Below are 53,521 nucleotides of genomic sequence, written 5' to 3'. Positions count from 1 at the left end.
TGCTTGGGCCCTGCACCCCATGGGAGACCAGGAGGAAGCACCTGGCTCCTGGGTTCGGATCAGTAAAGCACCGGTCGCAGCGGCCATTTGGGGAGTGAACCAACGGAAGGAAGACCTTTCTCTCTGTCTCTCCCTCTCACTATCTAAGTCTGCCTGTCAAATATATATATATATATATAAATGGCACAGTCAATACTTATGAAATAAAACGTTACAAGACAACTGAAGACTCCTGGATATTCTCTAGGATAAAATCCCTTTCATCGCCACACCAAACTATTCATTTCCCTGAATTTGTTGTCAAATGCTTCCGTTCCTTTATTTTTACACTACTCAACAGGTATTCCTAAGTAATGAATCATTTTGCCCTGCATTTAGCCAGTACTGAGATACCAGTTATGTGCTGAGTACCATGGACAGACATAGTAGTGACTAACCAAGACCGTCTCTGGGACATGGCATTGCGGGAATAATCCCCCCAATGACCAAGTGCAATGGTGCTGAAGTGCAGCTAGGCTGGTGCGCCGGCAGTCGGCAGAGCCCTCACTGAGGGGCTGTCTCGTCTGTGGCTAACCTTGTCAGGTGCAGGGCAGTGAGTGCCCTACACTGGGCACCCTGGGTGACTCTGGGGCCAGCCTCTTCTCCAAACACCTTGTCCCCAGGAGTTTCATCTCCTTTGGCAGAGAGCAAAGAGCCGGTCCCAGTTCAGTCCACACGCACTGCCGCAGGAGCCGGCTTGCTCACTTCCCAGCCTGAGAGCCGGTTGTGCAGTGATTCCAGAGTGGAGAAGGCAAAGCCGCCTGCGTGAGCCTGTGCGGCCATGTCTGAGGGGCAGCTGTGTCAGGGAGCAGACCGCCCAGCACTCAGACATGCCTGTAATGACCTTTTTCTGCGAAAGCAAAAGGCCTTCCTTTCCACTGCCAGTTTGCAGCTTGTCCTGATCTGAGCTGCTCTCACATCCGGGTGTGTGTGTAGGTTCAGTGTATTTGTCTGGCACAGTCCCTCCCTGGAAATAACCCTAACTCTAGTTGGTTTTCCTCCAAGTGTATGCAAACTGTATTTTGCCTCTGTGATCAAAATTATGTAAATACCAGAGCCTCCCTTCTCATTATGTAAGAGCTCAGCTGCACCAGTTGGTGTTTAACTGACCTATTGATGTTTCACTGCCTTTGTCCTTCTGTTCTGAGTTTTGGTGCCAGCCTGCCTCCTGCCTTAGCCACAGAGAATTTGTTCTGAGACCTTCCTGTGGATGCCTGAAACCTAGTAACCGAACCCTTTAGGTATCGTGTCTTTTCTGTACATACAAACTTGTGATGAAGTTGAATTTATAAACTAGGCAACATAAGATATTAACAACACTAAAATAGAACCATTGAGATGGGCATTGTGGCCCAGCAGGTCAAGCTGCCGCTTGGGACACCCAAATCCCCCACTGAAGTGTCAGTACACGTCCTGGCTGCTCCACTTCCAATCCAGCACCCTGCTGATGTGCCTGGGAAAGCAGCGAATGGTCACTAAAGTATTTGGGTCTTTGCCACCACCCATGTGGGAGACCTGGACAGAGTGCCTAGCTCCTGCTTCAGCCTGTCCCAGCTCCTGCTGTTGCAGGCGTTTGGGGAATGAACCAGCAGAGAGAGATCTCTGTGTGTGTATATGTGTGTTTTGTGTCTTTATCAGTCTACCTTTCAAATAAATACATCTTTTTAAAAAAATAGAAAAACATTATAACAATCTATTCTTGAAAAATTGCCAGCCTCACCGTTCTTGCACATTGCGGCCATTATTATGTAAAATAGGGTTATGTGGGCGTGAACGATGCAGTGTCAGGAAAGCTGATCTGATGGCAGAGCCAGCCAGTAGGCGACTGATGGCCACGGGCGCACCAGCCAAGGGGTGCTTCCCCTGTGGTGTGGGCAGAACAGGATGTTGTAAATTCCATCAACTATTCAGAATGATACACAATTCAAAATGTATTAATTGTTTATTCCTGGAATTTTCCATTTAACGTTTTTGGCCATGGCTGACTGCAGGTCACTAAACCCTTGGACAGGGAGATCACAGATAAGGGAGGACATCTGTCCTGGCTCCATGCTTTTCTGAAGTACAGTTGACTGTAACCTAATTATAGATTTCATGGTCAGTGTTCCTCCCGCCTGGCTTCAGCTGCTGTCCTTGGTGTCCTCAACTTTGCTCTTGGACTCTGCACTCCGCCGTGTCCGGTCAGCATCACTATATCCACCCGGGGAACACGAAAGAATAAGAACCATGAGCTTGCCCTTCTAACTCCTCCTGCTCAGCTAGCACGGAACTTGGTCTTGATTTAGTCTCCCTGCTCCCTCCCCTCCAGCCTGTATTTTTCTGCTCTGGCACGTCAAACACTAGAATCCCAAACACCCATTCTTCAGGAAAGACTTGTTTCTACCAAAACAAGGGCCCACTGCAATTCAGGCACAGGTGCACAGCCCTGGAAACTCTCACCTTTACCTCAGAGTCCTGCCCAGAGCAACAACCCCACCCAGAATGAAAGCGCAGAGACAGGAGCCCAGGTGAAGAACCTTAAAAATCAAACCAAGATGGAGTGACCTAAGCCAATACCATTAAAAACAAGAAGTCACCTTTGCCCCAAATAAAAATTAAAGTTTAAAATTACAGCCCTAAACTTTTTCCCCCAGAGCTAAAATTAGGTGCAGCTATAAAATAAGGGACCCTACGCTTAGCTAGCTGCGACACTGTGCCTGGCTGTGCTAAGACCTAACCCAGTTTGTATACCTCCTAATACTCAAATAACGGTGTGGGAGGCGGGACGCCGCTCTCCCACCAGGGGAACAAAGGGAGCAAGACGTTGCCGCCCCCCCCCCCCCCCCCCGCCCCGGGTGAACAAGATGGCGCTGGCAGGGAAAGGCACTACTAAAGAAGTAAACAACAAAATGGCGACAAGGTGCATGCCTCCCATGTGATCCCGTAGCTGACTGGATAGAAGACGCATGCCCTTCACATGATCAGCTCACGGATTGGACTGCTGTGTGCACGGACTCTATAGTGCTTCTGATTGGTCGCTGCGGGTATATAAACAGTGTGGCTTGTACTGGGGGCGCTCTCCGGACTCCCGAGTTCAGGAGGCCCGTCTGCGCAGACGCTGAATAAATCCTCTTGCTTTTGCATTAGCTGGTCTGGAGTCTGAGTCTCTGGGGTGTGCCTCTTGACGTGTTAGCATCCTCACTCCGAGGGTCTAACACAGGGGTGATGCAGTAGATGGCCCCTGGCCACCGTAACCCAACACGCTGCTCTATCAGTTAATGGCTTCTCCAGGGCAGGAAAGCTGCCGCCAAAATGGCCTTGGCCGCTTGGGCTCTGGGCAGTCGGAGCCTGCAGGCAAGGCGGGGCAGGTGAAGAGAGCTGCAGAAAGACTTCAACTGGGAGGAAGTCCTGGCTGGCTGAGCCTGGGCCACAGTGGCACAGCGGTGGGAACGCAGGGGTGAGGGAAAAGCAGGAAGTGGGGGAGCAGAAATCTAAAGGAAACTACACCCTGTCTCTTAGAATCTGCTGGAATACCTCTGTACTTTCTCCTGGGACTGAGAACTGGTTCACTTCGGTATGGCTGCACCCACACTGCCGATCCATGTGCCCAATGGTGTCCATCTCGAAGTGGCCCCCAGCACTCACGGGGTCTCAGTGGCAGCTCTACCAAGCACCAGCAAGCACTGCTAATGTTATTGAAGCGGGAAGCATTGCCTCATGGCTTCTTTCCCCGGTCTTACCCGTGCAATTTTTTTTTTTTCCACTTTATCTCGCTTCTTGAATTCTGCATCCCTGTACCCATCACTTATCACTGTCTTTAAGTTCACTTCCATTTAACAAGACAAAGGGCAACCATGATCTCCATGACTCAGACAGCTGCTAGGGTACGCTAACAATTTTTTTCTGTCCCACACACTTAGAATGATCCACTTGCCCAGTGCATTCTGAAAGTGAAATGCCAAGCATTTGTGTGCATGACGTGGGATTTGTCACTCCCTGTGAATTATAGCCCCACTTCTGATTTCAAGTAAGTCACATTAACACTGCTCATCTCTGGGCTTGTGAGTCATCCTGTCTCTTCAATTCTGAAGGTTTCACTCCCTCCTGAACCGTGTAGTCTGAATCTCTTCTTCCTCTACTGTGTGGTATGTGTTGAGGGGAGAACCGCATTGCTGCTGCCCCTGCTGTCGTCCGTTACCTGCCAGGGCTAGGAAGTGTCCAGCCCACATATAAAGCCCATATGAAGCCCGTGTGAGCATTTGCCGGGCCCTGCCAAGGCAACCGCAGTCAGGACTCAGAATTCAACAAATGGATATAGCAGGCTAGTTTTGAAGTGGATAATTTTGTATGTTCCATGGATGACGTTATGAATATCCAAATGGGTAGGGGGACAGTGTCGTGGTGTAACAGGTCAAGCAGCTGCCTGCGACACTGGCATCCCATATGGGTGCCAGTTCAAGTCCTAGCTGCTCCACTTCCAATCCAGCTCCCTACTAATGTGCCTGGGAAAACCAGCAGAAGATGTCTCCAATACTTGGGCCCCTGCACCTACATGGGAGACCCAAATGAAGCTCCTGGTTCCTGACTTCAGCCCGGCCATTTGGCGAGTGAACCAGCAGATGGAAGATCTCTGTGTCTCCCTCTGTCTCTCTCTGTAACTCTGCCTTTCAAATAAATAAAAATAAATATTTAAAGTTAAAAAATATATAAATAAATATCCAAGTGGTCTTTGGCTGAAAAAGAATTTCCCTATTTGTGAAATGAGAACAGGAAAAAAAATCGTTTTCAAGTAGGATAGGATTAATGCCCCAAGTGTCAAAGGACAGAGGACCACTTCCCCAAGGCTCCAGCAGGCAGAAGCAGACCCTGACCAGCCTGCTTTTACACGTGGAGAGGAGTAACAAAATCTCAGAAGTTGCCAGAACAAAAGCCATGTTGGGGAACAGAGGTGAGGTTTGCTGAAGCAGGGGGACCATGGCGTTACAGCTGGGTCTCTAGGTCTTGGGGAGCCATAGAAAGTCTTGAAGCAAAGACTACACAGAATAGCGAAGTTAAAAGGCACTCAGTGAGGACGGTCTCTGTCTGCTCAGTCACTAACACCCGTTCATGGGATGTCAACAAGGAGCTCCTCCGCCAACACCAGCTAGACAGCGAGGCCCCACTGCAGGTGGCACCGGCTCTCAGCAGCCCTCGCCCACCTGCTCCGCCTCTGCCTCTTTAGATCGATGACCTTCAAGTATTACCCGCTACGCAAATTCTGAAGAAAAAAAATTATGTTGCTACCTTTTTCATAAATAATTTTAGGGGATATAATTTTTGACCTGAAATATTGACATTTAAAATGAAATAGTAATATCGTTCTTTCAAGTGCATCCTAATGGAATTTAAACACCATAGCAGTTCGATATCCATCAACATTTTTTTTTTTTGACAGGCAGAGTTAGACGGTGAGAGAGAGACAAAGGTCTTCCTTCCGTTGGTTCACCCCCCAAATGACCATTATGGCCGGAGTGCTGCACCAGTCCGAAGCCAGGAGCCAGGTGCTTCCTCCTGGTCTCCCATGGGGTGCAGGGCCCAAGAACCTGGGCCACAGCAGAGAGCTGGCCTGGAAGAGGGGCAACTGGGACAGAATCCAGCGCCCTGACCGGGACTAGAACCTGGTGTGCCAGCGCCTCAGGCGGAGGATTAGCCTAGTGAGCCATGGTGCCGACCTGAACTCCTATTTTCTTTCTGGAATTTTATCCTATTTTTTATACTGAGTATCTTTTATTTATCACTTAATCCTATTTCTCTACCATACAAAATTATGATGTAAAAATTTGAAATTTAAAAAATTGTTTCCTAAGGCTATAACTATTAAAATTTCTTCTGGATTAAGTGATAATTACTATTTATTATTAGAATACAAAGTAATATAAATATATCACCATTTTTAATGACTATTACACATAATAATTTTTATTGAAGATGCATCTTTTAATAAAAGGGAGAAAGTTAAGAGAAAAAAAAATCCTGGGGCTGGCGCCGTGGCTCAGCTGGTTAAAGCCCCAGCACAGCGGGCACCGGTTCGAGTCCCGGCTGCTCCTCTTCCGACCCAGCTCTCTGCTGTGGTGTGGGAAAGCAGTAGAAGATGGCCCAAGTCCTTGGGCCCCTGTACCTGTGTGGGAGACCCAGAAGAAGCTCCTGGCTCCTGGCTTCGGATCAGCTCAGGTCTGGCCATTGCAACCATTTGGGGAGTGAACCAGCGGACGGAAAACCTCTCTCTCTCTCTCTCTCTCTCTGGCTCTACCTCTTTCTGTAATTGTGCCTTTCAAATAAATAAAGTAATTCTTTAAAAAAGAGAGAGAGAGAGAGAGAAAATAGATCCTGTATCCATGGAAGAATATTTTTGGCTATCTTTTTCTCCCATTTTTGTGGCCATAAGTGCTGAAAAACGTTGATCAAATAATTTACTAGGTAGCAATGGGAAGTTTCGTTAAAGTAATGTCACTCAATTCTTTGATCTTCCAAGTTATATGCCAAAAATCCAGAAATCCTTTGTGTGAAGTTATTTTTCATCTATCTTTCTTCCTCCTACATTTTGGAAGCAAGGAACAGGAATTCTTGTTATAAAACAACATGTCCTACCTATTCATTGGCATTATTTACTTGTTCCATGTCCACATTGACATTTCCAATTGTTCCTGCATTTGACATATCAGAGAATTTTACATCCATGGCAAGGCTCATGGCAAGATGTGGGGTAGGAATGTTTGCTTTCTTTTGTAAAGTGGGAGGATTAAATTTGACCGAATTTCTGTCATCAATTTTAAGAGAGTATATATGGGGGCCAGCACTGTGGCATTGATGGAGGCAGGCAGAAAGATAAAATTGATTAGATTGGTGAGCTGGGAGGCCACGCCTTCACCCCGCCCCCCTGTGATCTCAGGCCCCTACATGACTCCACCTGTATGCCTACCTGCCAATCAGGCTAAGTAGCCACGCCCCCTGGGAAGTGGATAGAAGGCCTGGAACAAGGTGGGCCTGGCCCTTTTCCCTTTCTTTTTTTTTTTTTTTTTTGGACAGGCAGGGTGGACAGTGAGAGAGAGAGAGAGACAGAGAGAAAGGTCTTCCTTTTTGCCGTTGGTTCACCCTCCAATGGCCGCTGTGGCCTGCACGCTGCAGCCGGCGCACCGCGCTGATCCGATGGCAGGAGCCAGGTGCTTCTCCTGCTCTCCCATGGGGTGCAGGGCCCAAGCACTTGGGCCATCCTCCACTGCACTCCCTGGCCACAGCAGAGAGCTGGCCTGGAAGAGGAGCAACCAGGACAGAATCCGGCACCCCGACCAGGACTAGAACCCAGTGTGCCAGCGCCGCAAGGCAGAGGATTAGCCTAGTGAGCCGCGGCACCGGCCCTTTTCCCTTTCTTTGCCCTTATTTCCCTGTGCCTTTGGGGTGCATGACCTTCAAGCTGTCTGCTCTAGTTGAGCAAGTATTCAGAACTCTCTGAAATCGCGGCAAGAGCCCACACCCTTATTGATATGAGAAATATTGATAAGCACATCGGTTTCAGCGTAGCCAGTAAAGCCACTGCCTACACTGCCGGCATCCCATGTGGGCGCTGGTTCAAGTCTCAGCTGCTCCACTTCCGACCCAGCTCTCCGCTATGGCCTGGGAAAGCAGTAGAAGATGGCCCAAGTTCTTGGGCCCCTGCACTTCTATAGGAGACCAAGTAGCTCCTGGCTTCGGATCAGCCTAGCTCAGCCCATTGTGGCCATCTGGGGAGTGAACCAGCGGATGGAAGACTCCCTCTTTCTCTCTCTCTCTCTCTCCCCACCTCTGCCTCTGCCTCTCTGTAACTCTTCCTTTCAAATAAATAAATCTTAAAAAGTATATATGAATATGTTGGGCACCAAAAAGTATGTTGTGCCCAGATCGTTAGATCCCCGCAGAGACCCCCAGAGAGTTAATCACACCGAACTGCAAAAGCAAGGTTTATTTGGGAGTACAAGCCGCGACAGGGACCCCATCCAACCACCCGGCACAGCGGAGGAAGGAGTGAGGCCCCGGTCTTCAGGAGAGTTTTTAAAGGAAAAAAGGGCTACATCAGCAGGAAAAAAGAGTTACACCCAGCACTGAAGCTCTGGGCACAGGGAGTTACAGGGGGGCTTACAGCACGGGAGCTCTGGGCACAGGGAGTGACTTTGTTCAGCTGTCTCTACTGTGCTGTACCGAGCCAGCTGTCCCTGGTGAGCTTTGACGTCTCCGGAATGCCTGAATGCCTGCTTTTACAAGGACCCGGGTCTGCTATGGGAAACGGAGGCTGCTTTTTTTATTGTTTTAAAATGGAGTCACTTTGGTTCTTCAAAAGTTCAAGTTCTGGAAGTAGATTTCTGAAAACATTATTCCTTTGCATCCGTTGTCCACTAGTTTGGTGGCATCTGCTCTAGGTTACAGCGTTAAGGTCATCAGTCCTCTCAACTCTCGTGTTGGACGTGTGATGAACTCAGCTAACCAATGTAACGTCTACCACGCGAGAACACAGGCGTTGTGGTTCACATTCAGGTGAACTGAGTGACCACGAAATTGGGGAGTTGTGAGAAGCAGACAACAGAATGTACGTACAGCACTCAGCCGGCTCGCAGTAAGTGAAGAACAAAAGCCAATGGCTTTGAAAGCTAAAACAAAAGGAAAAGTTCCCTCAGTGGCTGTGAGGTGCCTTGAGTCCTGAGTACACATTTTATTGCTATAATAATGAAACAGATGAAATGAATAACAGTAGTGGTATTGTTGGCAGGTGGATTCTGCAGAAGGCAAACCAAAACCTGCAGAAAAGCTAAGAATGAGAGAGATTCTGTGATCCCACCCCGAGGCCAGGGAGCCGAGTGGTTCCAGCGCAGTGGTTCCCAGCCGGAGTGGGAGACGTGGCAACGCGGAAGACTGTCTTCCCTACGCTTGCCACTCATTTAATACACTGTGGAGGTTTTATGCGGATCCACAGCCAAACCCAATAAGCAGTATTACAAATGGTAAAGGGGGACTGACGCCACGTGTGGTGTCACACTTGGGGCAGAGGAGAGACTTAACTCAAATGCAGCAGCTGAAGTCAGGGGTGCTGCTAACGCCCCCGGCACAGGGCAGCCTCCCAGTCACTCATCCGCCCCCAGATGTCAACCGAGCCAAGAGCCTGCCAGGGCACTGAGTTTGGGTGACCCTGGGTGAGCTACTTCGCCTTTCTCAGCTCTGTGGTCCAGAGATGCCAAGAGTTAACGCCGGCTCTGTTACACACCAGGCACCGTGTGCTCTTCCCAACGACCCTGTAAGATCCTTTTATTTCACTCACAGATGAGGATAAAATAATGAATGAGAAATACTAAAATAGCGCTCTTAGCACACGCCTGGAGCAGTGCGCAGAGCACTCAACTGTTTTTAAGGTTTTCAAAAAAGAAAAAAATGAACTGAAATAAGCCGCATTTTCACTCAGGCCAGCGGCTTCGGCTGTTCCTAAGGAGATTCCTACGTTCTCCGACCTCTCCACTTAGCGATTCAAACTTCCTCCGTGTGCAGGAAAAACCTAACAAACATGGGTTGTCTGCGGTGTGAAGAATGCGAAATGCACCCTACGGACTCTCAAACGTGTTTGCAAGCCCTTAGATAAATTTTAAAAATTGTTAATTTTCTTAAAGACACGTTTGCTAGAGGAAGTCGGGAAGGCGAGACGAGTCAAGCTGCGAGGTACGCGAGGAAACGCGCGGCGCTGCCGCACAAACGGAATCAGGATTTGGGCGCCCAAAGCGAGCGCGGGCGGGCACGCGGCCCCTGCTGGCACCGTGCGCCCGCGTGTGCGCGTCCTTTTAATCCTTTCCTTTCCGTTACAGCAGCGTGGCCTTGGGCCGTGTCTCCCCAGCAAAGGGGCCCGCAGCCGTCCCCGCATGCCGGGGTCCCCTCGCGCGTCGGCCCGGGCAGCCCAGCGGTCTCCCGACGCCTGCTTTATGCCGCCAGAGGGGAAGACGCGCCGGGCCCCCACCAAAGGCCCTCCATCTGCCCCTGCTGCCCCGGGCCCACGGACGCGTCGCGCGTGGGGGAGCCGGAGGCGCTGCGTGCAGGGGCGGCCTAGCGCGGGCGCCACGTCTCACCCCGCTCCGCTCCGGGCCCCTGAGGAGCGCCGCGTAATGGCGGCCAGGTGGCCGCGGCGGCCGGCTCGAGGAGGGCTCCCGGCACGTTTGCCTCCTGCTACACAAGTCAACGGCGACGATACCGCCTTCAGGAAACGCACGTCGCTGCGAACCGAGCGCAGCAGGGAGCGTTTCACCCGCACCGCAACGTCGCCGCCGGGCCAACTCCCTAAAGAAAGGGACGCGGCGCATCCATCATGGCTGCCGGCGACGGCGCAGCCGGGCCACCGCGAGGAAATGGCGCCGGGGCGCGCGGCCAGGCTCGGGAGGCGTAGGGCGGCCGGGCGAGAGGGACCCCGGGGACAGCGGACAGGCCAGCCAAGGTCTTTAGAAACCCTCTGGGCTTTTGCCGCCTGAGGACCCGAAGCCTGACGCTAACATGGAGGACGGTTATTGTCTGCAAGGCAACTCGCGCAAGGAGGCGCCGGGTTCCGGCCCGCGGTCGGAATCCGGCAAAATACTCTATTCTCGAAACAGAATGCGTTACGCAGACTGCGCACCTTCGCAATAGTGGGCCGGCTAACGACGCAAAGAATGTTACGTCGCACCGGAGGCTCTTTCCCCCACCCATCGCACGTTCTAGTTCGGGTGGCGCGAGAACCCTACGCCCGCTGCGTACTTTGTTTTTCCTTCTACCGAGCGCAAAGTGCGCCCAGGTCCGCAAGTGACGTAACACGCTTCCGAGAATACCCGTAGCACCCTGCGGGGCCCTCGGGCTATTCCGAGACGCTGTTTACGTAGCGCCTCCGACGTACGTAGCGTTAAGTTGGAGCAGTCTCAGCGGCCGCCGCCATTTTGTGCTGTCGCTGGGAAGGAAGGAGACGCTTGAGCCGCGGCCCTGCCGGGTTTGAGCGTAGCCAAACCTGCCCACCGATTTTATATCCCCGATTCTCTGTGTTGTGCTCCCGTCTCCGACGAGAGAGGCGGCGACGGTGGCGTCTGCGACGGGAGACAGCGCGTCGGAGCGAGAGAGCGCCGCGCCTGCCGCCGCCCCAACAGCGGAGGCGCCGCCGCCATCGGTCGTCACCAGACCGGAGCCGCAGGCCCTCCCGAGCCCGGCCATCCGTGCTCCGCTCCCAGATCTTTATCCATTTGGGACCATGCGCGGTGGCGGCTTCGGGGACCGGGACCGGGATCGTGACCGTGGAGGGTAAGGGGGGAGGAGAGAGCAGACGAGAGGCCTGGCGTGGGGCGAGCGGCTTCCGGAGGCGGCCGCGCGGGAGGGCCCCGGCCGCGGCGCCCCCGTCCCCGGGGCCCGGTAGCGGCTCCGTGCGCGGGCCTCGGCCCCGGGGTCACGCGGGGCGGCGGCGGGGGCCCTCCCGCGCGGGCCGTGAGGCGGCGCGGCGGGCCCCGCCCCGGGGGCCGCGGGAGGGGCGGCCGGGCCTCCTCGGCTTCCCGGCTGGCGGGCCCGGCCGCTCCGGCCCGGTCATTTGATCTGCCCGGGCCGCCGCCGCCGTGTGTGTCTGGAAAAATCGGAACGCGAAATGGCTTCCTCTGCGAGGTGTCCCCGGCGAGCACCGTTGGGGGGCCCGCAGGCTGGGGGCAGCAGTGCTTAGGCCGCAGCAGATACCTGGGGAAGCACCGGTGCCGCCCGCACGTCGTGTTCGGGTGGTTTTTTTGTCGTTAGCGGAGTTAGTTTTTGAATGTTTTGGTGCTGCCATTGGCCCGCGTGAACTTCTCGTTCTCAGCCTCCCGGCCAGGAAGTTTCTGGTGCTGCCTTCCCTGGAATTCCTCGCAACACACGGGGGCTCAAGGATCTCAGTTAGTTTGGGAAAAAATAAATTGCCATACTTTTTTTTTTCTGGCCTGCCACTGTTTTTTTAATGATGTAACGAATGGCATCTGGATGGAGAGTCCTGTGGCTGCATAACGCAGGTGCGGCGTTGAAGAGCCCTCTCCTCTCAGCCTGTTCTGAGCCTTTACGCGGCTGTCCCGTAGAGAACCGAGAGACAATGTGCGTGATTGTGCTCAGTTTCTCCCCCGACATTACTCTCGCTCGTGGTTCACGTGCATAAGTACCAGACTTACCAGTCACTTCAGTGACCGCTTGATGGACAGAAAACGAATTATTTTGCTGTGTTCCTTATTAAAGGAATAAAAAGATTTTATCTTAGTGTTAAATTTGGAGGCCAGAAGTGAAATGTTCGCTTCGTGTTAAGTTTAGAAATTTGCAGAACAAGCACTTAGAAAAAGTGTATAGACGTTGGAAATGTCCCAGTTCCCCAGTGTTATACTCAAGCCTGGAGAAATCCTTGCCCACAATGCCCTGGGAGCCATGTACGTGAAACACGCTTGAATGACATGTTCATAACAACAGAATTTTGGAAGCGTGTGTGTATCGTGGGTCTTCATGCAGTTGAATACAACACAACAGTGACAAAGAATAGTTTGCGTCAGCATGCGTGACACAAGCGTGTTTAGTGAGAAAGCGAATCGTGGTAGGTTGGGAACGTTCCAGAACGCACATAAGTAGGGCGGGGGTATACAAACCAAGAGAGGGCACAGGTCACGGTAGTCCTTCTGGTGAGGAGTGTCTGCTTGGAGTGGGCACGCACAGGCTGCCTGCCAGAGTACTGTTACATTCTGTTTCTTCACTGTGAGTGAGTGATTTAATACTTCCTAACGGTAAGAGAAAATTTGAAAAGTTGGCAATCCACACTTGGTTAATCCCATATTGGTTCCTTGAATATCAGACAGCATTTCTAAAACTTTGAAAATGTATTTGAAACAAGATGACATTCTTTGGTAAGGTCTGTGCCCCTCCCTACCTTCACTGTGCACTGTTATTTCTGATTGGAGTTGCTGCTTCATTTGTAACTAAATTACTGCTTTGAAAGGGGAATGGGTGCGGTCAGTGTGTGTGCATGCACAGTCCAGAAATGATGTGTTGTACATTAAAACTAGAAAGATTTGCTTTGTTAGTATGTGGCTCTTCAAAGCTGAATTCCTTGCAAAGCAAAATTAAACTTTATAGTGAGTAAACACTGAATGAGCAGGATAACACCAAGGAGTGGGATGGGACGTGTGTGATGGACATGTGGATAGGCTCAGTTCTACAAGGGTAAAAGGCTCTCTCAAAGGGTGAGGTCAGCTTTAATTCTAGACGTAGAAGGCAGTGTATTTTCCAAAAAACCTTAGAATTCAAATGATGTCTTTAAAATGGATTTTGAATAAAGAACAATTGGCAGAAAAGGAAACAATTCTTAAAATATCTTATTTATTTTTTTAAACTTCCATAATGACTTGAATTAAGATTTATTTTAAAAGATGTATTTATTCATTTGAAAGAGTTACACAGGTAAGGAAAGGCAGAGAGAGAGAGAGTTCTCCCATCCGCTGCTTCACTCCCCAATTGGCTGGAGTGGTGCTATTCCAAAGCCAGGAGCTTCTTCCAGGTCTCCCACACGGGTGCAGGTGCCCAAGGACTTGGGCCATCTTCCACTGCCTCCCCAGGCCATAGCAGAGAGCAGGATTGGAAGTGGAGCAGCTGGGTCCTGAACCGGTGGCCATATGAGTTACACAGCGAGAGGCAAAGACATCTTCCATCTGCTGGTTCACTCCTCAGTTGGTCACAATGGCCAGGGCTGCACCAGGCTGAAGCCAGGAGTTTATTATGGGTCTCCTACGTGGGTGCAGGGGCCCAAGCCCTTGGGCTACCTTCCCCTGCTTTTCCCAGGCCATTTTTAGCAGGGGGCTGGATCAGAAGTGGAGCAGCTGGGATCTGAAGTGGTCCCTATGTGGAATGCTTGCATTGCAGGCAGTGGCTTTACCTGCATGCTGTGTCCCAGTGCTGGCCCCAAGAAACAATTTTTTAAAATAACAATGATAAGCTTCAAATAAGCCTTCAAAGAAAACGTATGTGGTAACAGCAGTGGAGTCACACCCGAGATCCGTGTGAGAGCAGGCTGGCGGTCTCTGCAGACTGTTTCTTGAGCACTTTACAGTGTTTGCTGCTTTACAGGTGTGGGCGACAGAGCCACTCCAGGTGGCCTTTGGTCTGTGTAACATTGAGCCTTACACCTGAGTGCGTATTCAAAATGTCACTGATAGGTGTCTCCCTGTGCTTTCAGTTTTCTTTGCATTCCTAGTCTCTTCTGGATAAGCAGTTCAGTCAGCGGCATTAGCCCAGTTCCTGCCTGTGGGTGTGACTATGCAGTGAACCCGGGGCACTCACGTGTAGAGAAACGTCTGGCTGACTGTTCTGACTCTTGAAACACCACTCACTGTCTTGGGACCAGCCCTGCCTGCTGTCTGAGCCGAGGGTTCTGATGCTTTCAGTTGTAGAGAGCTGAGGGCCCTTAGAGGAGTGCAGCTACTGCCTGTCCGCTGCAAAGTGGAACTTTGTGCAGGTGAGTTAGGGTGGGAAAGGGAAATTCAGTTCAGTGAGGTGATTGACAAGGAGTGAGGAAATGGGATGAAGAAACACTTTATACAATTTGTGTGCCAAACACAGCCCCAAACTTTGCGTAGGTTGAAATAGGGGAAATGAAGGCCATCTTACTGTTAGGATTTTTCTAGGGAAAGTAGCTTGTATTTTCTATTTCATTTTCGGTGGGTGGCCATATTTGTATTCCAGTTGAGCTTACCTGCTACAAAACACAAAAGGGGCCAGTACTGTGTGATGGGTTAAGACGCCACCACCATGCTGGAATCTGGAATTACGTGAGTGCTGGTTGGAGTCCTGGCTACTCTTGCTTCCAGTCGTCCTCCCTGCTGATGCCTGCATGGGCCCCTGCCAGCCAAGTGAACAGTCTGGGTGGAGTTGCAGTCCTAGCCCTTGTAGCATCTGTGGAGTGGAGTAGGAGAGGGAAGTTTGTCTTGTCTCTTCCCCTCTCTAACTCTGCCTTGCACAAAAATGAGTCAATTTTTAACCACAAATTCATTTTAAAGCATTTTTAATTTTTTTTTTTTTTTTGAAAGGAAGAGGTCTTGTATCTATTGATATATTCCTATGTGCCTGCAACACCCAGGGCTGGGCCAGGCCAAAGCCAGGAACCTGGAATTCTACCCACTTTGGGTAGTGGAGACCCAAGTACTTTAGATATCACCTGCTGCCTCGCAGGGCGCATGCTAGCAGGAAGCTGGATCAGGAGTGGGGCTGGGATTGAGCCCAGGCACTCTGTCTTGAAGGCCCACTCCAAGAAATGGATTTTAATAATCTGTTTGCTTTTAAAACCTTAAGTAACTTACTAATAGCTTTTTCTTCATATGAGTTCTATTTGAGAGCAAAAGTAAAAGGTGGAAAGAGGAGGAAGAAAAGGTCATACATCTTAGTTGTGGGTCTTTGAGTAGCGTAAACGAGGTGAAGACCAGCCCAGCAGTCCGTCACAGGTCCCAGTGGTCTTCCTGCCCAGGTGAGCAGACAGTAGCGGGGCTCGTCACAGGGGAGAGATCCAAGAAGCTGCTCCGAGTGTGGGCTCCACCTACATTGGCATTTTCCCGCTGTCCACAGCCTGGCTGTTGATTTAAGCTCGGTATTTCCCTGCATGTCTGTTACGCGGGAGTAGAGACTTAAGTCTGTTTCATTCACAGTGTCTTTAGCACTACTTAAAACAGTGTTTGGTGTACAGTTGGTACCCAGTACCGCTTGTTGCTAACCTGTACTGTATTTATTGTCAGATTCTATTTTAAGCACTGAAGAGTAATAAAACAGTCTGGGAGACTGCTGGTGTATACTGGGAGTCCACCTTTGTGTGTGTGTGCGCCATGTAAGGTACAATAATATTAATTGATTTAAAATGCTGATTCTAGGTTTGGAGCAAGAGGTGGTGGTGGCCTTCCCCTGAAGAAATTTGGTAATCCTGGGGAGCGTTTACGTAAGAAGAAATGGGATTTGAGTGAGCTTCCCAAGTTTGAGAAGAATTTTTATGTGGAACATCCAGAAGTAGCAAGGCTGACTCCAGTACGTTTGTTTGTTTTTATCTTTTTATGTGCAGTATGAGCAAGAGTTTGGTTGTGTACTGCTGTTGCCCTGAGGTTTTCTCTGGGGGGTGAGAAGTCCCTTGGGCTCTTCGGAAGCCCTCTGATGCTCCTGAGAGGCAGACACCCCGTGGGCGGGTTTCTCGTGCTGAGTGCTCTCTGACCTATTTACCATACATGGTTTTAACGGTCTTGTAGATTGGGCGATGTCTTTTCATCTATGAAGTGTAATAATTTTAAAACAACATTGTATAGTCTTTTTAACCTCATTATGATTGCTTTCCATTCTATCCATAAAATGGTTACTTGTTCAGAAGAAAGTGTATTGAAAACTTGGGCCTGAACTTCCTTGTTATATTTTTTCCTCTCTTCCTAGTTCTGACCTTGGGTGGGTGAATAACTTTTTTTTTTAAAGATTTTATTTATTTATTTGAGAGGTAGAGTTATAGACAGTGAGATGGAGAGACAGAGAGAAAGACCTTCCATCCTCTGGTTCATTCCCCAAATGGCTGCAACAATTGGAGCTGAGCCCGTCTGGAGCCAGGAGTGTCTTGCAGGTCTCCCACGTGAGTGCAGGCAGGGGCCCAAGCATTTGGGGCCAACCTCTGCTACTTCACTAGGCACAGCAGAGAGCTGGATCAGAAGAGGAGCAGCCCGGACTGGAACCAGCACCCATATGGGATGCTAGGGCCGCAGGCGGAGACGTGACCCACTACGCTACAGCTCCAGCGCCATGACTGACTCTCTTGAGTTTGTTTTCTCCTGTGGAAATAGAACCCTTAATCACCTACATTGTTAATTAACTCACAAAGTTGAATATATATAAAACCAGTAGTGAATACAGGGCCTGCAATTGAGTGGTGGATCAAGCCCAGCTGATCCAGTTCTCTGCTAGTGCGCCTGGGAAAGCATAAGATGGTCCACGTGCTTGGGCCATTGCAACCACGTGGGAGACCTGGCCGAAGCTCCTCTGTTTTTGGCTTGGCTGTTGTGGCCTTTTGGGGAGTGAACCAGTGCATGGAAGATAGATCTCTCTTGCTCTTGCTCTCACTCTCTGTGTGTCTATGTTGATATATAGAACTCTGCCCTTCAAATAATTTTTATTTTTTTTCTTTTTTCTCAAATAATTTTTATAAAGATATTGCGTATATTTGCCACTGTGACTGTGGATTGGGTGTTGATTTTCCAGCTGACAGGAATGTAAGTTTTAAGTATTTGGAATAACTTGTTTACTAATTTGTCTTCATTTACTTCCATAGTATGAGGTTGATGAGCTACGCCGGAAGAAAGAGATCACAGTGAGAGGGGGAGATGTTTGTCCTAAACCTGTGTTTGCCTTCCATCATGCCAACTTCCCACGTGAGTGTTCTTCATTGCATAAGCTTAACTGTTGAGTGGTAAACATGAATAATAGGTTAAAGTTTTGACCTAGGCTCAGAATTGCAAAGACAAATGGAATCGTTTTGCAAAATTGTTAATGTATTTTACATAATGGTTTAAATTTTTCTGAAAAATCTGTTCATGGCTAGCAGTAAATACCGTGTTGGTGCTTAGAAATTTTTGTGCTCATATGTTCTCCAGTTTAGACTGTGAACTTTTTTCTTTATTTTCATTTCATTTGAAAGGCAGAAGAGAGTGTCTGTCTTGCTGTTTTCACTCCCCAAATGCCCACAACAGCCAGAGCTGGACCAGGCCCAGGGACCAAAATACTTGAGCCATCCCCAGCTATCCCCCAGGGACAGCAGTCCTCTCAGCAGTAGCTGTGAGATTCAGTAAAGATAAAATACTTGGATAAATCCTGCCTTCAGGGAGCGTAACAATTTTTAAGAACACATTTTGTCTGTGTCCTTAGTTTTGCTTAGAACAGTAGCATATTTATTCTTTTGCAGAGTATGTAATGGATGTGTTGATGGATCAGCACTTCACAGAACCAACACCAATTCAGTGCCAGGGATTTCCATTGGCTCTTAGTGGTCGGGATATGGTGGGCATTGCTCAAACTGGATCTGGGAAGACATTGGCGGTATGTACTAGAAAGTGATTCTTATTGCTATTAGGGTTGTCCATATATTCTCAATTTTTATAAAAGTATAATTCAGATAATATAGGGAGTATTTCAACTTCTAGCTATCAGTGTGGAAGCCTTTTTGGGTTCAAATTTGCATGGCTCTTGTGTTTTGTTTTTTGTTTTTGTGATGATGTAAGACTGTCATTCTTTTTCCACTCCAGTATTTGCTGCCTGCAATTGTTCATATTAACCACCAGCCATACTTGGAAAGGGGAGATGGCCCAATTGTAAGTATATTTCAGTTTGTTTATAGTTCTAAGAAAGATGTGATTTATTGATTATTGCTTTACATGCATTATCTGATTTCATTCTTAATTCCACCCTCCATATCTGGAAGTACATTTAAATGATCAGCCCAGCATCACACACCAAAGTCTACTCTTAAATCTGTGTTCATCAAAATGCACTTCTATGCGGTAAATTCAAGAGCAATTTTTAATCGCTCAATAATGAGAAATACAAAAGAGATATGAAAGAGATCCCTGTCCTGTGGTTTTTAAAATCAGGTTGGGGAATATGTATTCTTTGTGCATGCATTTTTTATAAATGTTTGTAGGGCAGCACAGTTTTCTGGTCTGATCATTTTCACTTAGGCTATTTGGTATAAGATTTGCATCACAATCTCCAAGCATTTGGATATATTGCTTTTTTAAATTGCCATTCAAATTTAGAAATATGTATATTATACCATAATATATTAGTTTGTATAGTAGGTGATGTGTTTTGTATGACTGATTGTTAGCTGTATTGAATTAGCTGATGTTAATGGATAAGGGCACAGAATGAGGATCATTATTTGTCAGTGGTATGTATGAAAACTTTAACTCAGAGTCTGGATTTTGTAGTTTTGGCCGGATTCTACAGAATTGTCACATTATATGTAAGTTGTCTGTTTTTACCTAATACACCTGGCATAGAACCTAACTGAGAAGTGTCAGTCCTGCCATTATCTTACTCACGTGTTTCTTGCTAAATTTTTTTTTAAGATTTTATTTATTTATTTATTTGAGAGAGTTACAGAAAACAAGAGAGAGAGGAGACAGATCTTCTGGTGGTTCACTCCCCAAATGGCCACAGCGGCCAGAGCTATGCCAATCCAAAACCAAGAGCCAGGAGCTTCTTCCAGGTCTCCCACGTTGGGGGCCCAAGCACTTGGGCCATCTTCTACTGCTTTCCCAGGCCATAGCAGAGAGCTGGATTGGAAGAGGAGTAGCCAGGACTAGAACCAGTGCCCATGTAGGATGCTGGTGCTGCAGGTGGAAGATTAATGTACTACACCACAGTGCCGGCCCCTCTTGCTAATATTTTAATCCATGTTTTTGTTGCTTTAATATTTTAAAGCCACTTGTCCATTTTTTTAGTTACCCCTTTATGACTGGGTAGTACCATTTGTAAATCTGCAGGTGACAGGTAGAGTCGTAATCTATCAATAGTATATGCCAAATACTAAAATTAATAATTCCACACATTCTGGAGTACTTGACTCCCTGCCTGCCACTTCCCTTACCCAGTCGCGTATTTTGAGATTGCCATATTGGACAACAATGAGCGATTGCCTTGAGTACTTGGTTGGTGTGCGTTTTCCGTTTCCTTGCGTGTCAAGGTTTCGTTCTCCCTTCCTGTTGCAGTGTCTAGTGCTGGCTCCTACCAGAGAGCTCGCCCAGCAAGTGCAGCAGGTGGCTGACGACTACGGCAAATGCTCCAGATTGAAGAGCACCTGCATCTACGGCGGCGCTCCCAAAGGGCCTCAGATTCGGGACTTGGAGCGAGGTAATGAGGCGCCGGCCGGGGAGCTGCTCTCGGGCTCGCTGTGTCGGTTTCTGTGAATGAAGCTGAGTCGTGCGTTCTAGTGCAGTACTGAGTGTTCCAGCAGCTTAGCGATTCTCAGGTGAGGTGAAGACAGCTGTTTGAGGGAGAACGAGCTTCACCACGGGTAGAGGCTTGGGTGCGAGTCTGGTCCTCTGGAAGCTCCTTCTGCCCGCTCTGTGGCGCCGGGCACAGCCGCCGGCGCTGCTGCTGCGGAGTTTATTTGGTGAGGCTTGGGCAGTGTAGACGGGAGTCTTAATTGGCTGGATTTAATTTTATTTTACAGGTGTTGAGATCTGCATAGCTACTCCTGGACGCCTAATAGATTTCCTGGAGTCGGGAAAGACAAATCTTCGTCGGTGTACTTACCTTGTACTGGATGAGGCTGACAGAATGCTTGATATGGGCTTTGAGCCCCAGATCCGTAAAATTGTTGACCAAATCAGGGTGCGTGAAGCTCATGCGTTGCCTCGTTGCACTCAGAGGTTCTTGTGCAGTTCCTTAGCCTAAAAGAAAACCTTTCTTTTCCTGCTAGCCTGATAGGCAGACTTTGATGTGGAGTGCAACCTGGCCGAAAGAAGTCCGGCAGCTCGCGGAGGACTTCCTGCGTGATTACACCCAGATCAACGTGGGCAATCTGGAGCTGAGCGCCAACCACAACATCCTCCAGATTGTGGATGTCTGCATGGAGAGCGAAAAGGACCACAAGTATGCGGGAGATGGCACTGTCTTGTTCTGCTAATGCTGATAAGTCTTTCCTAATAATCCAGAAGTAAAGAATTTGAGAAGCCACTGGTTTTTGAGGCCTGAAAACATAAGCATTGGCTAGCTTTCTAGTTACAGACAATGAGAGGGAGAGACAGAGAGAAAAGTCTTCTTTCCTCCGGGGTGCTGGTTCACTCCCCAGATGGCCACAATGGCCAGAGCTGCACCGATCCAAAGTCAGGAGCCAGGAGATTGTTCCAGGTCTCCCATGTGGGTGCAAGGGCCCAAAGACTTGGGCCATCTTCTGCTTTCCCAGGCCACAGCAGAGAGCTGGACTGGAAGAGGAGCAGCCAGGACTAGAACAGGCACCCATATGGGATCCCAGTACCGCAGGCGGAGGGTTAACTTGCACCGTGGCGCCAGCCCCAATTGGCTAGCTTTCTAAAATACCATCTTGTTTAGCATTCACCAGAGCCCTGTGGTTAAAGGCCAGAGTTCTAGATCCTTGGTTTTTGGTTTTTGGTTTTGTGAGAGAGAGACAGAGAGAAAGGTCTTCCTTTACCATTGGTTCACTCTCCAATGACCGCTGCGGCCGGTGCACCGCACTGATCCGAAGCCAGGAGCCAGGTGCTTCTCCTGGTCTCCCATGGGGTGCAGGGCCCAAGCACCTGGGCCTTCCTCCACTGCCCTCCCGGGCCACAGCAGAGAGCTGGCCTGGAAGAGGGGCAACCAGGACAGAATCCGGTGCCCCAACCGGGACTAGAACCCGGTGTGCCGGCGCCGCTAGGCGGAGGATTAGCCTATTGAGTGGCTGCACTGGCCGATCCTTGGGTTTGAATCCTGGTCCTGCTAATTTCCAGCTGTTTAATGTTAGGTTTAGGCTCACGTTCTCTTTAGTTCTTCCATCTGTGAAATGGAGATGATTCCACCTACTTCAGACTTGCCGTGAGAGTAGTGTGAGTTGATGTTTCTCAGGAACATAAAGCAGTTCTGAGTGAGTGTCCAACATATGTTTACTGAGCCTTTTAAATGGGTAGTGAGAAAGCAATTCCTTAACTTTGGGAGAAGACGTATCTTCTGCATAATATATAGGGAGGTCTTTTCTGACACAATGGCTGTAACACTGGTCTTTCAGATTGATCCAGCTGATGGAGGAAATCATGGCTGAAAAGGAAAACAAAACAATCATATTTGTGGAGACAAAGAGACGCTGTGATGACCTCACTCGGAGGATGCGCAGAGATGGGTGAGTGCAGCACCGGGTTTTGAGTGGGGATTTGTGGTCAGTGTTGCAGAGGTCTCACCTTAACGCTGGCGTGCGGCTTACTCTTCGATGAAGGCTGTTTCTAGGAGTCTTAGGAGTTCATCAGAATTATGGGCAGCGTTTCTTTTTATATATAGCTTAGTTTTGTTTATTTTAAAGCCTTCTGAAACATTGGTCACTTTTCTTTTCATAGGTGGCCAGCTATGTGTATCCATGGGGACAAGAGTCAACCAGAAAGAGACTGGGTTCTTAATGGTAAGTCCAGAACTGAGCATTTTTCCATGGGCTTTTTTTTCCTTAATCTGTTGAGGACCAGCTAGTAGACATTTTGTCTCTGCAGGCTGAGTAGTGGTTTCTCACAGCTGGGTATCTGCTAACACCTCATGGGCGGGCCGTCTGGCACAGTGGTGCGGAAGCTGCTGCACCCCACATCTGCGCGCCTGGGCTCAAGTCCCGGCTCCATGCCGCGTTACAGCCTTCTGCTCACGGATGCTCTGGAGGGCAGCAGAGGATGGCCCGAGTAGGCGGCTCCCTGCCCCCGCTAGGAGACCTGGCCTGAGTCTGGCTGCTGCCCCCAGCTAGGAGACCCGACCTGAGTCTGGCTGCTGGCCTCAGCCTGACCCAGCCTTGGCGTTTGGAGGCATTTGGAGCATTAGCAGTGGGAAATCTTTTAGATTTCCCAGACACAAACACACTACACTTGGGACATAACTTCTAGGGGAAATAATACTTGGGCTTACGTTGGTTTTTGTTGCTAACGGACATAGATTGTCATTTATTAGTAGAAGTTACTTCCTGGTCTATCGTCCCTCTGCTAAAAAAATGATGAGGATTTTTAACAATCTCATGTAAGAATCTGCCATTTTAGGATGTGCCACTTAACCTTGACAGAACTTCTTTTTGCTCCCCACAGAGTTCCGTTCTGGAAAGGCTCCCATCCTCATTGCCACAGATGTAGCCTCCCGTGGGCTAGGTTTGTATAGATAGGTGTCTCTGACAGTGGTATATGTACCTTTTTTGTTTAAATATTCATCATTTCAAATTTAGAGTTGTATGTACATACGTTTAGATAAATATTTAAAAGAGTTAAAAGCAAGATTTTTCCCTTCCCCCCACGATTTTTTTTAAAACCTTGTTTTTGTTTTTTCTTTCATTTTCAAAGTCTCTTCCTGCTCCTAACAAACAGGCTTTGGTCTGCAGCAAGGCCTAGGCATGACTATTCAGTTAGGGGGAGAGGAGATACACAGTTGGACAGCTCAGCTTCTTCCTGGTTTTCCTGTTTCCTGGCTGGGTACAGTGATCCTGATCGAACCTAGGTAGCTATTACGAGCTAGTTTGAGTTAACTTTTTTTCAATACCAGTCTATCAATGCTAGATAGATAAATAGATTTGAACATAGAGGCCTAGTTCCCAAATGAGATTAAATAGATTTATGATACAATATCATTCAGCAATTACATCTTTATTGCCCGATTTTCCTTAAAATATTCATGGGCATTGTATCCCCTCCTCCCCCCCATTCTCATATCATGGATGTGTTTCCTAATTTGAGCCTCATATGAAGTGTTCTTTGAAGTTTGAGACCCACTCTGGCTTAAGATCTATGCAGACAGCTTGTGGCGTGTTACCCATCATTACAAGATAATCAGTAGATCTGACTCACAACTTTTCTATTTAAAAAGTGAGATTATTTCTCTGACCAAGAAATCTTTAAATTGTTGGGCATTTAGTGTCTTGCCCAGTAAGGTGAGAAGTACTGTATTCCCTTATGCTGTTGAGTAGAAGCCAGTATTCAAGTCAGGGCACAAAATGATGAAGCCTTTGTATCCCTTGAAATGTCCGTCCCCTCCTTCAGAGGTGGTGGCTCGCAGCCATGATGGGAAGTTGTCTCTGCCCTCTGAGGTCATGTCTGGATCTGTGCCGTTAGAACTTGGGCCTGTTGGGAGAGGAGGTGGAGGCCTGAAAGCAGTTTCTATACAAGCTTTCAGTAATGGTGGTTTTTAAACAGGCTTGCTATGTGCTGGTAGCTTCTTTGTGCATCTTGCCTAGACAATTAAAAACATGCTCCATGTTCCCTTGCATATCGAAACCAAATCAATTGGCTACCATTAGAATGACTTAGACTCTTCACCCCACCCCTCGCTCGCGCAGTGAGGGAGAGGGAAGGTCCCTCGAGTCTGTTTCTTGTTACTCATCATCAGTGCTTGTTTCGGGCCCCTTTGTGTGCTGCCTTGTAAAAATCAAAGGAGGGAGAAAACCCACCGCAATGGCAGAACTCTGACCAAGGTCCTACAGGATCCTGGAAAGTGAAGGCTTCTACCTCACAGACAGGGGCGCAGTTTTCAGCTGAGTCACCAGGCCTTTTTTCACTTCCTGTCAAGCGATGGCCTCTTAAATGTCCCTTCAGGTAAGTTCTTTGATTCCCACGATTCTGTGATAGTCATACTTATAACAGGCAATCACGAATCCCTTTCCACTGGGATTTTTTCTTTTTTTGTTTAAACTACACACTGTTAAGCTAAAAATATTGAATTTATTTTGTTTTGTTTTTTAACAGAAGCTTTGATATCAGCTGCAGATCACTCAGTACATGGCCGAGGCAAATCTACATTGGGCCGAAGTAGCTCTAGATGAGCCTGTTGGCTGGTCTCAGTCCCTCCTAGTTAGCGATTGGAGTTAGAGGCCATGTCGTAGGACTTCCCAGGGCAGTTTCTTATCCTGGGCAGCTGGCCAAAGCACGAACTTGTCCATTTCTTACCCTGCTACAGCATCTTCTCTAAAGGCGGCAAGCTGGTATTGTGGCAGTGCACAAGTAACATCAGGGCAGGCCTGACTCGAGGAAGCCCAAGGTCCGCGCTTGCTCTTACGTGCTCTCAGCCAGCCGTGTGCACACAGGACGCCTTTCCAGTGTGAAGAACTTGCACCATGCCTCTGCCCCCCACTGAACCCCTCTAGAACTCCCTCCAAGTGTTAGCGTCTGAACTGTTGATCCCAGAGCCCAGTGCTTCCCGTCCGGAAAGCCCGCCTCTGTGCGTCCAGCGCAGGGGCTGAGCCTGCTCTGCTTTCCGTGGTCGCACACACTGGGATTGACTAGGGAGCCTTGCTCCAGCTCTGAAGATGTGGTCACGGATATAACCCCCGCCCTGCCCCAGCCCTCCTCCCCGCCCACCCCGTCTTAACGTCCTTCCTGGCCCTGTACATTTTTTTAATTGTTGCATCAACGACCCGAGCCGGAGACTCACGCTGCCCCCTGTGATAAGTGCCTTCTCGTCTTTCTGGTGTGATTCAGGACTTAAGGGTCAGTAAAGACTGAGGAGCCTTTATTGTAATAAGAAACAGACATAATGCCCCTCTTCATAAGCCCTGTACCAACAGCTGATTTTTAAAAAAAAAAAATCATCTCCCCTTCCCCCTGAAATTAATCCAGTCTGGGCAATAGATGCGGTCTGACCCTTTGGATGTAACTTGCTTTTTTTTTATTAATTATTTTTTTCTACAATCACCCCAATTATCCTTGGGGGAGGCGTTGGAGGACCTGAAATTTTTACCCGAACCCAGGTTCTCCGGCGCATGGCAACCAAATGGGGCTACAGAGAAGCATCTAAGCCAGTTCACAGAGCGAGCGTGTGTGGGGACTTCTCACTGCCACGGACCCTTGATGCATGCTCCCCGCGCTCCAGTGGTCCCGTGTCAGAAGGCGGAGTTTTCGAAAGGAGGCCGCCAAAAATAAAAGGCAAAGAGACGGGATCGGCTGCAGCGGTTTCCCAAAGGAGGAGGGAGTGTGCATCGGTCTGGTAACAAACAGAGAATGTTTTTTAATTACTTATATCACAAAAATCTGTGTTTTATCTAGGATATTTTCTGAATATTCTTTGTAAAATGCAGATTTTTCCACAAAACATTAGGATTCTTTGTTATATTAAATTTGTTGTTTAAGTAGGTTTAAAAAACATTTAGCTGAAAGCATTACACTAACATTTACATACTGTAAGCATTAGGAAGTTACTCAGCCCAATTCTCAGCAGTGGACAGAATATCAAACTGTCTCAAGGTTTCATGGTTTTTCCCACATTCTTTGGCTATTTATATAATTTCCCAGGTCACATAGACAATCTGCAATAATTGAAACAAGTACTGGGTTAAAATAACCTTGAGTTGAGCAAAACACTCATTTGGCAGAAGCTGGGCTTGGTAGAGTGAAATTTTAGTGTAATGTGTTCTTGTGGTAATCGAGAGAAAAATAATCAGAATATTTATGCAAAAGAAAAATCGGTATAGACTTGACTTTGGCTGTGATCAGTGTTTTAAGATGCAAGAGCAGAAAGGAATCAGCCTAACGTAAATGTTTGGATTAAGTCTGCAAAGCATAGTAATGAGTCTGTGAAACTCCTTTTCTCATTTTGCTCTGTGACTGGCTGGAAGGTAAGTTTGTCGTGGTGTTGGTAGAGTTTGCCAGGCTTCTCCCAACAGAGTAGAAGTGATTTGGCTTTGCGAATTAACGCCTCTCTTCTACGATTCCAGTTTCGAAAAGGAATTTGTTAAAGACCAGTTCTGGTGTAGCTCCTGTCAGTATATTGGCCGCATAGTAGAGGCAGGAGTTTGAATGATTGGAGTTTGAATGATCGGGGTTTCCGTCGGCTTTTATAGTGTCCCATGCATGTCCCAGGAACCACTAATCAATCCTCTTTTACTCTGTTGGGATGAGTCTTGTTTTGTTCCTGCTCAGAGCGGTTACTAACTTGATCTTCTCTCCTCTTGCTGTCATCTGCATTCGTGCTTCCCACCTGTTGTTGGCATGTCCTTTCTCTTCTCTTTCCCTGCCACATCCACCTGCACACTGACGCGTCGCCGACTGCAGATGTGGAAGATGTCAAGTTTGTGATCAACTATGACTATCCAAACAGCTCAGAGGACTATGTGCACCGTATTGGCCGAACGGCTCGTAGCACCAACAAGGGCACTGCGTATACCTTCTTCACCCCAGGGAACCTGAAGCAGGCCAGAGAGCTGATCAAGGTGCTGGAGGAGGCCAATCAGGCCATCAACCCCAAGCTGATGCAGCTGGTGGACCACAGAGGCGGCGGCGGCGGAGGGGGTAAGGCTGAGCCCTGGAGCTCTGCAGGCGCTGCCGAGGTGTTTTCCTCCTGACGTTGCTGTGTCTCGTCTTTCTGAATACTGTGAAGGCTTTGAGGTGGATGTTTAGTGAAGACAAGAGGACAGTGTTCAGTAGTTTCCATAAGCTCTGCTAAATAAGAAAATGTAAAGTTTGTCGTAATTGTCCTATTTTTGCAGCACAGTATTTTTGTAGATGACAATCTGAAACTCATCTTTTGAGTTTTGAAATGTATAGCGCATGTTCAAAAATTAAGCTAAATTACCATTGCTTTTTAATACGTTCAAAATACTTACCTAGTGTTTTTGGTCCTCTTTATGGAGTGAGATGTGACAGTTGGGACGACACAGTTCTAAAATACAGTAGAATCTCCAGATTGTCCCAAAACACAGTAGAATCCCAGAAACTCCCAAAATTGTGTTGGTTGGTCGTCCTCAAGTAGTCGAGACCCTAGAAGGGTGCCAAGTTGGAAGGGTGCCAAGCTGGGTATCGTTGAATGTTACTGATGTTACCAGTTAGAGGCTGCTTTCAGGGATCCAGGGAACGTGCAGTCACTCGTGTTGATACAGCTGTGGCTGGATCGCGTTCCTTGAATTTAAAGTTGCCTTCTGTCCTTCCGTCAGGAGGCCGTTCTCGGTACCGGACCACTTCCTCAGCCAACAATCCCAACCTGATGTATCAGGATGAGTGTGACCGGCGGCTTCGAGGAGTCAAGGATGGTGGCCGGAGAGACTCTGCAAGCTATCGAGATCGTGCTGAAACCGATAGAGCCGGTTATGCTAATGGCAGTGGCTATGGAAGTCCAAATTCCGCCTTTGGAGCTCAAGCAGGCCAATACACCTATGGTCAAGGCACCTATGGGGCAGCTGCTTATGGCACCAGTGGCTATACGGCCCAGGAATACGGTGCTGGCACTTACGGAGCCAGTAGCACCACCACAACTGGGAGAAGTTCACAGAGCTCTAGCCAGCAGTTTAGTGGGATAGGCCGGTCTGGGCAGCAGCCACAGCCACTGATGTCACAACAGTTTGCACAGCCTCCAGGAGCTACCAATATGATAGGTTACATGGGGCAGACTGCCTACCAGTACCCGCCCCCCCCTCCGCCCCCGCCTCCTTCACGTAAATGAAGCCACTCGGTGGTAGTGACTCGTGCAGGCTTAACTACATGTAAAGGAGCACTGTCCTCCCCCCTCCCCCGCTTTGTGTTCTTTCTTTTTCTTTTCCCCCAACCATTGTGATTTGTCTTTCATGCAGATTAGTTAGAGCTCACTGCCAGGTTTCTTCTGCCCACCAAAGTGATCCAGTCTGTAATAACAGTTTGTAAAAATATATCTAGCCGACTGGAAGAGATTCATTTCCCCCAGCTTTTTGCATGTTGAGGATATTGAGCAATTTTTCATCTTAAGAGAAAAAGTAAGGTGTTAGGCCATTGTGTTGGAGCCCATTTTTTGTTGTCCTGAGTTTGGGTGGGTGGGTGGGGTGCTGATCAAAAAGAAGACAGCGTTTGTGTTTACTGGGTTGGAAAACCTAGAGGGATCTCCCTGCACACTTTCCATAGTGCTGCTTCGTGGTTCTCGAATCGGAATGGGGTTCCTCAGGCCTGATGAGTTTTAAGACAGAGCTTTGCTGTTGTCGTTCTGGCTGATGAGGACTTCAGTGCATTTCACATTTAAAATTCCTAATTAGTTTTGCTCTGTTAACACTTTGCCTTCCACTCTTTTCCCTCCCTCAATTACTGAAAAATAACAATATTAGTGTCAGGTTAGAAATGGAATGGCTGGCTCAGAGTGTGTCTGTCTTTATGTTGCAGAGGTTGGATGGTAGCATCTGAGTCTCTAGGGGGAAGCTGCCCATTTTTCTTTGTCTTACAACCAGGGACCTCCTGTGAGATTGGTTTTCTAGCCCAGACAGCTGCTGTAGCAGATGAACAGTAACGCTCACTGGAGACAACTTTAACCGGTGGAGTCTGCATCCACCTGCAGTGCAAACAGCCCCTTGATCATAAACAACGTGCTGAAAATGGGCACATCATTTTCAACTCAGTATTCGTAGAGCTAGAATAAAAGCAGCCCCTTGACAGTTACTCTGCCCTTTCGGCCAAGTTACCGTGAATGAAGCATCTTACACACTTAGTGAGAGCGCCTGTCTCGTGCCCGTTTGCGCGGTGCTTTCCAGCGGCTTCGGGACGCACGTCCTGCGCCTCCTAGCACTCGGCTCCTGCCGGGTAGGCAGCGCTTGAGGCTCAGTCCTTTTCCCGCACTGAAGGCAGGTGAGTTCGCCCCTTTGTAGCGCTCCTGGTGCGGTGACATCTGTCACAGGCGGACCTGGAGAGGCCTTTCCGCTCTCTGTCACCATTACAAAAGAGCAATCAGACAGTCCCAGAACCCCCGGGCCACCCGCTGTATGCTCGTAGTCAGTGTCGCTCACCGAGGACCCAGCTGAGGGGGAGGAGCCCATTCCATTCTTCGGCCGTGGTCTGAGAGTGCGTGCTGGTTTGTAAGAACGCAATACCTAGATACTTGAGGGCTTTTTGTGGGGTTTTGGGGTTTTCTTTGTTTTGTTTTTGTTTTTGTTTGTTTTGTTTTTGTTTTCCCTTTAAAACTCCTCAAGGAGAAGGAAGGGAGGGCTCTGAGGGGTCTGAGTATCCAGTGGCAGCGTCCAGGTAGGTTGTCAGCGCCAGCTGAAGGACTGCATGTGAGGGTGTGGGCATCCTTTTTATTTTCCACTTTCTTCTTCCTTAACTTCTCTTTTTCTCCCCATCCTGCAGAAGTTGAGGCCGAGGGAGGCTGGTAGGCACGGAAGCACGCGGCAGACTGCTCTGTGCGTCTCACCAGAGCGCCCCTCCCCCAGAGCGCTGCCCAAGCACTGACTGTTGTGGACGTGGTTCCCAAGGCCAGAATCTGATTGTTTTTTCCTTAAGCATAGAGGTTCCCCCACAGGGGGTGCTCTGCACACGCGGCTCTGAAAGCATCCGCTGGGGAGGAGTCTGCTCCAGCAGGCAGTGATTGGGCTGCTTGCTTCCCTCTTCCACCAGGGACTTGTGATCCTACAACCCGAGTAACAGCAACTTCCAGACCTCAAAAGCTCTGTGGCCTGGGCAGCGCCGAACTCTAGCTGTAGAGCGACTCTCCTGCCTCCATGTCCGCCCCACGCTGGCTCCGAACATGGGCAGAAGAGTCCTCGCGGGATGATGATGATGGCGTTGCGGGGAAAGGGGTTTCAGTGCTGAGCTAGGGGCTGCTTCTCCCAACCCTTCCTTACAGTCATTGTGTGGACTTAGATCATCTAAAAGGTTGGTGGCTTTTGCTTGGGATCAGTGCTCTCTGTTCATGTCTCTGCTGGTCTCTGAACACATTCCTGTTGTGTTACGACGTGAAAGATTCTTAGACGTGTGATGCTCAGCCACAGGATGCCGAGAGCTATGTTAGTATTCTTAGTTTGTAAATTGTCCTTTTGATACCATCTTGTTTTCTTTTGTAGGTATAAATAAAAACACTGTTGACAATAAGCTGTGAGTTTACTTTATTTAAAAATTGTTCTGTTTCTGGGGTGGTTCCCTTAACAATAATTTGTTTGCTTCAAGACAAAGTGAGGACGCAGTTTGGGTTCAGAAGCACCGAAGACCAAAAGGGAGGTGGGGCTGATAGGTCTGCATGCAGAAACGAGTCAGAACAGGCCTGTGGGGTAGGCGCTTCCAGAAACGGGCACCCTGTGAGCGGCAGCCACATGGGAGGGGCTGGAGGGCGGGGCACAGGACCACCCAGCCCCTGCCAAGCTGTGGCTTGAGGGCCGCGTAGAGATGGCACATCTCACACCTGGCGGCTGTCGCCTCTGGACCTCCCACCCGGAAAGTGAAAGTCCCACAAGAACATGCATCCTCCGCGTGGGCGAGGCTTTGGCCAGGGCCTTGGGGAGCCTCCCACAGCTTCTTCCACCCACTCAGGCTGGAACAAGAGAGCTTGTTCAGTGGACGTGGGCACCATATGTGGGCAGCTGGTCTAGGTTTCTGGCTTCCTCTAGAGGGTATTTAAGGGAGAGTACTGATGAGGTGGTCTTCTAGATTAATAACCAGTGCTTTGCTGAAATCCACACGAGCCAGTTTCCGAGCCCAGTCACGGTTAGGTTCAGTTGCCAGGAACACCGGGGAGGTTTACTCCATGTGCTTGCGGAGGTACGCACCGTCTCATCCCCGAGGCGGCTCAGATGGGCATTGGAAGGCTTAGCTTCTTTCCTTTAAGGACTGGGAAGGAAATGGAGGGGGGAGTGTCAGCGATGCAAGGACTGCTTCAGGAACCGCCGCACCTTGTGCTGGCCACGCCCCCTTCATAGAAGCTGTTAGGCTGTTGAAACCAAGCTGGTTCGGGATTAACCCCCCTCCTTTTAATTATGTGAAAGGCAGATGATCACTGGTTTGCTCCCCAAATGCCCACACGAGGTTGAAGCCAGGAGTCCAGAGGCCGACCTGGGTCTCCCACATGGGTGGCTTGAGTCACTGCTGCCCCCCAGGCTGTCCGTTAGCAGGAGCATGGATGGTAACACCCAGAACTTGAACTTAGGGCATGGGTGTGGGGCGATAGCATGACCCCTTCCAGTGCCTGCCCGTGGCCATCCGAATATGGTGCCAGCCCCGTTGCCCACCTGTGAGGCCCTGGGAACTGGTACTGACTTCAGGTTTAGAGACTTGGCCACATGGTTTCGTGTATCACACCAAGCTGGTTCCTGCCTTGCCCTTCGTACACACGCTCTGGCCTGTACATTTCACAGAGTACGCAGAGTATCTTGGTGCGTCTCACCTTCCATGGCACTGCTTGGTCCCTGAGAATACCCCTGCCCCTGTGAGGGGCAGCACCCCCGTGGCCTCATGTCCAATGCGTAACTCCTTGGCCCAGTGCCAGCAGCACCTACCTTTGGTCACGTACAAGTAGAAGAAGTCACAGTAGAAGATGGTTTGCACTACTCCAGACACCACAGCGATTTGGTCGTAGAAATTCTCCGTCTGGTACCGCCTGATCCAGTTAGCCAGGTAGAGGGCCCGGTACAGGCCCAGGAAGAACAGGTAGTGAGTGGTGATGGTCTCGGCCTCTCCCGTCTTGCTGATCATGAAGAGCTGAGGCAGGATGGCCACCGACTCCAGGTAGATGGAGAAAGTCCAGAGGATCTGCCAGAGCAGGGTGCCGGGGACTGAGCGAGGCGGGAAGGGCCCGCTCCCTACGAGGTGACAATGCACTGCCCGGGGGGACGGGGAGAGCCCACGTGTCAGCGTCAGCCTTCGGCGACGGGGAGAGCCCACGTGCTCAGCGTCAGCCTTCGGCCTGTATCCTGTTGCTGTGCAGGTATCAGACGTGTGCGCACTACCAGTCTGACTACAGCGTGAACCTTCCCATAGCCCCACGCTGTGGAGCCTTGTTACATGCATTTGACAGAACTGACGCCAGTTTTCCAAACAGCAGCCCATAACCACCAGCTTCAGGTCTCGGGGGTGCTGGGTGCCCAAGGATCCACGGGCCCACTAGTCCTCTTTCGGGGTGTTATTTATCGGAGCATTAGTGCCCCGTGTGCTGGGAAGCTAAGTCATCCCACAGTCAGAGCACACAGCCATGGCCCGAGTCAGGTTAAACATCAGCTGCAGGGAACATGAGCTGTGGCCTTGACTTGCTCCTTTGGGACCACAGCCCCAGGCGGGCTGACGGCTGCTGGGTTCTGCACAATACTGCACGAGCCGGTTCTGCAGCAGCGCTGTAACTTGTTGCCAATTCCTTCTAAGCTCAGGGCAAGCCCAGCATCCCCCGGGGCGGAGGGCAGGGTGCCGAGAGCGTGCCAGCGTGCCAGCTGGGGGGGTGAACACCCGGGTGCCCCTCACCTCCAGCGGAGTGAAGCTGTAGTTCTCCAGGAAGGAAAGGCCAATGACCGGGACCAGAAGGAACTCCAGGCGGAATGTGTCATTCTCACTGTCGAACGTTTTCCGAAACTTCCCATAGATCATGTACACTGTGACGTAGGCACAGAGGAGAAAGACCACCTAAAAAGAGAGCGGTGCTCAGCCCACGTGCCAGGTTCCGTGTGCCCCCGATCCCGAGGGTCGTGCCCCCACCCTGGGTCTGCTGGCCTGGAAGCTAATGGTCACAGCCCTGGGGCGGCCGTTTGGTGCAGCGGTTAAGACCCGAGGCTCACATCCCAAAGCCAGGTTGCCTGGGACGGTGTCCCAGCGCCACGTGACTCTGGCTTCCTGCTAATGTGTATCCCGGAGGCAGCTGGCGACGGTGGTTCAAGTACTTGGGTTCCTGCCACCCACACAGGAGACCAAGTCAGAATTCCCAGCTCCTGGCCCAGCCCCAGCTGCTGGCCATGTAGTGAGTGGACCAGCGGATCACCGTCTCCCTCCCTCTCTCTCTGCCTTTCAAATAAATTTTCTTTAAAGCCAGGGTTTGCCCAGTGGGCAGGTGTCCCGCTGCTCTGTCCCTCCTCCTTGCTGCCCGGTGGCTACATGGAGGGCAGAACACACTCAGGACTCCCCAGGCCCACTGCACAATGAAAGTCCACTGTTTAAGGAGCCGGGGGCCGGGGCCGGGGGGCTGGGAGAGCCGCACCCCACATCGGAGCACCTGGCTCTGAGTCCAGCTTCCTGCCACGGCACATCCTGGCTTCAGCCCCAGCCCAGGCCTGACCATCGCAGGCATCTGGGAGTGAACCAGCAGACGGGAGCTGGCTCTGTCGGCTTCTGTGTCTCTGTCTCTCCACCTCTCGAGATAAAATCTCAAAAAGAAAACCAGGAATTTCGGGACCACCACAGCAGAGCATTAGGCCAAGTGTGGGGCCCAGGTCACACGCCCGTGAGTGGTGCCAGCCCCAGGATGGCGGGGCAGAAGGCGACGGGACCTAGGACACGCAGGGGGCGTCTGGACTGCCTGCCCCCAGACTGCGGGAGACGAGAGAGAGAAAGGAGACCCTCCCGGTGTTAAAATCATTCCGCGACCGGCACCCCGGCAGTCGCCTCCCACTGTACTTGCTCGGGCACACGGCTCCCTCTGCTCAGCTGTGGCGCCTTAAGAGCCAGCATGGATAGGGAAAAGCTCAGAGAAGGCTCAGCCCAACAGACCTGAGTCCACGGCCCAAGGCCCCTGCACCGGCGTGGGAGACCTGGGTGGAGCTCCAGGCTCTTGGCTTTGACCTGGCCCAGGCCCAGCTGTGGTGGCCATTTGGGAAGTGAACCAGCCTCTCTCTCTCTCTCTCTCTCCCCTCACCTTTGTAACTCTGATTTTTCAAATCAATATATATATATATATATATATTTTTTTTTTTGCTGGGTGGATGGCCAGATACGTACTCTGGAGGTGAACCATGGCGACGGCCAGCCCTTAGTGCTGGCTAGCACGAGGCCTGGTGTCCGCATCAGAACCCTCAGTTGTGCGGCCAGCCCCTCTCTGGTACGCCTGCGCTCCACTGGGCACATGGCTAAGCTGAGGTCTCGCCCGCGCCCAGCGGAGCGGGCACTGATCCGGCTGGCCTGGCAGCATGCCCTAGGCTCTGAGGGTCTCGGAGGCCCCTCCCCGCCCCAGCCCGCCGCCTCACCTTCATGACCGTGTTGTAGATGGAGATGAAGTTGGTGAAAAGGTCCAGGTACCTGGTGGTGAAGACGAGGGCAAACAGGACCTGGCTCTTCCCCGAGATGCCTGCGGCAGAGGGGGCGGGAGGCAGTGAGGACGCAGGCCCGCAGCCCACCCGCACCCCCAGAGAGGTGCAGGGGCAGGGGCTGGGGAGGCCCCCGGAGTGTCCGCCCCGCCAGGCCACACGCCACACGCAGGCCAGGCCACGCAGCCCTCCCCTGAGCCCACGGAGCCGCCGTCCCTCTCACGGAGCTCCCAGGCGCCAAATTAAGACACGAACACCACGTTCCCAGTCCCCCGTGTGCGCGCGTGCCTGCTCTGGCACGGACGTCGGGGGTGGTGAGATGCGGCTTGGTGCGGGGTGCCGAGGCTTCTCTCCGCGCCGCCCGCAGAGTCCCAGGGACAGTCCCGAAGCCCCGTCGCCGGGAAGGAGCTCACAGCCGCTCCGAGGCGCTGACTCACCAGGGGCGCGGAGCAGGCTGAGACCGGCGGAGCGTTCTGCTTTATTTTCCAACATGTAAAGACTGAAAAAGCCCTTTTCCCAGTTACGAAAGTCCCACCTATGTTTGCTCCTTGTGAAACAAAAATCAGACACTACGGAAAAGCACAGGGAGTGGGGGCAGCCCGGGTGCGGGGTGCAGCCCCCTCCCGGATCCCGCTGTTGCCCACAGCCCCCCACACACATCCGGGGTGCTTCCAGCCTTGTGGAAAACAATCCAAGGTCGGCTTGGTTTGGGTGCAAAAAATTGGGAAATCCACGCACACAAGGGATCCTCAGAGGGTTCACGAACGATGCATACGGTGAGATCCGTGCGTGATTTCCAGCTACACCGCGCCCAGGTCGCTGGCCTTTGCTTCATTTTCCATGCACTTTTTTTTTTTTTTTTTAAGATTTATTTATTTGAAAGGCAGAGTTAGAGAGAGAAGGGGGGTGGGGGAGAGAGAGAGAGAGAGAGATTCCCCATCCACTGGCTCACTCCCCACCTCCCCACATGGCTGAAACATTTTGGCTGGGCCAAAGCCAGGAGCCCGGAACTCCATCCAGGTCTCGCACGCGGGTGCAGGGACCCAGCACTTGGACCATTTCCCACAGCCTTCCCAGGCGCGTTAGCAGGGAGCCGGATTGGCCCTATGGGCTGCCGGCAGGAGAAGCTGCGGGGCGGGGAACGTGTTTCCTGATCCACCAGCAACTCCGCATTGCGTGGTAACACCGGGGAGGGTGCTGGCTCCGGTGCCAGCTTTGCTGCCAGCGCGCTTCAGGCACGTCTGGGCCTCACCTTGCTCACCTGTAAAGTGGGCACCCCACACAAGGCAGAACCGATAAACGGGAGTCGAGCCTGCCAGTCCGTCCTGGCCAGCCCAGCTTCCCTGCCCCTGCTGGGGCGAGGGCAGCAGGGGGGCTGGCTGTGTGTGAAGAAGCCCCTGGCACACGGCGGGCCTCCCTAACCCACACCCATGGGTGCCCACCCATGGATTCGACTACTGCAGGTGGAAACCACTTGGGGAAAAGCCCGTACCTGCCCTGAACAGGTGCACAGCTCCTCTTCCCCGTCCGTTCCCTAGACAGCAGGCTGTAAGAAGCACTCACTCCGCATCGTGTGGTATCAGCCAACAGTCACCCAGACAGGACGTAGGGCACACGGGGATGCGGGGGACCCTCGGGGACTGTGCACTTTCGGGATTTGATGTCCAACAACAAGGGGCGGGGGTCTCTGAACCTGAGGCCACCCCCGCGCTCCCCCAGACACCTTGTCCGCAGCCCTGGTGGGGCACGCAGCCACCGCCTCCGTGGTCTCGGCTGCCCATCTCCTGGCTTCATCTGCGGCGGCCAGGTCTGGCTTCTCAGATTTCCCTCAGCGCTCCGGGAACCCTGGCAATCTTGCCCACAAGGTGTTCCCACTTTGGAAAACAATGAGTAATTCCTAGAGAAGCCAGGGGCACGTACAGACCCAGGACAGAGAGGAAGACTTGAACCTGTGCCTGGCCAGGGTCCCCAGCTCCCTCAGCAGGAAAGAGACTGATCAGGCACAGCCTTCCGTCCCATTTGACAGATGGGAAAACAGAGGCCTAGGGTCACAAGGCAAGGCAGTGGTAGGGCAGGAACAAAGCCCAAGGGGCCAGCGCCGTGGCACAGCCGGTAAAGCCACCGTCTGCAGTGCCGGCATCCCATATGAACACCAGTTCGTCTCCCAGCTGCTCCTCTTCTGATCCAGCTCCCTGCTAATGTGCCTGGGAAAGCAGCAGAAGACGGCCCAGGTGCTCAGGCCCCTGCACCCACGTGGGAGACCCGGAAGAAGCTCCTGGCTTTGGATTGGCCCAGCTCTGGCCATTGTGTTCATGTGGGGAGTGAACCGACAGAAGGAGCTCGCTCGCGCTCTCTCTCTCTCTCTCTCTCTCTCTCTCTCTCTCTCTCTCTCCGTAACTCTGCCTTTCAAATAAATATATAAATCTTTAAAAAGGGGGGGCCTGCTCCCGGCCCACCCCTCCGGCCCACATCTGCCCTGGCCCCACAGCACTTGTCCCCGTGGGTCAGTTGCTCTGACAGCCCACCGTGGGCGGTTTCCCACTAGAACATCTGCTCCCCAGGGGTCAGGCTCCGGTGTCTCCACAACGGGGCCTGCGCAGTGCCTGGCAGGGAGTGGGCTGGACAACGGCGCCACCTCCCGGTCACAAGGGAGCGTGGACACAGGTGGGCGCTGAGTCCCCCTCGCTGGGCCTGCTGCCCGCTGCCCTGCTCGGCCCTCCTGGTCCACTCCCGCCATGGGGCCTGCAGGACCGTGAGCGCCTGCCCCTCTGCAGATTCCACACCCAAACAGCGTCCGGGTGAGCGGTCACTCCCTCCGCTGGGACCCTCACCCCAGCACCCACACGCCCCTGCGGAGCAGCCTCCACCCCACTCTGCACGGCTCCTCGGGACCCCTCCCCTGCTCCCAAACCTTCCACAGCTCCAGGTGCCGACGCCCCGGCCGCGCAGAAAAGGGCGTTCCACATCTGGACCCCGCCCCTCCTGGAGTCCTCTGCCTCTCCAGGGACAGGCCCTGTGTCCGGCGGCCTCTGTGTGCCCCCACCCCAGTGCCCTCCAGGACCAGCAAAGGGGCTGCTCTCTGCACGAGGCCTCTGGCACCACTCGCTGCCCCCACCCCCGGCTCCCACGGGGCAGGAGCTCAGCTCTGTAGCCCCTCATCCGGGACACCAGGGACAAAGACGGCTGCGGCCGCCTCCCCTGGCTCTGGCTCTGGCCACCATGAGCAGAGCCCAGGGGGCTGCCCCAGTGGCAGGCCGGACAGCGGGCAAACAGGGGCAGCCCTGAGTCTCCTGGGGCCCTGCTCAGGGACAGCGCCACGCCCAGGCTGCCACATCACAGCCTCCTACCACTCCCAGGGAGGGGGGAGAGGGCCCAGCCTGAGAGGGGTGCAGAGCGGGGAAGGGGACAGAGAGAGTCAGGGACCCCTTCCTGGGGGCAAACCCCCTCTGGCAATGGTGACAGGGCAGGAGATGGTGGGGAGTCCCCTCCTCAGCTTCCAACCAGCAGGGTCGAGGCCAAGGCGGGGGTGGGGCGGACAACGGCCGCAGCAGCCCACCCTCTCCGCATCCCGCGGTCTCCTCCTTGGATGGACTTCACGGCTTTGGAAGCCGGACCGTACACAAAGCGTTTCAAGGCCTCCCAAGCCGAAGTCGCTGCCCCGAGCGGACACTGAGCAGCGAGCGCCCGGCCGCAGGCGAGCGAGCGAGCCCCCCGCGACCCGCCCCCGCCCCCGCCCCCGGCGCCCCTCACCCGCGCAGCACTTGGACCGCCAGATCTTCGCCAGGAGCAAGATCATGGCCAGGAGGTGGCTCAGGTCGCCGAGGATTCGGAACACGTTCATGGTCCAGCCTGCCGGCCCTGCGCCCGCGCCCAGCAAACTTGCAGGAAACTTCCGAGCGGCCTGTCGCTGTCGGGCCCTGCCCGCGCTGCCCGCCCGCCCGCCCGCGCCGCCGCCAGCGAGCCCTTGGCCGCGCGGTGACGTGGCCAGGCCGGCCGGGGCGCGCGGTGGGGGCCAGGAAGCGGCGCCGCCGGGATCCCGCCTCTCGCCCATCCCAGCGCACGGCTCCCGGGGCGGGGCGGCCGGCGAGGCAGGGGGGCTTCCGGCCTGCGCCCAGCGGCACCGCCGCCCCGGGCAGTGTCTGCGCCGCGGTCTCTGGCCCTCAGAAACCGGAGTGCCCCGCGCGGGAGCCCGCGCGGCCCCTGAGGCGCTGGCTGCCTCAGTTTCCTCCCGTGCCCAGGCCCGAGGACGTGGTGCCAGGGCTGGGCCTGAGGCCAGCAGGTGGGGAGCGCCGAGTGACCCACTGTCCTCACCGTTCTGGGGTTTGAACCCCAAGAGCTGGACCCCGGCCAGATCCGCAGCTAACTGGGCAGCCACTGGTGTCCCGACCTGACCCTGCTGGGCTGGACAACAGCGATAATGACCTCAGCGGTGCTACTGGCCTTCCCCCTTCTTGGCCTCGGTTTTTCACCCGTGAAATGGGGCTGCTGTGAGTATGAAACAGGTCAAGTCGGCCAGAGGGACCCAGGGGCCTCAGTGGCGCCCCCTCTCCTTGGCACGCAGCCAGGGAAGACCCCACGGGCTGGCAGGCAGGAAGCATGAAGGACAAGGCCCTCTGGAGGTGGGAGCTCCCCCAGTGCTGCGTGGCCCTTTCTGGGCATCCCTCTGCCTCTGTAAGAGTGGTGGGAGGGAGCCGGCGCCGCGACTCACTAGGCTAATCCTCCACCTTGCGGGGCCGGCACACCGGGTTCTAGTCCCGGTCGGGGCGCCGGATTCTGTCCCGGTTGCCCCCTTCCAGGCCAGCTCTCTGCTGTGGCCAGGGAATGCAGTGGAGGATGGCCCAAGTGCTTGGGCCCTGCACCCCATGGGAGACCAGAATAAGTACCTGGCTCCTGCCATCGGATCAGCGCGGCCATTGGAGGGTGAACCAACGGCAAAGGAAGACCTTTCTCTCTGTCTCTCTCTCACTGTCCACTCTGCCTGTCAAAAAAAAAAAAAAAAAAAAAAAAGTGGTGGGAGGGGCTGGCACTGTGGCATGGCAGGTAAAACCACTGCCTGCAATCCCATGTGAGTGCTGGTTCCAGTCCCGGCTGCTCCACTTCCCATCCAGCTCCCTGCTAATGACCTTGGAAAGCACTGGAAGATGGCCCAAGTGTTTGGACCCCTGCCACCCATGTGGGAGACCCCGGGGCAAAGCTCCTGGCTCCTGGCTTCAGTTTAGCCCAGCATTGGCTGTTGTGGCCATCTGGGGAGTGAACCAGCGGATGGAAGATCTGTCTGTATCTCTCCCTCTCTCTCTCTCTGTAACTCTAACCATAAATAAATAATTAAATAAAAATTTTAAAAAGTGAGTGGGAGACGCTGAGGACCCTTACCATCCCTCCTTGACCTCTATCTGTCACTCTAGTGTTCCAGAACCTTCCGTGGCCTGCCAAGCGCCTCCCCGTGAGCCCCAGCATTGCCACTGCTGGTGGGGGTGCAGAGTCCCAGCTCCCAGGGGATGTGTGTGCGCGAGAAGGCGGCAGAGGCCCTGACCGTGACATGTCAGGGATGGACGCTAACTCCTCTCATTGCACACAGGGAAACTGAGGCCCAGAGGGGTTAACTTGCTTGAGGTCACACAGCCACTGGGCAGTCCTGGAGCCTGACTCTGGTGGCCATGGCGGGTGACAAGCTCCCTGTCCTGAGAGGTGGGTGAATGGGCTGGGGGGTGCCCATTTGTTAGGGGCTCAGCCCCAGGAGTCCCTGCCCAGGCAGGGAGGCCGTGATCACCCAGCCCTCACGCACGGACCCTCTCTGGGGTGCAGGTGGGCTGGGCAGGTCCCCGCCGTTCAGCTTGGATCCTGCTCTTGCAGGTGCCGGCTCCTAAGGCCCAGGGAGGTGAGTGAGGGGCACAGACCCAGGCCCTGTTCTGAGCAGACCCCTCTGTCCCCCGCGTCACCCACCCGGCTCTGCCCAGATGCCTCCCATGCGCGGGAGAAGGCGGTGGCTGTTTAAATCCTCAGGTGCGGTTCTCTGGCATCTGCCGCTGGCATCTGCGCTCGGCGCCCACCTCCTCCCCAGGCCCAGGAAAAGCACGCGCACTTGCCATTTGGTGAAACGTCTGTCCTGCCGGGAAGCGGCTCCACCTGGCACCGGGCGGCTTGGGTGCCATGGCTGAAAGGAGGCTGGAATGCCCCCCCTCCTTTCCCCGGCGGGGGGACCACAGGAGGCCTGGCAGAGGCCCGGGCCCTCAGAGGAGTGACCACCACGGCGGTGGAGGAGCAGGAAGCCGGGCTGGCGGCCCTGGGGCCTGAACCTTGCCCGGAGCCTGCCGCCGCGGCTGGAGCCGTCCATGCTCCCTCCCAGGGCCTCAGTGTCCCCATCTGTGCAATGGGGAAACAGTGGCAGACGTCCCCCTGACTGCCCGCGCGGAGCTCCTTGCCTGCGCGTCCCTGGTTTCCCGTGAGGCTGAAACCAAACCTCCTTTACAGAGGACGAAACTGAAGCCCAAGTTTCTCTCTTGCTCCTCCGAACTCGCGGAGACGCCCGATCCCCAGCCCTGTCTCCAGCGGGAGCATTTTCAGAGCAGCCCTGGGAAAGGCGAGACCCCCTGGACTCACCAACCCCTTCGCTCTCGCCCCTGCACCCTCATTCGGGTGGATCCGGGCAAATCTCACCCATTGGAGCCCCAACTTCCTACCACCCAAAAACATGCCTGCCGCAGGGTTGCAAATGAGGGGACGCCCACCCGGAGGGGCCCGATTCCTCCAGCTCAAAGAGCAGGGGTGGTTCACTGCCCGTTAACCAAGCAAACTGTGCGAAGTCGGAGGATTTACCGCAGGGAAGACAGGAGACTCGCTCATTACAGAAACATCATGTGCCCATGACCTTTCTTTCGCTCTGGTCCTAACTGTTGTATTTCACCCCTGTGTTTCACATCCCGCAAACCTCCTGGGATTCTGGGTGGGAGGAAATAAGGGTGAAAAAGTGAAAAGCCAGCCCCACCCTGGACGCCATCGGGGGGGGGGGGCTCTCCCCAGGGGAGCTGTGGCCCAGCCTCCCGGAACTCCGCGGAGGTCCCTGGAGGCCACCAAGTTGTCGTCTGGCCTGGTGAGGAGTGGCCTGGGTCCGGCCCTTCTCCTGAATAGGGGCGGCTGCGGGCAGCAGATCTGCCTCTCCCTAGGGGCAGGCAAAACTTTTTTTAAAGATTTATTTATTTGAAAAGCAGAGTTATGGAGAGGCAGAGGCAGAGAGAGAGAGAGAGAGAGAGAGAGAGAGAGAGAGAGAGACAGGTCTTCCATCCGCTGGTTCATGCCTCAGATGGCCGCAATGGCCAGGGCTGAGCTGATCCAAAGCCAGGAGCCAGGTGCTTCCTTCTGGTCTCCCATGCGGGTGCAGGGGCCCAAGCATTTGGGCCATCCTCCACTGCTTTCCCAGGCCACAGCAGAGAGCTGGACCGGAAGAGAAGCAACCAGGACTAGAACCCGGCACCCATATGGGATGCCGGTGCCGCAGGCAGAGGATTAACCTAGTGTGCCACCGTGGCAGCCCCGGGGGTCGAAACTCTTTGAGTGACCCTCGCTGACCAGTTTTCAGAGCCAGGAGCCCAGCGTCGGTGGCCAGCGCATTCACGGAGTGCCAAGAGCCCCAGGGACCCTGTGGGAAGCGGATGCTTTGGCAAGGCTGGGACGTGGCAGCTGGGAGCAAGGACCTCCGGTCGCATCGAAGATCACAAGGCGGGGGGGGGGGGGACTTCAGGGAAGGAATCCCCTAGCTGGTTTTGAAGAGTGTGTAGGAGTTTACCGCAAGGACAAAAGTGGGAGGAAGCAGGAAAGCCCCAAGGTGCCTAGGTGAAAGGGGCCAAGGGTTGGGAGAAGGAAAAGATGGAATTGGGAACTCCAGCTCCTCGCTGCGTGCTGTGCCAGCATCTCTCAGAGTCTCCCAAGGGTCACCTGAGTGTAGACCCAGTACTGACCACACAGGGTCAGAGGCAGCCGCGTGTCTGGGGCTCTTTGCAAGGCGTGGGCCACGCAGCAAGTGTCAGATCCAGCGCGCCGCCGGAGACAGGTGTCTTCCCGAGACCCCCAGCGCCGCTCTCCGCGCGGGCTGGCGGCTCCTGCCCAGCGCGGGAGCCTGGAGACGTGCGCAGAGCGCTCGGGCCCTGGCGGAGTTCCCACGGCAACCGCAAGCCACTCTCCGCGTCTCCCGAGTGACGAGGCGCGGGTGAAGACTCGGAGCCGGGATTCCTGGACTGGAGCCTCCCCGGAGCGAGGCTGGCGAGAGATCGCGCGGGCCGCGCGTGGACGGACCGCCTCGGCCGCCTGTGTCCTTGCGCTGGCTTTCGGAGGGCGTCTGGCGAGCGCGCTCCCCGCCCTGCCTGTGGCCACGCGCCGCCGTGCTTGCCTGGGGATTCAGGTGGTGGGATGGAGGCTTTGGCTGTTCCCCCCACCACAGGGCAAACCAGGGGCAAAGCCAGGCCCTGGCCGGGGTGGCCACGCGGGGCTGGAGGCTGGCACTGCCTGGGGTTCTGGTTCCAGCCCTATCAGTGACCCCTGTGTGTTCTTGACGTCCCCATCTCCTCTCTGGGCCTGGCCATCCCACAGTAGCTGTTCCCTGGTGGATGAAACAGGAGCGTAATAGCTACCTGTAAGCCTGCAGAGTGCCGGGCACACGTCATGGACCAGCACAGTCGCCCCCCTATTGCCGTCTTGCCCTCTACATCGTCCCAGCCCCAGGCAGCCTGGGTGGCAGCCGGGGTCTCAGAACTGCGTGCCCAGAGCTTGCAGCTCTGCCGGTGAGAGTCGGCGCCGCACCCCTTCCTGGGCGCCCTGGGTCTCAGACTTAGAGGGGCCCACAGGGGCCCAACCCCGCGTCCACCTGTCTGTCCACTTCCTCCCCATCCTCCACCCCACCCCCGCCATGCTGGGAGCATAGGAGTCCCCCGCTAAGTGAGGATGTCAGGCAGTCTCAGGACATGGCCCCCGACGGCCTCCATCAGGGTCCTGAGTTCCACATACTGGGCAAGGGTTTGGGACACCTGTGCCTCTATGGGCGTGTGTGTGTACAGGACTGGCGTGCACAGACCGGTGTGTGTGTGTGTGTGTGTGTGTGTGCGTGTGCGAGCGTGCTTGGGATGTGTAATGTAATATGTACATGTGGCTTTGTGCACCTGGCGCAGATGTGTCTGCTGGTGTGTGTGCACACTAGGCGGGCACGTGCGGGGCTGTACCGCAGCGTGCACAGGTGCAGGTGTGTAACTGAAGATTGCAGTGGCGCGCGCGGGGGGTGCACTGAGGGTCTCCCCTCATCTGGCCCAGGTGACAGACATGCCCAGGTCAGCCCCTGCCCGTGCCTCGGCCCTGTGGCTGCCCACATCTTGGGTGGGGGAGCCTGGGGCAAGGCTCCTGTGCCACCCCCCCTTTCCCACACAGCAGGAGCATCAGCAGGAAAGGTTGGTGGAGGGGGCTATTTTGGGAGCGTCTCCTTAGCAACAGCTGCCGCGGCCGTCTGTGGCAGTTTTTCTATAGGTGCTAAAATATTCCACCCTGGTGACTACTGAGTGCTGAGGGGTGGGCGAGGGTGGGGGTGGGGGGTGGGAGCGACCCCTAGGTCGGTCCTCCAGCCCCAGCGAGCAGCCCACGGGCTGAGTCCTGGCTCCTGGACCCCCAGTGGCCCCGTCCCCACCTCTCGACCTCAGTTGCAGACCCGTGGGGCCGCGGGAGCTCCGAGGCAAGCCAGCTGCGCCCTGGTCGGATTTCTGATCCAAGCAGCTGAGGGCCTCTGCAGAGCCGGCTGGGCGGCACCTCGGGGGAGAAACCTCTGGACTTTGTGACGGCCGCTCCAAGCGCCCGTCCCTCCCCTCCCCGGCTGCCCCCTCCCTCCACTCCCCGCAGCCCGCTGGCTGCACAGCCCAGTGGGACTCAGGAGGCCGGAGCAGACTCCCAGACTGAGCTGGTCAGCAGGTGCTCGGCCAGCCGGGAACCTTTCCCTGGAAACCAGGAACGCACCCGGTGCGAATCCCGACACAGACACTTGCTTCCTGCCTGCGTGAGCCCCAGCAAACACGCCCTCTGTGTGCCAGCTCAGTGTCCTCACCCATGCAGTGTGGTTGCTCCAGCCTCTGCTCACAGAGTGGCCGCGAGGACTGACGGGAGGCGGCAAACATCCAGAGGGAGGAAGCCTCTGCAGCATCTCACTGAGCCTCCGAGCCCGGAGCGCTCTTCAGAGAGCTGTCCGGGGCCGCCCAGGTGACACCGCTCACAACAAGGCTACCTGTGCCTCAGTTTCCCCATTTGGTAACAAGGGTCTGTGTCACAGAGCCCCTGTAATGGATTCAGTGAGGGGTGGCACTGTGCACTGTGGCGTAGGGGGTAAAGCTGCTGCCTGCAGTGCCGGCATCCCATATGAGTGTTGGTTCGAGTCCCGGCTGCTCCTCTTCCGATCCAGCTCCCTGCTGTGGCCTGGGAAAGCAGTAGAAGACGGCCCAAGTCCTCGGGCCCCTGCACCCACATGGGAGACCCGGAGGAAGCTCCTGGCTCCTGATTGGCACAGCTCTGGCCATTGCAGCCATTTGGGGAGTGAACCAGCGGCTAGAAGACCTTTCTTTCTCTCTGTCTCTCTGTCTGTAACTCTGCCTTTCAAATAAATAAGTAAATCTTTTTAAAGAAGTGTATACACTTTCACCTATATTTTTAAAAAAAAAGATTCCGTGAAGCAGTGGCTGCGAGGGTCTCAGATAGAGCTGGGCTCACAGCTCGCGTCCACTGGAGGCTGGCCCGCCTCTCTCCGCCCAGGGGTGACCCTGTGCTGGGTGATGACAAAGTTTCCTTGCCCTATGCGTGTGCACCCCAGACTGTCCCCTTACAGCTGAGGCCTCTGACATACAGAGAGGAGTAGCGACTTGCCCAGGGTCACAGGGCTCCCTCCCTCCTTCCCTCCCTCCCTCCCTCTCTGTCTGTCTGTCTCTCTCTCTCTCACACACACACACACGGGCATCTGCACCCCTGTTTCACGCCATCCATTCTCACCACCTCCTGCCTCGCACAGGTTGGAGGCCACTCACTCATCAGATGGACAATGGCAAAGTCTCCCTTTCATCTTTCCCCACTCTCAGATCAGCCACTCCTTCCCAGGTTACACACGGGGAAACTGAGGCCAGGTCACAGAGGGCTCCGTGGTGGAGGAGGGACCTCCCCTGGGGTCCCTGAGCCCCCTCCTGCCTGCAGCTGCCTGTCCCCACCTCCTCCCAGTCCATGGCCACAGGACTGAGCAGCTGCCCCCAGGGTAGCCAGCAAGGTGAGCATCCCTCCGCCCAGCCCCGACTCCTGCCCAGTGACCAAGCAGCGGAGGACTGAGCCCGTGAGACAACGCCCTGTTCCACTCTCCCCCTCCTCCACAGGTCATCTGCCTCGGCGCATCGGCCTGCCCGCAAACCACGGGAAGGTGTGCTAGGAGCGCACGTCAGGTTGCTGGAGCCCCCCTCCCATCTGCTCACCCAGGAGCAGCATGATGTGGCAGCATCAGGCCCCCCTGGTGTCTGCCTGTGACAGGCGCGGGACCAGAGGAGCCCTGTGGACGCCTGCGCGGAGAAGGGACAGCACGTTTGCTAAGCACTTACTATGAGCTGCACATTAACCTGCCTCTGCAGGAGGGGGAGGGGAGGGCCCCCATTTTGCAGACAGGTCCAGTCAAGTCTCTCTCAAGGTCACGCAGAGGTCCTTTGGAGCCCAGGCTGGCCTGTCTGCTAAGCTCACCAAGCCAGAGCCATGCCCATGCCCAGCCTGGGGCCTGGCACGCAGTGAATGACCTCTCTGAGGGCATCGGGAGGGCCTCTCTGGGAAGGGGCACGGGGCTGGGCTTGGAGAAGAGCAGGGGTTCTCAGGGGAAGGCGGTGGGGGTCCCTGCGCGTGTGGGCCCCTGGCTCTGGGAGCTGTGGGGACCAGGGTGTCCGTGTGGGCATGCAGCCGGCAGGGCTTGGGGCTGGGTCCTCTGGGGTGGGGGAAGGGAAAGGTCACGACCCTGGTGCTCCGTGTGACCTGTGCTGGACTCCCCCCTGGGCTTCAGCTTGGAGTAGAAGCCAGACTGCATTTCAGAGCCAGCCAGCTCTCCGCTAGCCACCCCAGTCTCCCTGTCTGCTCTGGGGCGCCAGGGCGGCTCTCCTGGCTGTCTACCCCCAGGGGTCCTCTCTCTGCCACCCTGGGGGGAGCAGGACTCTGGCCCGGCTCCTGAAAGGAGCGGCTGGAGGGTCCCCGGAGTGCCTGGGGAGCCGGACCGGCTCGCTGGCAGTGGGGCCGGGTGGCAGGGTGTGGACCCTCCTTTACGAAGACCGCTGAGTAAGACGGGTTTGGGGGGACCGCAGACGACACGGGCCTGGCGTTTGGCCACGTCTGGGTGACCTTGGGAGCTCTGACCCGCTGGTTGTCACTCTCCCGGCCCTGGCGCTGCCGAGACGGTGGTGAGGGTCCCTCCAGGAGGGCTGCCCGACCTCCCAGAGGAGGTGCGCAGGGCTCCTCACTGTCCGGTCTTTGGGACGGAACGGGGAGCGCCAAGAGGAGGGGGCCGGGCCCACGGGACTCCAGACTGGCCGGCTCCCACCCACCCGCTCCAGGCTCGGAGGAACCCTCCCCACCTGCCCCTGGGGGGGCTACAAAACCCGGGAGCGGATTCTCGGAGCGGCTTCTGGGAGGAGCGCTCCCGGGGCGAGGAGGAAAACCCGCGCAGGATCTCGGGCAGGAGCGGGGCACGCAGCCCCCCAGCCCCTGCCCCCGGCCGGCGCCGCAGGCCCCGCGGGAGCGGGTTGCATGCCCGCGTAGACTGAGCGAGCCGGGCCGGGTCGGGCCCCGCGGGCCGCCGGGGCTCCGGGCCGGGCGCGTGGCCTCCGCAGCGGGGCGCGGGTCACGTGTGAGGAGGGGCGAAAGTCTCGCAAAGCGGGCGGCAGGCGGCGAGTTGGGAGTTCTCGGCGCGCCGCGGGCCGGGAGCTCGGGCTCCAGGAGAGCCGGGGACGCGGCGGCGGAGCGGGGCGGGGGAGAGCGCCGGGCGCGGGGCGCGGAGGGGACGCTGGAGACGCGCGGGGGAGACAGGCGCGGCAGAGGCGGGGGCGCGGGGGAGACGGAGACCCGGACCTCGCGGGCAGAGCGCGGGAGGCGGGCGGCGCCGCGAGAGGGCAGAGACCCCCGCGCAGCCGGAGCGAAGCCGGGAGCAGCAGCGGCAGGGGGCGGCCGAGCCCGCGGCGGGAGCGGGAGGGTGACCCCAGGCCGGCGGCGGAGCGGGCAGCGCGCGCCAGCGGGACCCGGTGACCGACAGAGCTCTCGGCGGGGGCGGCCGAGGCGCGGCGGCGGGGCCGGGCGCCCCCGGAGCCCCGCGCTTTGAGCCCGCACCCGGGGCCGGATGATGCTGACGCCCCGGCTGCGCCGAGGGCGCGGCGCGGGGCAGCGCTGAAAGTTGGGTGGCCCGCGGGGAGCGGCGCAGGACGGCGCGGAGGTCCCGAGACCCACGCACGGACCGACCGCAGCCGGGGAGGGCGCGGGCCGGTCGGCCGCGTCCGCGGGGAGCCGCGCCGGGACTCCCCGCTGCCCGCGCGGACGCCGTGGGATGTAGCGCCCGCTCACCGCCGCCCGGACACCGTCGGACCCTCAACCCCGGGGTAAGCCGGGCGCGCGCCCTCCGCGGCCGCTGTCCGTCCGTCTGTCCTGCCGCGTGCGTGTCTGTCTGTCCCAGCCCGGCCGCTCTGGCCCCCACGGCTCTTCAACTTGTCCCTGACCTGGGTCCCGGCGCGCGTTTGGCGCGGTCCCGTGACTTCCCAGGAGCTAGCGGGCTGTCCGCGTGTCCGTCGAGAGCGTGGCGGTCTGGGTGGCGGCTGGGGAGGTGACTGGAGGAGACCCTGACCTCCTGGCCGGCCAGTGACCCTTTCCCGCCTCCGCCCACCCCCACCTCCCCAACCCCCACTGTCAGACCCAGAGCTTCAAGGCAGGTGACTGGGGCAAGGGGGTGGAGGTGGGGGTGTCTCCTTCCCACCTCCCCCCACCTGGCACGTTTGAGCACCTGCTGTGTGCCGGGCCACTCCAGGGCAGACGGGCAGGGACCCACAGTTCACAGGGTGGGAACCGAGGCTGGGCAGAGGGAGAAGTGGTGCTTCCGTCACGCAGGCAAGAGAGGTGTGAGACTCCCCCCACCTGCAGAACGGGCCCCCACCCACACTCCTGTGCCCTGCCCAGGCTGCAGGGCCCGGCGCCCAGGTTCAGTTCACCATGGAGGGCTTCCGGAGCAGTGGGTTGGCAGCAGCAGGTGGGGGGAACCCAGAGGGGCTGCAGCCGTTCGTGTGTGTGTGTGTGTGTGTGTGACATCCCCTCCTCCACACATACAGTCCGGTGCCCTCCAGGGCTCTAGGGTTTGGGGGCCTGAGGGGCCCCGGAGTCACATGGTGGCCCTGCCTGGCCTGCGCTGGCTGGAACAAATGGAAGAGGGGTGCGAGGGGCCCGAGCAGAGGCTGTCAGCCTGCCTGGGTGGATCCACATCCACGCTGGAGCCGGGAGGGCTGAGTCTGGAACATTCGACTCTGTTCCAAGGTGTGGGGGGGCCCTCTGTGGGGTTGTCTACACTGGGCAGAGAGCCTCATATACCCTGCATTCGGGTTCCTGAAGTGAGCTCAGCTGCTGAGATGGAGTGCCCTGGGCGAGCCACTTCCCTCCCTGACTCTCAACTTCCAAATCTGTGGAATGGGGTCATTGCTCCGCGCCCCACTGCCCTCCACTGGGGGGCGCTGGGCTGGGGAGTGGCTGGGCGGGTGGGAGTAAGGATTTTTTTCCTTTAGGGGCCGAGCAGCTCGTGGCCAGGGGCAGGGTGAAGGGACACTGCCCTAGGACAGGAGTGTCCAGGAATCAGAGGGACCTGTGGCTTGGGAGCCGTACCTCGTGGACCCTTGGGTTCCCCTTGAAAAGGGTCCTCTCCCGAGAAGGTGGAGCTGTCCGAGGTGACTCAGAGCTGGGTTAGGGTTTCTGCTGGCTGTCCTTGGGCAGCTGGCTTGACCTCTCTGAGCCTGGGGAACTGGACCTGGACGGACTTCGAGCTGCGCGCACGAGGCCGCAGGCTGGCAGCATCTTCGCGGATGTGTGCGGGAACTCTGGGCGAAGCAGCCCTGGGAGATGCTGCGAAAAGATTTCTGTGCTTTAGGCTAAGCGGGAGGGGGCAGGAGCCGTGTGGGCTCACAGGGCGGCTGCTTCTTAATGTGGATCTGGGGGAGGCGGGGGCGAGTGCCAAGGGGGGTGTGAGGAGGAGGGGCCCCTCTGCGGGGACTACTGAGTCACGAGGACAGGGACGCGACATGACAACCAGCAACATGGTAACCAGGAAACTAGCGGCGGTGGGAAACGGAGCCGGAGCGCGTGTTGGGGGGTGCGGGTGCGGGGCAGCGCTGGCTGGAGGGTCCCTGCAGCAGCCCGCCGGCTTCCCCCAGACAGGAAGGGAGGCCCGGAGACCCGGTGGGCCGGGGAGGAGCTGGGGGCCCGAGTGGAGGGAGGGGTCCGCAGGGCAGGGGGCTTCTCCTGCCTCCCAGGCTCCTCTTCTCCTCCACATCTCCGCTTTTCATGCCTCTCCCCCCCAGGATGCCAAATTTGGCTCACGCAATCTGTCGTCTCTCTTCTGAGATTGGCACCGGGACGAACGCCGAGCGCATTACATCACCGCTGCTCCCCTGCACGAGGGAGCGGGAGGCGAAGGGCCGGGGCCGGGGCCGGCGGCCAGCCCCCAACTTTCTCTCCCGTCTTCCTGTCTCCTCTTCCCACCTCCGCTGTAGGTGGTGGGATCTTGGGAGGCAGCTGGCTGCGGCGCAGGGCCCAGAGGCAGGACGAGGGGCGGGCAGTCAGGCCGTGGCGCTGCCCCCTGGCTGTGGTTGGTGGCCACCTCGGGCAGGGTCCACATCTGTGTAGAGAGCAGCCGGCCACGCCTGCAGTGCCCGCTCCCTGGGCGCAGAGGAGGCAGCCCTGGGTGTGAAACTGCTGTCCGTGACCTTGAGCAAGCCGCTGCACCTGCTTCTGCCTCAGGCTCCCCAGCGGTACAATGGGAACCCTAGAAGCCCTAGCGGCAACCCCCCCCCGCAGGGCAGGCGTGAAAGAGGGGACGGAACAGGCGGGGAGTAGGGGACAGACCCACAGGCACTGCAGGGGGCAGGGGAGACGGAGCAAAGGGGTCTTAACTGAGACAGGTGGCTTGGAGCTTCAGTCACTGGTGCCTCCCCGGCCAGGGTCACGGTGATGGTTTCAGGTGGAGGAAGCAGAGGCAGGCCTGAGTGCAGGAAGCGGACAGACAGCGCACCTGCTCCGAGGGAGGGACTCCTTTCAGGCTCACCTGAAGCCAGCCTCAGTCCCAGGCAGGGACAGGTTGCACTGGGGGTTAAGCTGGGTGGTTGTGGTTCATTCTAGAAAGTTCCCTGCACTGGAGGTAGAGAAAGATGGGGAGCCGCCGTGGCTGCTCTGGGAAAGAGGGGGCTGCTCGTTCCTGGAGCCGTGCCAGCAGGACCAGAGGCGCACCTGCCAGCCAGCCTGGTCAGCTGACGCCTGCTTCATGGGCAAGGCTGAATGACATTCCCACCTACAGGCTCCTGGGAGACTTTGATGTCCCCAAAGGAGGAGCTGGGACATAGCACCCACCACGCACCTGCTCCCCGGCCGGAACCCTCACGCTGTCCCACCAGGCACCGGGCCAGGAGGTTTTGCAAATTCTTTCATCGTCCCTGCAACACCCGCAGGGTTGATCTGAAATCCCCGAGTAGTTACAGACTCTTCCCAGGGTCACACAGCAAGGAAGCCGAGGGGTCCGGACCTGAGCTCAGATCCGCCTGGTTCTGGGGGAGGGGGCTGCCTCCGGGAAAGAGCGGGAGATGCTCCTCCCCCAGGCCTCGGTGTGGCCAAGAGGGTCTGCTCGCCCCCACAGCGCATCACCTGTGCAGGGATCCTCTGGGGGCTCCCACCCCACCCCCTGCTCTAAAGACAGAGCCACACGGGAGGGGAGAGCTCATTTTACAGATGGCAAGGCTGAGGCTCAAAGACAAGGCAAGTCCTGTCCCACGGTGCCCAGAGAGTCCTACTGGACGCGGCCCGGGGCGCCGTGCCCTGCACCACTGGGCAGTGACATCTTTGGGATGAGGGTGGGGCTTGGGGCACAGAGGGCTGAGGAGGGCCAGCTCCAGGCGAGGGCTGCCTGTGCGAACAGGCAGAGAAGCCGGCAGGGACAGCAGGTGTCACACACACACACACACACACACACACCCGCCCTGCTGAGGTCACAGGAAGCTGAGTGTGACACCTGCCTGCCAGGAGGGGGTCCTGAGTAGCCTTGAGTGCGGTTCCCCGGGTGACCCTGCGGCAGTCCCTCACCCTCTCCGCGCTTGGTCCGCCGTGGGACAGAGGAGCTGCCGAGGCGCCGTCCCACGCTCACGAGGCCCCTGGGCCCTGGCGAGGGGCGGGCGGGAAGCCTGGATGCTGGCGTAACCTTTAAGCCTCCTGGGCGGCCCCAGCGCTCCTTGGGGCGTGGGGGCAACTGCGGGCTCAGCCCTCCTTCTCTTTCTCATCTTTATTTTTCTGCTGCTCCCTCTCCCCTGGCTACGTGGGCCGATCTCTGCTCAAACTTTTAATTCAGATGGTAATTGGAATAATAATATGGGCTGAGTCCCCTCTGCTTGTGACGCCGCAGCTGGCGGAGCACGGCTATGAATAGACTTTGAGTCACACACGCGCGCTCCTGCAGGCGCGCACTCGGCGCTCACAGCCTGGTGGGCGGGGTGCAGCGTGGGGGCAGGGGCTCACGCTCCGCCTGGCTCTGGGTCTTGCTCCCCCAGCTGCTGGGGTGCCCTGGCCAGCACTGCCCTGTGTTGACCTGGAAGACGTGGGGTATCGGTGGTTCTCCTCGTCTGCAGAAGGGGAAACTGAGGCTCAGCAACGGGGGTGGGGGTGGGGTGCCGGCCCCACGGAACAGCTGGAAGGTGTCTGGACTCCATCTCCATGGGTGGGTTCTGCCTGGTGCCTTTGCAGGCTGTGGTGAGGAAAATAAACCGAGGCTCCCTGGGGAGCAAGAGTTGCCCAAAACCTCAGGGGAGGAAGCAGCCACATGCCCCCGTTGGACTGTGCACCCGGCCGCGGCCACGCCGGGAGCCCCGGGGGGCTCCTGTCTCTCCCTGTGACAGTTTACCTGCTCTCTGGCCAGTCCTCGGCCAGCGTGGTACCAGCATGTGGCTCCTGTGGCCTCGGTGGGCCTGAGAAGTGGGCTCTGGCGGATGGAGGAGAGTCCTCCATGGGTTCTCGGTGTTCCCACCCCCAACAGGAGCTGTGCGGGGAGAAGGTGGCGTTGTCATGGTGACCTGTCAGCCGGGAGCCGCGGTGGAGGCCTGCCCAGGTGGGCCGTGGCGGGGTGCAGTTGGACCTCTGTGTGTGGGGGGGCAGCTCAGGACTGGGACAAAGGAGAAAGCCCCCCAGCTTTCCCAGGGGCCCTGTGTGCTCTGCATCTGCATTTTCTAGTCCTTCTCCGGGCACTGTGGAGAGGCCACGGGGCTTTGCCCAAGGTCACAGTGATGGTGGCAGAGTGGGGGCTGGACCAAAGCCAAGGGCCACTCCCTCTGCTCCTCTCTCTCTAGGGCACCCCCTGTCTTTGGGGCTTGGAGGGGACCCCCAACTCCTGGGAAAACCCCAGGTTGCAGCCCCTTATCACAGCCAGAAGAGGAAGGTGCTCAGCCACTCACTGACCTGCGTGACCTTGACCAGGTCACGGTCCCCGCCCCCCCCCCAGCTCTCTTGGCCCCTCCCTGGCTTTTTCCTTCTGCTGCTCTGTCTGCGGCCACCCCAGCTCCCCCCAGGCCACAGGCGTGGAAGGGGACC

At 55.3% G+C, this 53,521-nt stretch overlaps 3 protein-coding genes across 3 annotated transcripts in view; 2 read left to right on the top strand and 1 right to left on the bottom strand.

Moving 5' to 3' along the window:
• Positions 1-10,895: 10,895 nt before the first annotated feature.
• Positions 10,896-28,481, top strand: DDX17 (DEAD-box helicase 17). The gene is made up of 13 exons (XM_008257043.4): positions 10,896-11,322; positions 15,924-16,074; positions 17,351-17,450; positions 17,981-18,114; positions 18,321-18,386; positions 19,788-19,929; positions 20,252-20,412; positions 20,501-20,673; positions 21,806-21,916; positions 22,128-22,189; positions 22,848-22,907; positions 26,793-27,029; positions 27,671-28,481. The coding sequence occupies exons 1-13, from the start codon at positions 11,273-11,275 to the stop codon at positions 28,174-28,176; spliced, it is 1,953 nt and encodes a 650-aa protein (XP_008255265.1). The 5' UTR covers positions 10,896-11,272; the 3' UTR covers positions 28,177-28,481.
• Positions 28,482-30,554: 2,073 nt separating this feature from the next.
• KDELR3 (KDEL endoplasmic reticulum protein retention receptor 3) lies at positions 30,555-38,674 on the bottom strand. Its single transcript, XM_002711393.5, has 5 exons — positions 38,429-38,674; positions 34,619-34,719; positions 32,910-33,068; positions 31,955-32,207; positions 30,555-31,289 (listed from the first exon to the last, which is right to left on the bottom strand). The coding sequence occupies exons 1-5, from the start codon at positions 38,517-38,519 to the stop codon at positions 31,249-31,251; spliced, it is 645 nt and encodes a 214-aa protein (XP_002711439.1). The 5' UTR covers positions 38,520-38,674; the 3' UTR covers positions 30,555-31,248.
• An 8,690-nt stretch (positions 38,675-47,364) lies between these two features.
• Positions 47,365-53,521, top strand: part of KCNJ4 (potassium inwardly rectifying channel subfamily J member 4) — a 20,164-nt gene continuing 14,007 nt past the window's right edge. Inside the window, exon 1 of the mRNA XM_051845911.2 lies at positions 47,365-48,300. The gene's annotated coding sequence lies outside the window, so the exon portion shown is untranslated. The remainder of the gene's footprint in view (positions 48,301-53,521) is intronic.

Source organism: Oryctolagus cuniculus, chromosome 11 (genome assembly GCF_964237555.1).
Source record: "Oryctolagus cuniculus chromosome 11, mOryCun1.1, whole genome shotgun sequence".
Taxonomy (NCBI): domain Eukaryota; kingdom Metazoa; phylum Chordata; class Mammalia; order Lagomorpha; family Leporidae; genus Oryctolagus; species Oryctolagus cuniculus.
The sequence above is the reverse complement of the archived record's forward strand: the minus strand, read 5'-3'. Positions and strand labels throughout refer to the sequence as shown.

What these genes read in the sequence shown, in the direction of transcription:
- DDX17 (XM_008257043.4), top strand. Translation starts at nt 11,273, where the DNA reads ATGCGCGGTGGCGGCTTCGGGGACCGGGACCGGGATCGTGACCGTGGA. An exon ending in GATCTGGGAAGACATTGGCG is followed by an intron (nt 18,115 to 18,320) that starts GTATGTACTAGA and finishes TTTCCACTCCAG; the next exon opens with TATTTGCTGCCTGCAATTGT. An exon ending in TGTAGCCTCCCGTGGGCTAG is followed by an intron (nt 22,908 to 26,792) that starts GTTTGTATAGAT and finishes CGCCGACTGCAG; the next exon opens with ATGTGGAAGATGTCAAGTTT.
- KDELR3 (XM_002711393.5), bottom strand. Translation starts at nt 38,519, where the DNA reads ATGAACGTGTTCCGAATCCTCGGCGACCTGAGCCACCTCCTGGCCATG. An exon ending in GCGGTCCAAGTGCTGCGCGG is followed by an intron (nt 34,720 to 38,428) that starts GTGAGGGGCGCC and finishes CCTCTGCCGCAG; the next exon opens with GCATCTCGGGGAAGAGCCAG. An exon ending in ACAGCTTCACTCCGCTGGAG is followed by an intron (nt 32,208 to 32,909) that starts GTGAGGGGCACC and finishes CTGCTCTGGCAG; the next exon opens with ATCCTCTGGACTTTCTCCAT.